The following is a 69,637-nucleotide window of genomic DNA, read 5'->3' as shown; positions in this document are numbered from 1 at the left end:
ACCACATACATGATCAATATTTGAGTCCGGCAAAAGCTTATCTTTGAATTTTGACCAAGCATTGCACCAAAGCACGTATAGGATGCATTTTTTATGTGCACAGCCTAGTTTAATGAATATAACATTCAAATAATTAATTTCACTTCAATATATGAATTAGGCACTCCATATGACAATAAGCATTAAGCAACAAGGACTGATCAAGATCTGTTGATGGGAGCGTAAGGGCCGGCCCTGGCTGAGGCCCGGGGTGCGACGGCCTAGTGCCCATACTGGTAGAGGAAAAAAAATATATAAAAGGGGACGTATATAGCAAGTCATGGGTATATTTAAGGATAAATGTAGCAAATCTCATCGAGAGGCCCGAACATTGACAGTTGAAAGGCTAGGCTGAAGTCTTTTAGAGAAATTAGCTATCTATACCCTCTATAAAATAAGTCTTGCTATATACACCCTCCCTATAATTGGGTTTTTTTCCCCTAAAGGCATAGAACCTATAAGAGTGTTCCTAATAATGTGTCAAATGCAACTGATATTAAAAATCTTGATGATGATTGTAAACAAGAAATTCCTCATTGACATTTATTATCTAAAAAATTGGAAGAATCTTGATAACAAAATCTTGGTGATGAATATACAAGAAAAAAGAATCTTAAATTTCATCATGACAAATATTGTAAGCATTTCTCATTGCGAATTATTCAAAAAAAAAAAGAAGCAATGGTGAGATTAGTGATAAAAAATGGTAAGTTTGTTTAAATATGTTGACGAAGTACATTGTTTTTGTTGTAAATTGTTCAAATTTTTTACTTCTAGTAACTTGAGTTTGCTGGCATGTGAAGTCTTAAATTATTGAAAGCATATCAGCCAAAGACTCAAACTACATGAAAATAGTGTCGAACATATGACTAATATGAATACTTGAAATAAATTGAGAATATATGACTAATATTAATACTTGAAATGAATTGAGAATATTAGCCATATAACTAAGATGAACACATGACTAATATGAATACTTGAAATGAATTGAGAATATTAGTCATTTAAGTCTTCACATGCTAGCAAATATGAATACTTGAAATGAATCGAGAATATTAGTCATTTTAAGTCTTCACATACTAGCAAACTCAAGTTACTAGAAGTAAAAGATTTGAACAATTTACAACAAAAACAATATACTTCACTTATGTGTTTGACAATCTTAAGAGGCACAAACACTTATAAATATTAAATAGATTATTATGAAATTTTGAGTTTTTTTTTTTTGTTACAAAGCTAATGGGAAAAACAAAGAACCAAAACAAGCAGAAGAGAATAAGCTAACTACTCTCGAAGATTTCACAGCTGCCCATATTTCGAAGGTAAAAAAAAAACTTCTAAAAACTCCTTATATTATAACTCATGCACACATTTTACTAAATTTGAATAAAGTTGTCCACGAGTTCTAGTTTAATTGGTAAAATATCGATATTGTTAGGTCAGACACTATGACTGGGGTTTGAACTCCGACACCTTCACTTGTGTGTATGAGATGATAATGGTTTTGCCATCTTGTTTATCTAAAAAAAAAAATGAATAAAGTTTAAATGAATTTAATATTACTTTTTTTTTCATAAAAATTAAATATTACTTTTACATTAATTACACATGCGATCCTTTAAGTTTGAAGTTTGTAATAAATTGATCCTTTAAGTTATTCTGGTTGAACATAAATACTTTAAGTTTGAGATATGTAATAGATGAGTCCTTTAAGTTATTTTGGTAACACATAAGTCCTTTAAGATTTGTAAATCTTTTCAACTTAGTCCTTCTGTTAACAAAACATTACAAAAACGATGATGTGGCAGAAAGACTAAATCGAAAATGTTTACAAACTTAAAAGATTTATGTGTGATCAAAATAACTTAAATGACCAATCTCTTACAATCCTCAAACTTAAAGGATTTATGTGTGACGAAAATAACTTAAAAGACCAATTTATTACAAATCTCAAACTTGTCGACCTTTGGTGTAATTTAACCTAACTTCTTTTTTTAATAAGTATTGCCTACAAACTGACCTTAATATTTTCTCTAGGAATTAATATTCTCTTTAGGATTTTCGTCAGTGAATTTTGTCGTTGTATACTATTAATTTGAATACTGCGAGTTTGTTTGTAGATTTATCCATTATATTTTTACAAATATTAAATATATCATTGTACTCCCACATCCCAAATTATATGACGTTTTGAACATTTCACATGTATTAACAAATTTTATATGAAAAAAGATATTATAAGTTGTTTTACAAAATTTTCTTTAATAAATGATATGTGAAATATAAGTTAAAAAATTGAAAGAAGATATCATAATAAATAATCAATGCTATAATACAAAAGTAACGATTATGTTTCATTGATATTGTAAAATTATTTATAATTTAGGACTGAGAAAGTATACATTATCAATTTAAATGAATAAATATAATTTTATTTTATTTAAAAAGAAAAATACTTTTTGAAATTTTGCGTTTTTTGTAGTTACATTTTTTAAAATAAAATTGAAAAAGAGAAAACAACGAGGTGTGAGAGTAAGGTAGAAGGAAAGGCTGTCAACCAGGTCACCCAATCTATCCTTTTTCTCTTTCTCGTGGTTGAAATGATTCCCTCTTTCTCTCTCCTCTCTCTAGTATCTTCCATTTCAAAATTTTGGTCTTAACCCAAATTTCCAAATTCAATTTTCAAATTAACCATTTTATTACGGTCACTCATCACAAGTCACGCCCACAACCACACCTAAACCCACGCCACTCTCTCCCCTAATATAAATACCCCTCTCCCATTTTCAATCCTCTTCTCTCTCATTTCTCACCACACTTCTCGCCGAGAAAGAAAGACAGACTTCAAACAAGAAGCTTCTCTTTCTTTCTCCTCTTCGATCCATTTTCTCTCTACTCTCACGGTATGAAACTTCCTTTTCTCTTTATCAACTTCATTCTTTTTCCCGATCATTATTTAGGTTTAGGTTTATTCTTCTTGCTTCGTTGATTTGTATAGATTTACTGTTTAATACACCTATTGTTCATGAGTTTTTAGTAATCTTAACTGTTTTATGCTCAGATTTGTGTTAATCATGTATTTATTTTGTGTTATTGATAATTTCGATTGCTATTACTTGATCTATATAACTGATTTAGTAGATCGTGGATACTAGATACCTAGTTACTGATCTGTGATCTGGTTGATGCTTACGGTGCATCGCTGTATCTGATTCTGATCTGTTACATACTGGATCTGGAATCTATTTCAACTGATCTTGTATCGTCTTTAGATTCCATTTTTTGGTTTTACTTCGAAAATGTTTCGGTTTTGTTGATTTGTTGACTGGATTTAGGGTCTGATCTGTGTTTTCATGTGTGAATTGTTTCGTTTTTTATTAGGAAATTTTAGTAAGCCGAGTCATAGCAAATTGAAGATTTAATTACACATTTGCAATGAGAAACTTTAGTTTACATCTTGCACATGTTTTCATCAGGTTTATTCTATGACATTTTGAATATGTTAAATTTTCTGATTCGTTGCACTATGTACATGCTCTTCTGTTTTTTTTTTTTTTTTTTGAAAAGTCGGAGTTATCTAATCTAAGTTCTTAATGAAGAAAATTAGACATTACTGTGTTATTTCATTTCTCTGTTTTATCGCTATTGATAATTGTGATTCTTATATACAATGTGAGCTTTTTATGGGGAACCGTTTTATGTAGAACAGGATAGTATTTTCAGTGAAACTAATCTTTTAAATTTGTAACTGGTTGAACTTTGTTTGTGGTCCATTTGAATTGTTATTAACGATAATCTTATTGTGCAAACTGTAGTTTAGCAAAAGATGGCAGATGCTGAGGATATTCAACCCCTTGTTTGTGACAATGGAACTGGAATGGTGAAGGTTAGTAATTTGATTTTTTTTTTGTTGTCATTTTCGTATGTTTGATTTTTGTTTTTGTTACTGAACGATGTGTTAATCTACAATTTGTATGCAGGCTGGATTTGCTGGTGATGATGCTCCTAGGGCTGTGTTTCCAAGTATTGTTGGCCGACCTCGTCATACCGGTGTCATGGTTGGTATGGGCCAAAAGGATGCCTATGTTGGTGACGAAGCCCAATCAAAAAGAGGTATTCTTACTCTCAAGTACCCCATTGAGCACGGTATTGTCAGTAACTGGGATGACATGGAGAAGATCTGGCATCACACATTTTACAATGAATTGCGTGTTGCTCCCGAGGAGCACCCAGTACTTCTAACTGAGGCTCCACTTAATCCAAAGGCCAACAGAGAAAAGATGACCCAAATCATGTTCGAGACCTTCAATGTGCCTGCCATGTATGTGGCCATCCAGGCTGTCCTCTCCCTCTATGCAAGTGGTCGTACAACTGGTTCGTATTTTGACTATCTTTTTGAGAACATACTTTTTGTCATTCCATTATTCTGTCCCTCAACCTATTCATTTTTGAACTAGGTATTGTGTTGGATTCTGGTGACGGTGTGAGTCACACTGTGCCAATCTATGAGGGTTATGCACTCCCACATGCCATCCTTCGTTTGGATCTTGCTGGTCGTGATCTAACTGATTCTTTGATGAAGATCCTCACTGAGAGAGGGTACATGTTCACCACCTCAGCCGAGCGGGAAATTGTCCGTGACATAAAGGAGAAGCTTGCATATGTTGCCTTGGATTATGAACAAGAACTTGAGACTGCAAAGAGCAGTTCTTCAATTGAGAAAAACTATGAACTTCCTGATGGACAAGTTATCACAATTGGAGCTGAGAGGTTCCGTTGCCCAGAAGTCCTTTTCCAACCATCAATGATCGGAATGGAAGCTGCTGGAATTCACGAGACCACCTACAACTCTATCATGAAGTGTGATGTGGATATCAGAAAGGATCTGTACGGCAACATTGTTCTTAGTGGTGGTTCAACTATGTTCCCTGGTATTGCTGACCGTATGAGCAAGGAGATCACTGCCCTGGCTCCTAGCAGCATGAAGATTAAGGTTGTGGCTCCACCAGAGAGAAAGTACAGTGTCTGGATTGGAGGATCAATCCTTGCTTCTCTCAGTACTTTCCAGCAGGTGATTATTTTATCAGATTAGCACATTTTGCCATGTATAATGTATGTAATGTCAATTTTATCGAATTCTAAAATTTGTTTTTTTTTTTTTGCAGATGTGGATATCCAAGGGTGAATATGATGAGTCTGGTCCATCCATTGTCCACAGGAAGTGCTTCTAAGTCCAAAATGATGCGATAATGGTAAGTTATTTTTGCTGTGGTTGCTTTTTTGGTGTCTCTGTCATGTTATGGAACTATGTTGACATGGATAAGAGGTGAGATCCGAGGGTATAATCTGAGATTGATTTATCAAATGTTCTGTGGCAGCCCACTGGATGTCTGTAGGTTGGTTGCTTGTAGTAAGGAGTGATTGTGATGCTTATTTTGATTTTTATTTCCTTTTGCCCTTTTTTCAGATTTTACATTTGAAGGTTTTTTTTCCCCTTTTGGAACGTCATGTTTATGTCTATAGCTTGTATCGAGATATTTTACGGTATCTTCAATTTGCGCTGCTACTTAATTCTCAATTGAGTTTATACATGAATTACTTGCTCTTTAAATTTATAGTGCTTATATGCATAAGCTCTCACGGCCAATTTTTAAAAGAATAAAAATTAGAGAGAATACATTAGTTCCTTAGCTTAGGGTTCATATTAGTAGGGCACTCTTTTAACACGCCTTATTTACATGGATCCACATAATTATTCCTGGAAAGGGTTGCCTGGTTGTCCGATCTCAAATTTTAATTTTGGATGATAGAAAGGAAAAACATGGCATTAAATTTATTTTATAATTTTAATTGATATATTTGACTTGGGTCGTTAATTTTGTTCTAAATTAAGTGGGTGTAAATTCTTTTTGGATAAAAAATGATGGTAATTTCATAACTTTACAAATGACATGATACCATATTATTCCCACACATCCAAACTTAATTAGTAGCGACAGAACTCAACCGCATAATATTATCGTTGCATGTGGAACAAGTCCAAAGGACCACACAAAAATCGTTGAATGAAGCATAATGTGGGGGATATGCCATGTATTGTGCACCTAACAAAATTGTGTGTTGGTGTCCATCTTTGAACCAAGTATTCCTGCTCATTCCATCTCTAGTTCTCAGTTTTCACTAAATGTGACCTGTGACTTGCGACCTCTTCTAAAGAAGAGACAATCCCACAAAAATCGTTGAATGAAGCATAATGTGGGGGATATGAATGGTGTCAAGTTCTTAGAAAAAGCAATTTTTTTGTATTACTTACACGCATTTTTCCTTGGCTATTTCAATTCCACGTTCACAGAGTCAACCTCGTCTAGATGTTCACTAAAATAGACACGTTGCTTTGATGCTGCCAACCTTTTGTGCAGGAACAAACATCCTGAAAACATTCTCTCCAGGCCACCCATACCACTTCTTTATTTCAATTCCTTTTGAATCTTCCCCAGGTACCTTCTTTTCCGGCGAACCAAAATTCTCAGTCACATGATTCCCTTCATCATGTTGTTCCTCGTTAGTATGCTCTTCAGTCAGAGCATTGGCATATGGCATCGTCAATGGAGCAAAACAAATATGACGTATAGCTAGCTTATTGGTGGCACTCTGAAGTGTGTCTCTGCCCAAGTGAAATCCAGTGATAATGATAACAAGATATATAGGCAATCCGCCTTACGTGTACCACAAATTTCCCGGCAGAGATTAGTAAGCTTTGTCAATGACTTGAGCTCACACGTTTAAATGTGGAGAAGTGGGGTGTTTGAGGTTCGAATCTTGGCTCCTGCGTATAATATGAAATATCCCTGTCAACTGAGCTAAGCTCACGGAATCTAGTTTTTTATTCTCATTTAATATGTTTTCCTCTTTTCCATCCCATTTTCAAGTATATTTTGTCGAATGTAATCCATCAGCCTAATAGTTTAAGATGAACGGTTGAAGGCATCTTGCACGTAGATACAAGTGAGTTTCATTACCATGACTTCATGATATACTGAGATTGTGAAAGAAAAACAAAAGCGAAGAGAAGACAAACGAAACAAGAGAACGAAATTATTTACTTTTTTTAGGAAAATGCTAGTCGTAACGAATAGAACGCTTTCATGAAATGAGGTGTGGTGTTTGATTTTTGTTTTTTTATGACCATATATCTTGTGAGTTGTGAAGTTGTGATTATACGCAGCTTAGACGTTTTAAAATTAAAATATAATAAACACCTAAATCCTAGGAGTCAGAATCTTGAACCCATTGAACAACATGACGAAGCCATATGGCCATACCTTTGTCCACCTCAATACAGGGGGAGAACAATTCTGTCTTAGCAAGAATAACTTGACCTTAGTCATCCCTTATGCATATCCCAATCCCCACTTCAGTATGACTAGTAGAAAAGGAAGCATCACTTGTACTTACCCAAAGGAGGTTTAATCCACCTCACTCGAAGGAGTTCCTATACATTCTCTCGAGTCTCGGCCCTTTGTGAACTCGAGCAGCTGACCATCGAGCATCGCCAACTATTTAACGCCAGACCTTATTGTTTTGCAGCTGTCAAAGTAGTGCAGGAACTGTCCGGTAAGGTCTGCAAAATCACAAAGACCTATATCTTTGACATTTATGTTGTGTTGTCTTTGGTGTTGAACAACAGTCCAATAATCAAAGCTCCTCTAAATTTGTTCTGCATTGTCGCACCAAAAGAAGAGATAATAATTGTCTTAGCCATCGCACAACACATTAATTCGTACACATAATGCCTCTCTGGTTAAGTTGCAACTGAGTGGGGATACATTTTTAGCACAAACGAATATTTGTACCATTGGTGGTACTTTTGCTTTCCATATCCTCTTCCGTGCCTGAGCTGTCGTTAATATCACTGGTGGCACATACCTTGTATGCGGTTGGTTGTTGTTGTATGTACTTTTATTATTCAGTTGTGTAAACTAAATTAACTGCCTAAATATAAAATAAGCAAATGTGGTATTAATTCAATTCAAATAACTATATATTGAGTAAATAATCAATTACCCCTCTGAAATTGTAGCTTTTGTCAAAAATCCTCCTGAATTTTGCAAAACTTCAAAAACCTCTTTGAAATTGTCAAACATTAGTCAAATACCTCCATCCGTTAATTTCCTCCATCCAACATGCTGACATGGCTGTTAACTGCCACATGATCAAAAAAGTCATGCTACGTCACAGAGGGATAATTGACTAAATTTTTAATTTTTTTTTTAAAAAAAAATATTACTTTTTTTTCTTTTCAAAATTAACATTTGTGCCATCCACCCACCTTACAAATAGAATAGTACTTTGCAATATCTTTTCATTGATATGAGATGCTAATATATACAATTGAGTTACAGTTCAAATTAGATAGAATTGATGGCACCTAGTAATGCTAATAATTACAAATAATGTACAATGATATTTCTAGAGTCACCCATTCACCTTACAAATATCCCCCTGAAATTTAACATTTGTATGCATATACCCCCCTCAAATTGAAAATTTATGTATCAAATACCTCCTCAAATTTACTCCATCTATTTTTAAGTGTAACTAATTGTATTGATGTTTCATATTGAAGAATCATTATATTAACCTTTTACAATAAAAACTACACTGATCTTTCATATTAGTTAGTTTAATTGCTCATATGGATAATCTCATATTTATAAAGGTTTATTTTATATTGTGAGAGTAAATCAAGTATAATGCTACTGTGACTGTATTTCGCAGCTTATGTCATGCCAATGTGAAATTCTGATTTGTTGCTGATATCATACATGCATACATAATTTATTCTAAGTTTTATTATACCTTCATAATCAGAATTAGTTATGACATTGTACTTTATGAAGCAAACATAATGATAAACATAGATCCATGCCTAGACAAACCATGCTTCAATAAAGGCTCTGCCAATCTAAGCATTTAGATATATGTGTATGAACCCTTATGGGAAGCTGAAGATATTATCGTCGCAAATTATGTTTTTTAAATTTTCATAAGTTGTTCAAGATAAGTATTTATTCAATTCAGTTGTTATCTTTTCCATGTGCATTTGTTCATCACAATTTGCGACTTCTAATGTATATGCATTAAGAAATACCTTAAGTTTTATACTTGCAATCTCCCATTGATAGTGTTCATAAACACAACCTAAATTCAAAATTAAATTAGATTTTGATGTATACAAGCTATATGTTTCTTAATTTAAAAATATGGGTTTTTAACGTTACAGTATTATTAAAGTAAGAAAATTTAATCATGTAGTTCAAACTTTAGGAAATGGCAACTTTGGTCTTTGCAAGCTATTTGTATTTGTAATCTTTTAGGTGAGTATCAAATATATAGTCACTTTAGGAAGCCATTTCATAGAATATTGACCAAGTTTTTTGTCATAAGTCTTAAAAAAAAAAAGTTGGACTTGCACGTATTTTGTCATTATTTTTTTTTGGTACAAAGTATTTTGTCATGTTAATTTTCCTTTGCAGTTAATTAGCATGCCTTAATTTTATACTAGAGAACAAAGCAGAATTGTTCGTAGGGTACATACATGTGCCAACATTTCTTTAATAAATTAGCATTCAATTAACCAATCAATTTGCGAGACAAAGTATTTATGTACTGCTATCTTTGTTGGCTTTTATCTGAAATTAAAAAATAAAATAAAAATCAGAAAATGTTTTATTTTAATTTTAATTTTCTTAATCCAAAAAACTAAAATTCTTCCTTCTTCGTCGTTTTGCATCCCAATTTACTACCAGTATCATTCACACAAACCCAATTTATCATGTTTCCTATACTATATACCTTTCATCAAGCTCATTTTATTTCTTCACTTTATCATCCTTGTCATCAATCAAGCTTCTCCCAAAGTTCTACAACACCATCTTTTTCTTGCTCTTCTTCTTTCATATCTCTTCATTCTTTTTCCATGATTTCAACAACATATTCAATAATCTGGGCATCTCAGTTTCCCATCCACCTTTCCTTCCTTATCTTCCTTTATTTCATCATTGATTTATTTTTCTCTTTATTTTTTGTGCTCTCTGTAACAATTTGCCTGTGTGTTTTAGATAAATTTTGCAAACCAGTAATCGTTGCTCCAATTTCCGTCGCTGTTAAATTTCAAGATCCTGTTCAACCCATGATGGATCTGTGTCCATTTTGATTTTTGTTTACAAGATTCGATTGGATTTGGATGAATTTCGATTTGGAGATGGATGAAGATTTGGATGAATATTCATCTGAATTTTAAACCACTGTCATTTTCCACAATTTTGATTTGGATTTGAATAAATTTGAGAACAAGAAGATGATGCTGCTGCTTGAAGATGAATTCATAATTTGTTTTCCAAAATTTCGATTTGAAAAAAATGAATTGAAGAAGGATTGAATAGAATGACGACGAAGATGAAGAACAAAGAAGAAGAGGATCTACCAAAAAGAAGGGGTGAAGTAGAAGGATTTGTTGTTTTTAATAAATTAAAAATAAATGTTTTTTTAATATCATAAATGTATTTTCTGATTTTTTTAATTAGTTAAAATAAAATAATTGCCACTTGGATGCCACATATACAAGTTTACACAGTCAGCACCTACCACATGAGAGAAAATGTGCCAAATCAACAAGAAAGTGAGATCAGGGACTATTTTAAAAAACATAAAATTTTGCAAGGACGTTTTTCAAAACTTTTTTTTACCAGGGACCATAATCCAAACTCGCTATATTTGCAGGGACTAAAAGCATATTTTAGCCAATTTTAAATTTGAGGGGGATATATGCATGCAAATGTTAAATTTCAAGGGGTATTTGTAAGGTGAATGGGTGGCACAAATGTTAAATTTGAAAAGAAAAAAAAAATCAGATTTTAAAATTTTAAAAAACTAAAAATATACTCAATTACCCCCTGTGACGTGGCATGACTTTTTTGATCATGTGGTAGTGCCACGTGGCTGTTAACAGCAATGTCAGCATGTTGGATGGAGGAAATTAACGGAGGGAGGTTATTTGACTGACGTTTGACAATTTCAGGGTTCTTTTTGAAGTTTTGCAAAATTCAGGGGTTTTTTTGACGAAAGCTACAATTTTAGTGGGGTAATTGACTATTTACTCACTACTCCCTCTGTCCCATAATAACTGAGTTATTTGCAAAAAAAAAAAAAAAAGGTCCCAAAATAACTGAGTCATTTCACTTTTCAATACAATATTAATTACTTTTTTCTCTGTTTTTTTTTTTAACAGAAGAAGCTTAAAACATTTCATTAATCAATATGTGTTCAATACAATCAGGTATTACAAATAATAACTGTAAACTAGCTGACAATGTGGCCGCCTTAGCTAAAGCATGAGCTCCCTCATTTGCTTGTCTCCGCACAAACTCTACCTTAGAGTTTTCATAATAATTCCTAAATAGAGATTGACAATTCTGAATGATATTTCCGAACTCAGTTGCATCATGATTTTTCGATAAGAAATTATCAACAACCTTTTTCGCATCCATCTCAAAATCCATAGGACCAAGATTAAGCTCGTGAACCCATTCTAGAGCAGATAATAAACCAATATCTTCTCCTATATGAACTTCACATATCGGACTAAACCATTCAGTTTTAGCTAAGACAAACGTACCTGTGTCATCTCTTATACATATTCCTATACCAACCTTGTTTAAGTGCTTAGAGAAAGAGGCGTCGATATTACATTTATATCGACCTACAGCTGGTTTCTTCCACTTTGAAGTATCGGCAGTATTTTGTATCCTTGAAGAATGTTGCTGGTAGGATTTAGCTGCTCTCCAATCTTGTAAAAGTACTTTTGCACGTTCCAGAACAGCAACCTGCGCTTCAATCACATCATTCCAGACCTTGTTGTTCCGTTGCTTCCAAATACTCCAAAGAATGCAGCAGAACAACGTTGCCTCATCACCATTTAACACCTGCAACAATTGGAAAATAACACTTGCACTATCCTGGCCTTGATTTATCACATTATTCGCAGTACTAAAGAAATCACACATGCTCCAAATATTGCAGCTACCAGGGCAACGAAAGAAAAGGTGAAAACTGTCTTCCTCCACCATATTGCATAAAGCACAAGTCAGATCACAATTAACCCCTTTGTCTTTAAGGCGTAAACGTGTTGGTAAAGTGTTGCGACAAACACGCCATATGAAGTTCTTCACCTTGGGAGGAATTTTAAGCTTCCAGATCAGATCCCAACGTCCTTGTGCCTTAAAATGATTGACATCAAGTAATTCTTGCATACACATTCTCTTTATAACTCTAATTAATACTACTTTCACAACTTCCAATTCAATATATTTCACTTTGCATTTATGATAGTGGAAAATGCATCAATACTTAACAACAGCACTTAAAACCATTTTTCTCTCTCCTTCATTTATATATTTGTCTTAATATGTGTGAAAAGAAAAAATGGTTCAGATAATTCGGGACGGATGAAGTATATATTTTATGGAGTTTTTTAGTTTAAGGATATTTGCCTAAAAATCAGCAATGTTATTTGATGCGAACAAACATATCAAGCATCATCACGAATAACACGAATCTATATTTAATTATCCACAATTCTTTTTTTCTATAAACTTTTGTGTTGTTTATTCGTATCCATTTGTTTTATATTATGAAGAAAACTTAGGTACAATTCCTTAGGTGCTTTTCGTATGATTCTTAACTAAAAATATATATTTTTTTGGATATAACAAACTTTGAGAAAATTATGGATTTGAAGAAATCATGGTGAATTTGGTTAAGAATCATACGAAAAGCACCTAAGGAATTATAACTAAGTTTTCTCCTTATATTATTGAAAAGAACTAAGCTACTTCCAATGAAAAAACTTTATATCAGCAAGTAAGATCGGCAATTGAATAGAAGTACTTAAAGGAAAAGTAATTGAAATAGTTCATTTGAACCTTTTTTTTTTTTTTTTTTACAAAAGTTAATTTGAACTTGTATACCAAATAATCCAAACAAGAGTCAAATACAGGCATAAAACATTTTGAATTTACTAATTAACTTACTTTTCAAACATAGGCACATTTTTTTTTTTTTTCTGAATGGCAAAGTAATAATAATATATAAAGAAGAAAATAGGGATCAGATCCCAAATAGTACAAATACAGAGATACAAAAAGAAAGAACATAGATGCAAAAAGGATGCTAGGCTCGGAGTACCAGAGGTACTGAACGAAAAGAAGCCGAAAAGCACCAAACAACAACCACACTAAAAAAATCCTAGAAAACAAAAACAACAAAAAGAAAATACCCCAACCAAAGATCAGATAGAAGCGACTGGCACACCACAACACCCCAGAAGAGAGCTAGGACCCACGACTCAAACACCCTACTGGAACCAGCACAGGACAGGCTGCGCTTCCCACTCATATAAGGAGCAGAGGAGCTCTTACCCAGAAACCACTTCCAAGATGAGAGCTTCACCCTATCCACTAAAAGATTGACAGATGGAGTGAAACTTACCATTAAATGACACGTGAAGAGAGATTCTATCGTTTCCCTCTCGTGAACTTTTTTTCTTTTCTTTTTCACCTAAAACAAGCACATCATTAAGAGTAAACCACAATTTTGGATCGTGGAATTGTAAGTGTCTAAAAATTTGAGGTTTCAACTTTATAAAATATCAAATTACTCAAAGAGTGGTGATACGTTGATCATCATAGGTAACACACGCCTTTTCTACCACTACACATAAATATGATATGTAGTCCTGTGGCTTTTACCACTCCACCTAGGTGCCATTTAATTTGGGAAAGTAAACTTCTTTCCCATCATGGGAAAGTAAATCTCAACCATTAGATTTAAGAGGAACATTGATTTTATCATAGTCTTTCTACATTATATTTTTTTCCTTTATCTTCAACCTTACAATCATCAACCATAAGCATCACAAGCAGGACCACTCGATTTCAACTTGATTTGATGATTCTCCAAGATATTCTTAATCAAACATAAAAAACTATGAATCATGCAATTGCATCCAGGCATTTAGAAAAATAGGCAAAGTTCGATCCGAGAGATGCAAGCCATTTCGTGCATAAACACTATTACTAATTAGATTTAAAGATCCTCAAAAATCAAACCAAGACAAGCTATACTACAGAATGCAATTCCAAACTACGCAATTATTTTGGAAGTTAGCAATACTATAAGAAACTGGCATATCAGGATCAACAGATATTTACTTGAATCAAATTAGTATCATCATTTGGAGTAAAATTGTTCATAATAAAGATCTATATTCCAACACAAGGTTAAGAACTCAAACATACTTACTGCTGGTGGGGTTTATTTGTGTTGGTTGATGATTGTAAGGTTGAAGATAAAGGGGAAAAATATAATGTAGAAAGACTATGATAAAATCAATGTTTCTCTTGAATCTAATGGTTGAGATTTACTTTCCCAAATTAAATGGCACCCTCCACCTAATGCACACTCTCTTTTATATGGGGTGAAATTACTAAAATGTCATTTCACATGGGGTGTATAATGAGAATAGGGAAAAAATGGTGCCAACATAACATTATTGTTACTCAAATTGTCTAATTTCAGTCAAAATACTTTTACCGTCAAGTAAGTCTATTAAAAAAGATAATGTGTTATGTTAAGTGAAACTATTGTCCTTTTAAAAAAAAATGATGATGTTATTTGTCCACGTTGATGTCAAGTCATACAAAATCCTAAATGTAAATTTAATAACGGTTATCAATTTAAATTTTTATGTGTATTAGTCATCTGTCGCCAAAACCCTAGACCAATTAGCACTAAAGAGGAGTCTACACGTATTTAACTTGCATTTTGGATTTTGTACAACATGACATCAATTTAAACAAGTTGCGGTGTCACTTAACATATAACATCATCACCTCTTAAAAGAGCTACGTAACGATAGACCATTTTGAGGTGTCCTTAATTACCATACACTTGCATTTTCAAGTTGTGTACTTGCTACAAGTTTTTGTTGAGACATTGTTTTTCATTCTCTTGGAATGGACGAATACTTTGCTTTGGAGTTAATGAAGCTCGTGTCTTGTACCTCCAGCCAGCCAAAGGAGCTCATGGTGCTTGTCGTCCTCGTAATGACCCCCCCGGGTTCCAAAGATGGAAGAACGGGAATTTTTTCATTTCCAAAATTTTCTAATTTAGATAATTAAAAAAATATAGATTTGATTTCCATAAAACGAGCTACAATTAACAAATAAAATGATGAAAGAAAGAAGGAAAGAAAAAAAAAGAGTTGATGTTCCTACCAATTATTTGTCATGCATGTGTTATAAGTTTATCATCAACTATTGATTTGTTCACCAATGATAGGTGCATCCACTAAAGCAAGTTGCTTGTTTTACATGAGTCTGATTTAAAAAATACACATCTAACAAAATAAACTTATGACAGCCGGCACAATCATTTTGCACACCTTAGACTACTTCCCCTTTCAACTACATGTTGCACGGCCCCATCCAACCCCCACAATTGCAAGAAAGTTGTCACCATTTGCATCTTCTAGCACCACCAGCTAAAGGGATGCATCAATGATGCACAATTGCAATTGCATGTGTTATGTAGGCATCAAGTTTAGTTCTCACATGCATAAAATTAAACCTTCCTTCTTCCATCACAAAAATTTCATTCAAGTAAAAAATGTTTATTGCACAATTTCTTCATCGAATAGGTTAGGAATGGGGATTGATAGCAAATAAAGCAAAGGTCTAGTACTCTATTATAAATTTCACTCCCCACATTCCAAGTTGTAAAAATAGCTAAGCTAAAAACACAGTTCTCTTCTCGGTGCTACATTGAGTACATTAACCTTCTTCAATGAAGGCTACGAGCCTATGACAATCGGCTGCTTGCCCTTGTACAAAAAGAAGATAGACACAAGAAAATCTTGATCAACCCCAAGGAAGTCCTTATTCATCTACAAACCATAGATAGAAACTACTAAGAACCTGAGCTTTTATCACATACTTTAATAATTTATTCTTCCAGCCTGGTGGGATAGCAGCTCACTTTAATGATTATTACACTGATTGTAGTTGGTGTAGGTTTTCATTCGGTGTTTGGTTTTTCTCATGCTTCATTAGCTCTATAAACTCCCGAAAAGCTGCATTATCAACAATCATAATAGTGGTTATTATTGGTCAGATCCAAATTCAAGTCGATGCACGAAATTGTAAAAGCAAATTGGATCCAACGATTATATCCTACAAGACACAATCCTTCTCTTGAATATAATTTTTTTAAAGATTGTGAAGGCGAAACAGTTAAATTTATTACCACACCAAACTTCTTTTGATAAACAGTGCAAAAGTCGCTCACCGTTGTCAGAATCATGAGGTCCAGGAGAAGCTTCAGGGTGGTACTGAAGAGACACAATCTTTTGAGCAGGGAAAGCAAGACCGGCACAACTACTGTCATTGAGATTGATATGAGTAACTTCTACTCCTTCAGGCAGTGTGGCAGGGTCAACTGCATAGTTGTGGTTCTGCCAATTTATATGAATCAATTAATATATCCAAAGACCATGACACAAAGAACAATACATGACATGAAAACACTTCTTGATAAAATGTAATGACATGGAACATTTAGACCAACAACAAATATAGGTCTGCACATGAAACTTTCACTTCAACATGTTTGTTGCTACAAGTCTAATTGTCTAATAATGTCCAAGAGTTGATACAATGGGGGCATAACCGAACTGAGAGTACCCATAACCAGTTGCAAATGTTTTTTTTTTTTTTGTTGCCATGAGGCACTATCATAGTGAGTTCTGGTTTAGAATTTTTTTCTTCTCAAGACAAGGGGCCAGGTTCTGACCCTATTTATGAGGCAAAAAATATAGGTCTACAAGACTACAACAGATGTTTTTTTTCCCATCAGACCCAATGAAGTTAAATGGATTTAAGTAATTACTATGATTACGGTGGAATGATGATAATTAAGTACAGAAAAGAATTTTTTTCCATACCTGAGAACTAATTTCAACACGGCCAGTTCGAAGGTTACGAACAGGATGATTTCCTCCATGGTGACCAAATTTCATCTTGTAGGTTGTACCTCCTAAAGCCTGGCCTAGCAGTTGATGTCCCATGCAAATTCCAAAAACAGGCACCTTTCCAATGATATTCTTTACTGTTTCAACGGCATAAGGAACAGCAGAAGGATCTCCAGGACCATTGCTGAAAAGTACACCATCTGGATTTAACTTCAAAGTTTCGGATGCTGGCCATGTAGACGGCACAACAGTGATTTTACAGCCATATGATGCTAGACGCCTAAGTATATTATGCTTTATTCCAAAATCGTATGCAACTACCTAAAAGTTCATTCATCAGTACGAAACATAATTTTATTACCCAAAATTCAACAAAAGTCTGTATAAACTAACATGGAAAGTATCTCTAGGCCCTTCACTGGAGCTAAACTCCCATTCTTCCTTTGTTCTATCAACCCATTCATATGGAGACTTGCACGATACTCCACTTATCAGATCAATACCTGCAAATAAGAAACATAAGCCATGTAATTCCAGCAGAGTTGTCAATCACAGATTGCAGAAAATAGATGTTTGTTCAAATTTTGCGATATAGTCGCTATTTGACAACACTATGTAGTTTGAACTAGATCACGTATGGTTGAACAATAATAGTTTGTAAAAGTTCCGCTGTGCTATAGTGCCGCAGTTTAACAAAACTGAATTTGACGTTTTAAAAACATCTGTGTAATCTCCTCCAATAGTCATCCTTACCAACAATATCCCATGATTTAGACATCTGAAGTAATTCCTCGTCTGTTTTGGAATTGTCAGTGCTCAAAACACCAATAAGGCTGCCATCTTCCCGTAATCTACGTGTGATTGCTCGTGTATCAACATCATCTGTTGCATCACAAAGTACCATCAAAGTCAAGAAAAATCCAGAGTTTACATGTAAAGTTCTTGTCATAACAACTCTTCACATATTACTTACAAATTCCCATGACATTCCTTTCAGTTAAGTAATCGCCCAAATCTTTCACACATCTCCAGTTCGAGGTACTGAATAAATACCCATAGGAAGAGACAAAGAGTAAGTATGGGCAAAAGTAAGTAAAGCTCAATGAACGGAAAATATTTGCAAAGCACGAGAACAGAACCTGATACTCAAACTTCTAATTACTAGACCGGAAAGGAAGCACTCTGTTGATTCTTCATCATCTGACAGACAATGAATCAAAAGATGGTTTTTAAAATGGACTCTAAGCACAAGGATTTAAGTGATTATAATTAGTATATAAATAAATAGATACAAACCAAAATTTATGCCAGTATTCCCAATATGTGGATTTGTCATGAGCACAAACTGGCCAGCATAACTAGGATCAGTTAAAATTTCTTGATACCTGAGGAATACATGCATAACAAATAAAACACCCACTCAATTAGATTGAAATCAAGCCATCAAACAACAAGAGAATATCACAAGATTCATAATTTGTCTCACCCAGTCAAAGATGTATTGAAAACAACTTCACCAACTTGGGTTCCTGAAGCACCAAATGATTTAGCTTTCCAAATTGAACCATCTTCCAGCAAAAGTCTAGCATCTGAATTTTTCCATGGCCTTTCCCCATTACCTATACATTCATACATTCATTTGTTTAAGCTATGAATAATCCAATTAAAACCCAACAACACCAAATCAAAAAAAGACAACATTTTTCACGGGTTAATTACCAACAAATAATAATGAAGAAAAAAAAAACAATAAATATTACCAGAAGAACATCTAACAGAAAAGACAGAAACTTTTGCAGAGGTGTGTGGCGGCGCCTTGGAACCAAAGAGGTCATTGAAAGAAAAAGTGAAGGCCAAAGCTTTTGTTGCCATTAATATGTTTCTTTCTTCTCAATGAAGCTGAGAACAACGTTACACAGAGATATGTCTGAGAAAAAAAAACCAAACCAGTGTTAGCAGCAGCAACCTATGTTTTCTCTTCACCTAGGTTTTTATTTTCAATTTGCTTTCTTTCTTTTTTAATTAAAAAAGAAAATAATACTTTTTATAATTTGGTCCCGTGCATGGAGTGAGTGGGACTATTCAACTGAAAAAGCAAATTCCCAATTAGTGGTGGATATTTTGTTTAGCCCAAAAATAAAACCAAGGACAAAACCCAAGATATCTTCATTTCACCAAAGTGTGACATTTTATTTTATTTTTTATAAAACTTGGAAAGCACAAAATTCTATATACTTTTTCTTTTTGGGTAAACCGCATATCATCCACGCGTAACTACGAAGATTAATCATTCAAAACGTATGAGACCCAAATAAGCGGCTAGTTCTCCTAAAAGTTTTAAAGCTACTGCGTATACCCAAAGTTATTGGGTAAATTTCTATATACTTGTAAAACATCTTATTTTATCTATATTATTTTATTTCTATCGTATCAATAACATATCATCACATCACACTATGCTTCCCTTCTCAAGTGTTCAATTGGATGTATGCAAAAAAAAAAAAAAAACATTTGTTTTTTTAGTCAAATTTAATGGCCAAAATTTTCAGTAAAATGAACAAGTAGAAATTCTAAGTTCAAATCCGACTTTTGTTTTGTATATTGCAAGTTCCTTTCCAAGTGAGTAATGAGTCACACAAACATTTTCCTTTTTTGATGAGACCATGGTGTGACGTACTCTACTCCATGTTAGAAGATATTACAAGACAGGAAAAGCAAAATCCTCGAAGACAAAACTTAGCATTCATTTATGCTTTTCCTACGATGCTTCACTTCAGCATATATCAAACGTAACGAGAGAGCTCGGTGATGTTTTGTGGCAGAGAAGTGGGTCACAGAAAAATGAAAGAAAAAAAAAAAAAAAAACAGATATTCTCACTAATTAGGGAACAGTAAAGACAAAAGAAAGAAGGAACTAGACCTGCACGATGTTCTCACTGTTTCTGCTTCAGCATGAGTTTTCCGGCGAGTTTGGTTTAGTGGGGTAGCGGCTGTTTTTTTTGTTGTTATAGGGGTTTTCATTTTTTAATTGTTAATCAGTTAATCTTGTCTTTAGTGAATGGTGATGGGCCTATTCAAGATGAATTAGATTGGACTCCAAATTAGATTAACATCTCTTTGGACACTTATGGTTTGCTCTCAGACGCACTGATTGAAACGATTTAGATAGTGATTTTACCAATTTAAAAAAGTGTTGAAAAAATAATTAATTACCGTTTTGTCACTAACGACACTCAACTACCCTTCAGTCAACGGTAGTTGCAAAATTGAGAAAACATAATTTAAATGAATTTACGTGTGAATTTAGTAGATTATGATTGTTTTCCTAAATTATGTTTTAGGTAAAATGTAAATGAATCTAAACGTAAATTAGGTCTATCAAAATAACTATTTTTATATAAAATTAATTGTCATTATACTTCAAATAATTATTAATTATATTTCATATTTACATAATCCTCATCAAACTCTTTAAAAAATAAATAAAAATAATCCTCATCAAACTATAATCAATACATAAAAGAATTGTGTGCTTAATATGATTGTTCTAACATTTTGTCAAAAAAGTGATTGTTCTAACATAAAGAAGGCTTAAATATGATAATCGTCCATGTGATTTGGTCCAGTTTTGATTTTCGTTCCTGTAAAATTTTTTTTTGAAATACATCCCTGTAAAAAATTTTTAATTTTTTTTTACAGGGACGATTATCATATTTATTCCTTAAAAAAAACACATTTCTAACATTTATTTTTGAAATGTGTTTAAATTGGGAAACGGTTGCATGAATATTTTTGCCACGCAACTCGCTTAACACGTTTTTGTCAACAAAAAAATACTCACGAAACACGTCCTTTTAGTACAACTCTAAATAATACCACAACCTTTTTGTTTAATAGGATCACAGCTCGGATTAAAGATTGGATTCGGATCCAAAATTTGGCTCGACTCAATGCATTAACTTGTCCATGCTCAAGGCAAAAAGGTTGATACTTTATAGAGGTTGCCTTTATGTAATTGTTTTTTAAACAAGCACTCACCCCCCATTATTTTCTCAATAGTAAATTCCAATTCTTGATAGCCGGATATTACAAGTGGAATGGACTTAAAAATGTATCGAGATCTCCACCATTTTAAATTTTAGGGTTAAATATGTTTTTGGTCCCTATAAATATATCAACTTTTTATTTTAATCTCTCTAAAATTTTCCTTCAATTTTTAGTCCCTATAAAATTTTTAATCTTTACTTTTGGTCTCTCGTTTAAAGTAAACTTATACGTAGAATTCATTTTTTTTGAATGGAGGAGCAAAGACTCTTTGACTCTTGTTATTACACTTGGCACTTCTCCAAATTATTGAAATAACTTTTCAATGGGTCATTGTGAAGTTAACTCAATTGGTATGAACAATGCATAATATATGTAAGGTTTGAGGTTCAAATTTCGGCAACCACACACAAAAAGATATTCGCTCCGATCCTTAATATAAGAGAAAATTCTTTTTTTTAGGTTCATTGAATAAATGATGCATTTAGTTTACATTGTAGTTTAAATACATTAATTATTTAATGAACCTAATTTTTTTCTTCTTCTTATATTTAGGACCGGAGGAAGTACTTCATTTGATCACTATTACATGTAAATAAATCTACATGTGTGGTTTTTTTTTTTTTTAATTTATTAAATAACTGATATATTTGATTATTTTATAGATTATATTATTCTTAAAAAAACATAAATTATTGAAATAAATTAAAAAAGAAAATCTCTATATATATTGGTGATAAAATAGAGTAAATTAAATTTACTGTGAGTGACAAAGACAAAACAAAACAAAACACCAGCTTTTGACAGGACTATTAATTTCACCTTTTAAATTTGGTAGCACTTACTTTCTAAAACAAACTCCAAACGCTATTGTCGAGACGAGACAACACAGACAAGACACACCACAGTACAGCTACTACAACATCTCTCTCTCTCTCTCTCTCTCTCTCTCTCTCGTGACCGTTAACCATGGCGGACTATGAAAACCACCACCATCAACAACAACAACAACAACAACAAGTAGTTTCTCGTGAAACAGCTTTCCAAGCATTGAACACAATCATCCAGCTCCATTTCGAGAAAACCCTCGAGAAGAAACGTGCCATAGACCTTCAAAAGAAGGAACTTCACAAGCTTTTCCAAATCTTCTTCATCTTCCTCAGCTTAGTTTTCATGGCAAATTCAATGTCACCTCGTCTTCAATGTCGCCATTGTTGGATCCCAATCACACTTCTTTCCATGGCTCATCTCATCTTCTATGTGTCAGTAGCACAAACTCTTAGATGTATTAATGGATTCAAGTATCAGAGAAGGTGTCATAAGCTTACACTTGGTTTGGCTACTGAGAAGCTTAGGGATATGAAGATGAGGTTGAGTGGTGGTGGTGATTATGATACTATTGGTGATGAAGAGTTTGAGATTCATTATCAAGAACCTCCAGAGAGTTATTTTGGTAAGTTTAAGAGAAATTGGGCTCTTCATTTTGGGTTCTTGATCTTGATCTATGGTTTCATGATCTCTTCTTCTGTTGTTCTTCTATGTTTTTGAGATTGGGATTTTGGGTTGTTTAAGTTCAAGTTAAATGCTCTGTAATGTAATACCAGTATCTATCAGATTTTTGTTAGAGAGAAAGAGGTCTAATTGATTGTAGCATTAACTTGTTTTTGTTTGTATGTATAAAACCGTATGATTTGAATTCATTTCAACTTATTCAAGTGTCCATTCTGAAATGGAAGTTTCTCTTGTGCAATCTTTTTAACAGTCATTTTCCAACAAAAGGGAGACATGGCAATAAGCCAATGTATTAAGAGAAGAAAACATATTAAGAAACACTTCTATTTCAATAAGCAAACTATCACATCATTTAATCTTCCACTATCTACATGCCATAACTAATTTGGTTTGGTATATTTATGCTAAAACTAATTTCAATAAGCAGATTATAATGATATAATCCCATTCAATGGGAGCAGATAATTAAATTTACATTGAAAAGAAAAAAGTGCTTTTCTGACTGAAACATCTTCACTACTCTTCCGGTTAGAGTGAGCACCTAATGGTTACATAAATAAAAGCAAATATCCTGACTTTTTATTCTGAATAAAATACAACCAATTGAATTTGAGAAGCTATACTACTGCCTCCTAAGCCGGGGAGAGAGCATTGCATAATGTCTTGTATGCATTTACACACAGTTTGAATTTTTCTTCAGCCATTGCCTGCAATCACGGAAAGGTTAAGTGAGACATAAGATCAGAAAGGCATAGCACATGCATATAACCAAAAAGGAGGGAGGGAGAGATGTGGCTTTTATGGTGCACCTAATTTTATATGTAAACAGTGTTTTTAAATGTTAGCTATAGCAGTGATTAGCGCTATAGCATAGCTGATTTCGAACAAACCGCTATTATTCTTTGATATGGCATTTAAGACAAAGTGTTGTAAAAAAGTGGTGTTATAGCACTGCTGTAAATCCTTCCAATTTTTTTTTCGCATTTATTTAAGAGGCAGATAGGTTAAACAAATATTTAAAACTAACCTGCGAAGGGCCTTGATGCTTATCAGGATGCCATTTTAAAGCAGATAAACGAAAACTGCAAGGACAATAAAGAGCCATCACCGGTTTGTAATGTGTGTATGATATTGTATAAGACCTTGCACTAAACAGGAAATCTAAATCACTTACGCAATTTTAACATCTTCTATCTTTAATGGACCTGTTGGAGGCAAACCAAGAATAGTTCTATCAGAACTTGATCCTACACGGCATGAACCATCATCTTTATCATTACCATCATCCTCATCATCACTTGCACTTTTCCACTTGTTTCTGTTTGTCTTATTTGTATGTTCCCTCCATTCAAACCCATATTTGGAATGTTCAGAAGAAGATCCATTCGTATTGCAGAAGGACCAGGTATAACTTCGGTTACCAAATGTTGCATGAAATACCTGTTCAGGTTGGCCATCACCTTCCTCACAAAAACTTTGTCTTCTGATTTTTCCTGTACAGTGGAGATCAATAATTAGGGAAGTGAACAAAATTTAAGGAACATTTAGCGTGTGTTTGGTGGTAGATTACATTAGACGCGGATGTGACTTTGGAGAAGTGGCTACATTGTAGCTTTCACATTACTTGTAAGAAAACTACAAAACTAACACTAATGACGTGATCTTAGGATCATGGACACGGAACCAAATGAGCAATCAATGGAACAAGGAAGTTGCAGTGGCATAAGTAAACATCTTTAATCCAAGATATTAATTACTAGTCTAGAATGTACAGATAGTAAACTGTATGGTCACTAAAATGTGTACAAAAATCGTAATTAAAATTTAACTATAGTGATTGCACTTCAAAGCTTATATATTTCACTGGAAGTGTGCACTTTCATAACTTCCACAATATGAATTAACAAGGAATTTGTCGCAATGCCGGGGTTTTTGTAATGTTTCAAAATCTCATTGGAGTTTTATGCAATTTCATCAATATAATTTGCTACAAGATCCTCAACTTATAACCAGAAATGGAAATTTTAACCAATACAGACAAGTGATCGGAGTCGAGAAAGGAAAAAGTGAAAAAGAAAGTGTGAATTGAAAGGAACTCACGTTTATTTTTCTTTTGTGGTTTTCCACCAAACCGTTGACCAGACTTTGGTTGGCCTTTATTGGAATAGCTACTTGAACGAGCATCAGAGTTTCCATCAAGCTTCCAATTTGTTTTTTTGTCCTAGGGGAAATGTACAACACTAAACATTGATATTGCAATTTTTTGACTGTAATTCTAATATATAAAATATGACACAGTATGAGGTGTTAGGTGCATGTAAAAATAATATCCAAATGCCTAAAAAAGGACAAGTTGCAATTTTTTTAGATAAAAATGAGTTCATTAGCATCTCTACGATTGATCCAGGGAGGACATAAATCTGCAGCCACTCAGCATGTATTTCTTAGTTTTAAATTGCAGCTATTGGCTAAAATTGTAGTATTATTTCATGCTTGTAGCATACACTCATAATTGTCAGCGCACACACACAAGAGAATGCATTATGCACATGTCTTCTTTATTCTGTTCACGATTTCCCATCCTACATTCTTTATCTATGAATATGGACAATGCTGACAAATTCATGATCAAAATCCTATCTAGATAGTGCAAAAGCATCATCTAAAAAGGGGCTAGTTTTTGCATCTGCAGTCCATCTTAATTTAATTCACAAACTGTGCCCACATTATCCATAAAAATTAAGCAAACATTGCATTGCAACCACAGTGAATAAAATAAAAGATAATACTATTAAAAGACAAAGTTTCTTTGTGGAAACTAGAAAGCATACCTCAAATGAAAATCTTGAGGATCCACCACTGTAAAGGAGATGTTTAAGAGCTTTTTTTGCATCAGCACGCTTTTGACGAGTAACAAATCTAATATGGTCCTGAAATTGATATTTCCAGCATCACTGAAGAACAGTATAAATAACTAAGTGGATTTCAAATAAGCAAGGCTTTCCCTACAAGAGTTGCATAAATAGCAATAACGAATGAATTATATCGGTCCTAAGCTGCATGCAAAACAAAGTCCTATCCAAACTCCTCAAGAGTCCTAATGGAGATTGGAGATCATAGTTCAAAATTGCTTGAGCCTGAAATTGGACCGTCGGTAATCTAATACTTTATAATACTAAGGGGGATTTTGTTTCAAATTGTATCATTGTATTTCTATTATATTAAATAGGGCTTGAACCCCATCATCTACAAAGGGAAATTGCGTTTTCAATGCATACCAAGTGTAAGGTGCAGAAAATCTTTACCTTACAAAAATACTTTAACAGGTTCAACTTAACTCAGGCGATATCAATGGTGAATGTGTACAACAGTATAAGAGGCGCACAACTGCAAATCCCACATTGTTCTATCCAATTATAAATTGATGCAATTCAAGATATGCTCTTATTAGCAAAAACTTCATAAGACCTTTGAATCAAAACATTCACACATGCTACCGGTCACAATATTAAAGAAAAACAAGAAAAACAGCGTGCATATATACTTTTCGTAAGTAGACTTCAAAAATAAATAACCATACGCTGCTAGAAGCATAGAACAATTGAATCTATACGTTGGTACAAAACATTCTCTACAAAATATTCATGTTTTTCCTTCTAAAAGCTAAATGCTACAGGGCATACATACCTTAGATGGTTGCTGCTGTCCTTTTCTTGAATCCTGCAAGGACCAAAAACAACATTTCATTAATTTCCACACTTTCTCATATCATAGCTGGTAACAAATTCATCACTGAAGAAATGAGAAAACAAACAAAGCAAATTGAGAACTATGAAAGCGAATTCGGTTCCAAATACACAAAGGTGGCAATTCAATTCTCAACCAAAGTTGCATAAACAATAAACAAATTAACAAAAATAAAAGAACTCACGGGGTTGCTGTTCCATTTGTGACAGGAACAAGGAGTGGAATGAAAAGCAGAGAAATGAGAAACCGGTGGAATTATGTGATTCTTCATCGACAGAATGTTTCGCCATCGTGCTATTTGCATATCTACGAAGATCAAAAAAGCTTTTCCAATTTCCTATGAATCAATGTTCGAAGGAATCTAGTCTAGATGCTTATACGAGGATGTGGTTTAAGGAGAACGGTTTTGGGGTGGACTAAGGTAAACACCACAAGCACGCCGAGGTTGTTTTCTCTCCTGGTTCTGGTTCTGGTTCCCCTCCCCTCGATCGATCATAGGAAAACCATGGGCCTCAATATTAATTATATTGCTACCTACACCACCAATTTTACTACTAACACACATGTCCTTTAACATATGTACTCAAATGAATCTAAATTCTAATGTTTAAGAAAATATATTAAATGAAAAGTCTTAAATAAAAATGGAGATCGACGACGTGATTTATAGGGGTAGGTAATTCTTAAACGATTTTAATTGACATACGACGTCAGAATAATGTTGTTTTTTACACTAACATCTTGTTGCGAATCATTCATTATTCTTGATTAATTACAAATATTTATAGTGATTCAATGAGACATCAAGATAAGCTACTATAATCTTCACCTCAGGATGATAACTTTCCTAAACATAAGGGACTAGTTATACTTATAACTGTTTTTCTAACTCAAAACTAGCTTATACTTGATTCTAATGCATTTGTGTCGTGCTTAATTACATCTAATATAATATGAATCTTTTTATTTTGATATAGTATCACAACTTCTATAATGCAAGTATGAGATTCGAGTAATAATGTGTTCAAAAGATTATTTTTAACTAATTTACAGTAACAATATTTACTGTTAAAATCCATTTGAAATTAATCAAGGAGCAAAAAATGGATAACAAGTTATTTTTAGTATGATATAATGATAGAACCTAAAACCTATTTTGTGTGTCTATCTCTTTTATAATGACAATCTCCATTTATTTTTATAAATAGAGAGGATCTCAACTCGTCTAATACATCTTCATGGGCTTAAGCGCAGTGAGTTTATGACCTATAAATTGTAGGCAAAATTTTTTCTTAGGCGTTCAACGAAACGCATATATCATGCATTGAGAAATAATTTCAATATAGTCTACAACATATTAAATGTTTATGCAACATCATCTGAGTTGTACTTATGAAATATATATATATATATATGGGATAATATCCACGATCATATATATTTTTTACAATTTCTTTTAATCCAAAAAACATATATAATCCACATTCCACACGTAGCTCATTTTAACTGGATGCCTGTTCCAAGTCTTGTGAGGCTTTTTGTGTTTGCTCTCTGCTCTTTCCCCAAAGCACACTGTATAGTCCTACTACTAACATGAACCCACCTAAAATGCTGAAAAAACACCAAAAACATGCAATCACCGAGTTAAATTGGTAATTAAAAAAAAAAAAAAAGGCATGGATATTCATGTACTCTTTTTTATTGGTAATTTTGTACAATTATTAGACCTATCTCAATCGTGTAAGCATCATCTCCATTTGAATTAACTAATGCGAAAAAATAAATAAATTCTAATTTGTGAATTAACAACCATAAATAAAGACAAAACTAGATAAATGTTTAGAAATTTACTAAGAAGTGGATGGAATTACCTTCCCAAACTTATTATATCACCGAAGAGAAATATAGAGGAGAGGATTGTAATAATAAGAGCTAGTGGTGTTGACATAGCAAGAAACACAGGCCCTTTCTTCTCTATGACCCATGTCATTAAGTAATATCCGACCCCTGTCACAATAATTCCCTACCAACAAAAATTAATAATATTTTAATGCATAGTGTATAATACTAAAAGTTGTATAACCAAATTAAATTAGTAGATGAAACTGAGAGGTTTACACAATAGGCTATAGCGAGGAGGCTGACGTTCCAACCCAATTTCCACTGCTCAATGTCCCTTTCTATGGCCAAGGCAATAGCTAAAGATTGAATTGAGCTTAAGAAACATTGGAGAGTCGTAAAGCTCAACTTTGAAGGGTAGTCTTTTAATACAAAAGCCTAATTAATCAATTGGAGAAAATTAGACGTAAGAGTTTTTTTAACTAGTTAAAGGGGAAAAATTAATTAAGGTTACCTGTAGCACCAACCATAGGCCCCAAAATGTGTTGCTGAGCAGTAAGAAAAAGCAACCTTTTATCCATGTACCAGATGGAGAATGACTTTGATCATGTTGTTTATGGTATCCCAGAAGGTGATGATGATGACTTAAAAGTTGTAAATGAGGACCTTTATAAAAGGCAAGGGTAGCTGCACCACCCAAACATGCCACAATGCCTACCAACTTAGCAATCCCAGCAACCGTCTTTATTTTCAAACTTTCGATCCTGAAATACCATATTCTCACATAAATTAATAGCGTACTCCAAAAACAATTTATACGGTACATAATTCTTAGTACCCAAGTACATGCGATCATGTGATAAATTGTTATATTCACGTCTTTTTTTAATCATGTTATTGATACAATCTTCGTTAGAGAGTCATATAAGACGAGTTCTTCATTCTCAATCAGATTTTTTTTGTGTCTATCTAGTAATGTTTGTAAAATAAAGTTTGAAGAAAATCACGTCAAAAAACCACGTTAGAGTATAAACTAATATTTAGAGTTTCTGAAATTATGGAAAAACACATTGAAATGTGTGCAAGCGTGTTTTGTGTGTTACAAATTAGAAACCAAACACACGCTTCATAGATCAAACCTCAAATCATTTTTTTTAAAGGTGATTGAGTCTATTACCACTCAGAATGATCATTGGTTGGTTAATGTTTGCGTCTATATTTCTTATTAATGACTAATGTGAAACATGATTCCAAAATCTCCAACCATACTTTCTTCTTAAGTATATATGAGCACAAGCTTTCATTATGCTCAAAATGTGAGATGCCTTGTTTTCATTTGTAAAAGACGTAGATTCAAGAGTGTAATATTGTTTATAAACTACTTTTGATCTCAATTCCCATATGTGAGAATTTCGGTGTACTCAAATAAATGGAATCTTAATCTGATATATCTTTAATTGCGTCATATCCTTTTTCTTTTTCATCTTTTGGTGTCAATATTCACGATGATCCTTCATATTATATTTAAAGCATATAGTATTTGTCTAGTTCTTTTGTCACAAATGCGACACATTTTCATTCATGATCTATACATAGTAAAACAACATATGATTCATGATTTTTCTAGTTGGTATTAAAACAAGAGGGGTGGTGCGGTCCGAATCTAAATTATTCATATAAATTAATTAAGAAATGTGCAAAAGCTCAAAACTGGAATCAAAATCAATCAAAGTTAGTTTTGACAAAAGATAAGAATGGAAAAGCGTTCAATAAGCTATAATTGAATAAAATGGAAGGGTATAATATGATGTGTACCTAAGTAGGAGCGCTAAGAAGAAGGTGATAACTGGAAGACAGTTTGTGGAAGCAGCTGCCAAAGTTGGAGAGGTGTAAATCAGACCAACACCATTTAAATCCATGGCCATAGTAATCCTGAAATTTAATTCAAACACAACAACCCACTACGTTTAAATCATATATACCTAATTAATTAATGATGTCATGTAAATTAATATGTTGACATGTATACTCAAATATCGAGTTATGGATAAGGCCACTAAGACAATCGTCTTACTTCTCTAAAAATAGAAAACAAAGATTAAATCGATTAATTTATTTATTTTTTGTCAAGAAATTGATTGATTTTATTAATAATTTAAAAACAAAGTATTGAAAGAAATTGACTACATTAGTTTAGCAAATGGTTTTTTTTTTTTTTTTAAGAGCGAATGATTTTTGTTGTGAAAGGTAGTTTTAGCGAATTATTGTATATTCTTCTAGTTTAACCAAGGTTTTTTGGGTTCGAATCCAAACTTTGGGTATGCAGCAACGTTAAAACTTTTAGGGAGAGCTTGCCTCCCATTTAAGTCTCACAAATGCTCGAGGGATTAGTCTCTGTAGTTGCGCGCAGAGGATACCCGATTCACAACAAAAAAATATAAAAATGTCTCATATTAAAACCAGTCTTAGGCCCTAATACATGATTAGTCGACCTGTATAATAAAGTATAAACTTTAGTATTTGGATGTATATACCCGAAGAAAGAAAGAAGGAAAATCTTGCAGAAGGTCCTCAAAGACAATGGGGGTGCAAGTTTCCTGCACCAAAGAAATCAAATGAATGAAGATATATAAACTATTGATCAACCAAGAAATAAGTATTTTTAATTCCACAATCCACATACGTACCATTCAAAGATGAAAACAAAAGGGATAAGGAATATGGTTGCTACTGCTTGTCTATAGAACACAAAGATGAAATTGTTGATGCCATGATCAAATGCAGCTTTTGAGAGTAGAAACATAATTGCGTATATAGTTTGTATCACAAACACAACCACATATGGCTTCATTCCTTTCATTATTAGGTTTTTTCTTCTGTTATCTTTTGCTTTGAGTTTGAGAGGAGAGATATGTTTAACTTGAGACTTCATACAAATACTATACGTAAACACGTCTTTATCCAACAAAAAAAAATTGTAATAAACACGTTTTTCTGTTCAAGGCAATGAAGACAACCACTGAGTGAATGAGAAGCTCATGACTTTACATTTTCATTTGGGGCCTGAAACTTGTAACTCTTGCATACATATTCACTCAAGGCATTCCCAAAACGATATACATGCAAAAAAAATCCAATAGGTCATATGTGTTAGATCCAAAATTTGTAATACATTTGACTTTTTAGCTTTTTTATTGCTTATATTTCTTTACAAACTAATGTGTAACATCTTTTTATGTGATTTGTAATACATAATATTATGATGAAAATATAAATTAATTATCTTGTTAGAAGGGTAAATTTGTACATGCAATACAAACAATTGTCAACAAATTCAATATCATTACCGATATTCTCAATTCTCGTGATTCAATCAATAAAATCCTATATTTAAAGATGAAGGTGGTGGTTCCGTGATTTTATCTCAGTTGGTGGTAACACTGCACTATATATGTAGTTCGTTTCCGTGAATTTTTAGCCACCAGCCACTTGACAAAATAAAATGAATGTGGTACTAAGAATTTGTCTTAAAAGATGAAAAATCAATATTAGACACATTTGTAGAAAAAAAAACAATTTAAAACTTCCTTTGATTTTATATTTAAGCAAAAAATAAAAGATAAATTCTTGATCAACTTAGCTTAGAGTTTGGTTGAATACTGATATCATATAGAGAAATTCATTTATAATCTAAATTCATTTTAAAATAAACAAATATAAAAATATGAAATGACATCTAATATCAACAATTTTGTTGCTGTTATTTTTAAATATAAAAAAAATACATATTCAAAGTCTCAAATGATTCGAGTAATAAAATGATCGTTTTTATTTTGTTTTATTTGTGACAAAAATTAAGAATATACTTCGTTATCCTACAAATTTGCAATTTCACCCTAAAATGTAGTAATATTTTCAAGTTATGGCATCAAAAACAATTCACAAAGTTGATTATTATCTTTTTGAAAGGGATCCATAAAGTTTGATGTTGTTAGATTTAGCTCGCTCATTTTAGCTCCCCCTTTTTCTTTTTACAAAAGCGGTCTATGTATCCTCTAAAAAAAGGCCAATATAAAGAAAATGATATTGGTTCTCAATATAATCTTGTTCCGTAGCAAAATATTCACAATTACAAAGCAAGACAACAAAAGTTCGATCAATGATTTTAGTCATTAAACACATCAATGCAATAATAATAATAAAAAAAAATTTGTTGGTTAGACTAGAGTTAATTTGTTCGATATGGTATCATCTAGGCAAAATAATTTATGAAAAATGACATGACATTAAATGATTTAACGTTGTATGTCATATCCAACAAAACCCTAAGGTATATTAGAATATTTTTTTAAGGACTAAGGTACATTAGAATGCTCCCTTAAAAGATGACATTGTTAAATTGTAATTCAAAACTCTTAACTTGTTTAGTTTGTTTTAGGGTTAGTTAACTTGTTTCCTAAGTAATTAACTTTTCCTTGTTTTTAGCTAATTGGTTAGACAGTTAGCCTTTATTTATTATGCAAACTATTGCCGGAAGATGTTGTATATACACAATGCATTCAGTTTTACTTCTCTAATCTCTTTCTCTCTATCTCATCCTCTAATTAAAACTGTTTCTTATTTTCTTCAACAAAACAAAAATCATAAAATCCCAGATCAATTAGTTCACCAACATACATGACATTGAAAAACACAATTTTTTTTCTCACATAATACGAGTTAATTAATATAGTAAAGTTACTTTTAAAAGTTTAGAGACCAACATAAACTTCAAAAATAAGTTAAGTGATTTAAAAGGTACTTAAGTTTTTATTGCTACTTTAATATAAGGTGAAATTTACTCTTTTCACATTATTTGAGGATAAAAAAGAAAGCATCCTCAAAATTAAAATTGGCTACTTATCCAATAGTTGTTACATAGATAAGCTAGTTACTAATTTAGAAGCATTAGTTTCTTGCAATCATCATTTTCATTTCTAATACAGTTTTCATTTTACAGGTTATGCACTTTTCTTACTTGTATGGACTCTACAATATCAGTTCCCCTAAGTAAGTAAAAACATAAGATAAACCATAATCAAAAGCAATATATTTTTGCCAATTTAATCTAAGACAAATTTGAAATGCAACTGCAATCAGTGTAGATCAGTACAACAACAAAAAAAGCTTTGCTTGATACATATATTTTGGCTCCAAATTAAAGGGGAATATAATAAATAGAAAAAGAAAAACTATATATGGTCATTGCGGTGGTTTGATACATGGAACCTCTGTTTTCACCTGATTTGCACACTCATTATAATCTTGAATAATAGGTAAAGAATTTTGTGTGATTCCTTCTTTGCTTTTTGCCCACAAAACAGTGTACAGACTTAAAACCAGCAAAATCCCACCTATAACACTGAAAACAAACACGTCGGTCAAATATATAAGCATAAGGATCTGCACTGTTGTGTGGTGATTTCTGACTCTTGAGATTCTATAAATTAAGATGTAGCACTAATAAGTGTTGCTTATGTACTATACTATGGTTATGATTATGTGTACTATATTATATGATATTTTTTCAAATTAAACCATAAAGATTTTTTTTACTCAATTCATCCATAATGTTTTTTTAGATAGAATTATTCAATAAAAGTTTTATACTTTGACAAAAGCCTCAATGAATTAACTCATAATTTTTCATTGGCCATAAACACATATTCTGATCTCAATCTTGTTTCTAAAAAAAATTTAAATTTTTTTTATTTGACTAGGCACGTTTCCTGTGAGCTTTCTTAGTACAAAGTTGATGCTTCAACTATGAGGTTCTCGGTTCAAGTATGACATCAGTCAAATACATCATATAATTTATTTTTTTTAGCTCAATAGAACTCTTTGATTAATAGGTGAACTTTGTGTAAACATCTTTTATTTTATCCATAATGTCATAATATTTATCCTTAATTATTTGTGATAAATTCAGAGTTATTTATGATGGTAACTCACCTCCCTAAACACAGTGGCTCGCCCAAGAGCAAAACAGAACCAATTGTGGCAATTATAAAACTCAGTGGATTCCAAGTTGCTGGGAAAACTGGTCCTTTTTTATCAATCACCAATGCTTGCAAGTAATATGCAACTGCAGTCACTAGTGTCCCCTGTTACATTTAAGGTAATATAGATAATCATCAACTCTAAATTCTAATGGTACAACTTTTGGATGTTTATTCCTAATTATTTTCCTCTAATTTAAAGTGAAAAATTATCAAACATGAGTACATGACCAACATTCTTTCCGGTATAAAAATGCACCGTAGAAAAGAGTATGCATAAATAGTAAGACTTGCTTGGACACAACCTCAAATTAAAATGATTTGGGCACACACATAAGTAACAAATAATGTAAATTTTTAAACCAATTAATGATATGTATTTTTATGTGAATGTGTCCGAATAATTTTTATTTACAGTTGTGACCAAGCATAGAACAAGTTACTTTAATTAACACTTACACAGTAAACAACAGCCAGCAGTCTCATGTTCCAACCTAACTTCCACTGCTCAATATCTCTTTCAAAAGCTATGGCAATGACAAATGACTGAATTGCACTTGATAGGCTCTGAATGGTTATGAACTTTAGCTTTGAAGGGTAGCTCTTAAGTAACTGAGCCTATTTTTATTCAAAAGGTTTGGTGTTAGCTTAGTTGTGAGAATTTGACATTGTAACCTTTAGGAAAAGAAATTCAAATTTCATGTTGTAAAATTGTCATTACTCTCACTTCAATTAATAATTATTTTTCTGTTCACTAAATTTTGTTAAAAAAATTATCCATGACGCAGAGAATTCATAATGTAACACAAATGTTTTCATCATTCTAGACCTTATACCACAAATTGAAATTAAATTAATGGTACCTGAAGTACAAGCCACAAGCTCCACATGATGGTGCCTAGGAACAAGAGTAAAGCACCCAAAATCCATTTTTTGTCATATGATTCATGATATTCATGTTCTTGATTGTTGTGATGATATCCAGATAGAAGATGACGCGCGATCCGTAATTGGGGTCCCTTGTAAAATGCCAGAATCGCTACACCGGCCATGCACAATAATACACTTCCTATCTTTGAAATTCCAGATTTTGTCCTTAAATTTACCTTCTCCACTCTGCAATATACCATGAGCAACTCTAATTAATTCACCACATCATAACTCATATCAACATTAGCTATATAAGTCTTACAGTATTCCTTCATGTAATCAACATTCTCTTTACGAATAAAATTTTTATATTACTTTTCTGTAATGAAGCTTAGATGAAAATTAATGTGGTTTTCCAAAATTTACCTGAGCATAACAGCAAAGAAGAATGTTGAAGCCGGAAGACAGTTAACAATTGCAGCAGCCAACATAGCAGACGTGTAAGCAAGAGCAATACCATTCACATTCAAAGTTAAAGTAATTCTGAAAAACAACAAAGTAGGATCATAGACCCGATTAATTCAAGGTCCTCTCAATTCTTGGCATGTTTATGCAACTATCATTAGAAATATCAACGATCTCCTTAATCTCTCTTGGGATGTGCTTCTTACCCACACCCTTCGAGAGGCAAATGAGTGTGCAGATTTTTTAGCTAAGCATGGTGCCAATCACGATTCTTCTTGGTGCAGCTTGGAGAACCCCCTCCCACAGTGGCGGATCTTGAGTTAATTTGTTGGGGGTGTCAAACTTTTATGGAATATATATTAACTAGTTCAAGTATTATCAATAATTAATAGCTGGCTAAGTGGTATAAAATGTTTTAAAGGAGCAAGAGGAAGTGGTTTTGAATCCTCTCTTAAATGTTTTTTTTTTTAAATACGATATTGAATAATAGAAGATTAAACAAGTAAAAGTTGAACTAGTGACCTACAGCAATTCATGGTACCCCCTTTCCACTGCAGCAACTCAATTCAGATTGATGTTATACTCCTAATATAGTATATAAGGAAACTTTAGGGGATAACATGACACCTGCCTGCCCCCAAAAAGACCCGTCCATGCCCTCCCGGAGTGCATATCAACTCCAGTTTATAAAATCCATTAACTGTCTTGTACTTTGAACAGATTGACGACACGTGGCAAAAACAACATCAATGACTCAGATTTTAAATTTGCAAAGTAAGTTAAATTAAAAAAATAGAATTGATTTCTCTTCTCTTCTCCGTCGAACCAAAACACGTTCAAACTTAATTTACCACTACTCAGCCCTACTCCGCCGCTGCGCTGTTGTAACTGCCCGCCGCTGCCGCCGTCACGCTGTTACAAGCTTTCAATCAATAACAACAATGATATCTTTTATTTGCAATAACAAACATCACACTGTGTGCCAACAGAATGTTTACAACAACGAATAACACAGTATTCCTCCAATTGAAATGCAAAAGAGAGAATAACGGCGGCGTACTAACGAAGAAGAGGGAGAGGGGCGGAGAGGAGTGACGGAGAAGGGCGGAAGCGTGCTATTACTCTCACAGAGCTCTTTTTTTGTGTCAAAGTAAAAAACTGATTTTGTTTTTAAAATCTGATCCGTTAAAATCTGACCCTGCCACATGTCACGCATCAGTTACATTAACTGGGAACTGGAGTAATTTTGTACTGGAGCAGATCTGCACTCCCGGGCTTGGAAGATTTTCTTCTCGCTGATGCGTCTAGAGTGCAGTTCTTAAGGCAGTAATCTAATTTCTTTTTCGTTTTCTTTTTTTCTTTGTTTTCTCTATGTACCGACAAAATAAAGATTAGAGAATAATTAAAATAATGTACTACGTACCCCAATAATGAAAGCATAAAAATCTTGAAGATGGTTATAAATGAGAATATTGCTGGCACGGCTTGTTTCCTGGACCATATAATAAAGTATTATGTCAGGGAAAAATCAAGTAAAACTATAGGAAAGAAAAACAGAACATATTTATCAACATTACCGTTCAAATATCAAAAATAAAGGGACCATGATAATGGCTCCAATCAGCTGTCTATAAAAAACAAACACAGATGTTTTCATTCCTCCGTTAAACGCGGCCTTGGACAGCAAAGTCATCCCAGAATATATTAATTGTAGTATAAACACAGCCAAATATGGACCTAGTTCACCCATATTTGACAGTGAAAATGTATATGAATAATTGATTACACTTTATGATTTTCAACAATATATCAAGTGCATATATAGTCTATAATTGGCTGTTTAGTCCATTCTCCAAAATGAAATATTTATGCTTTGATGAATCACAGTTTGATTAGAAATCTCAGTGGTGTATCTATTCTCATAGCACTCTAATTTTTTAATAATTATTTCATATAGCATCTAATCTTTCGGTTTTTTTTGTGCCCAAAAGCAATAATTTAATACAAACAATTGGTAACATTCCTCAATAATTTCGTTGGAAGTAAATTTTAATTATTTGTCCCTTTTTTACTTGATTATTTGTCTCTTATTTTATTTTTAGTTTTTGTATGATCTCATTAACTTTAAATTTTTTTAATTGAATAATATCTTTTTTTGTTTTTTTTTTTAAGTATGTTGGTATTTCAATTCAGCAAGAGTTTCGCATTTGATGAAAAATTAAATGTTGAACATTATATAAGTGAGATGAACTATAAACCTAATGTTAAAGTTTTGGACTAAGCAAATGTGGTGCTCAACTCCCTTATTGCTCTTCGTTCAATGTGATGAGTCAACCCATCAAGAAAATTGCTCTTTAAACTTCAGAAATTTCTCTCATGCACCTGAAATGACCTTCAATACTCTAAGAGCAACTAATTGTTGTTACTCCTTAATATTTAGTTCAATAGCAAATGACAATTGTATGTCGTTGGGGATTAAGATAGTTTTTGAGTAACAATTATAAAAGTTTAAAGAACAATTTTCATTCACTGGGACTCCTCCTATGGCCCAACACAATTTGGGCTTTGATGAGTTGCAGCTCCATAAACTTGAATTATTCTCTTTACCCAACAAGTTTTGCTCGTCTAAAACTGAAAAGTTCATAATGCTCCTGCGTGAGTTAACTCACGCAGAGACGTTTTCGGAAGTTTGGTTGAAAATGAGCAAAACGTGTTGGAAGAAGAGCAGAATTTCATAAACTTTATATTTTAGAAGTGATAAAATAGTTCACAAAAATCTTCAAAAGAAAAATAAATAGAGTGAAGACCAATTTAGCCCTTAAGAAAAATTGTGAGATCCGGTTGTAAAAATAAAATTAATTTTTAGTTTGTGAAAAAAATAAATTGGGATAACTCAATCTCTAACTTCATTATACTTTGTTTTTTTTATGAACGGGGTATCATCAGCGTGCAATTGCAGAGAATAATCCCTTCAAATTAGGTAGGATTGCAATTGGTGGCAAAACTTTCACTCTAGAGAATTAACACGGTTCTATTCCAGTGATTGAATTTGAACATAAGACCTCTGATAAGTTGGAAGAGTTTTCTTATCTTTTCATTAAAATGGTCATGTTTGATTGTTGAAAGAAAGAGAAAAGGAAAGAAATTAATTATTTAGTAGTATGATTTGAGAGAAAATGAAACATAATTAAAGTGTGTATTTCTAAAAAGGGTTTTTCTAAAATGACATAGAAGTCATTAAACAAAAATTGGATATGATAGATAAAAGTCTTGTAGGTAAAAGTCTTTTTATCATATATATAATCCCAAGTACCTAGAAACTTGATTTTGGTGGTGGTGTATTTTCATAGGTAAAAGTACTTTTGCCGTAAGTATAACCTCAAGTCCCTTTATCTAAGGATTTTGTAAGTTCTGATTCAACTCTATATCTACAACTAAAATCCGTAGGTAAATCCAACAACTTTTGTCCGCCTAGTAAAATCTGTGGGTATAGGAATAGGAGCTATAGCTACGGTAGAAGAACTTTTACAAAAATTTACTTTCATTCAATGTGAAGTTTTTTGCAGTGGGGATGGATAGAGGTGTCAAATAGGTTGGCTGACTCGGGAGGTCTGACAACGTAAATGGGCCAATCCGACCCAACTTATTTGTAAGTGGCCTAATACAGGTTGGGGATCAAAAGTTAAAAAAAAAAAAAATTAATAGGGGATCAAAAAGCTATATTTAAAATTGGTGACCAAAACTTCAAAAAATGAAAATAGAGATACCAAAAGTGCATTTAAGCAAAAAAAATAATAATAATAGTTTTCATTCAATTAATTTTTCAATGAATTGATTCAAATGATAAGGGAATTGAAGTGTTTAAATATATGATCATAAGCATGGACGGATGTAGAATGGATGTCAATAAGAATAAAATATTAAAGGAAGTTGCAGAATTGACCTTATGTATGAAGATTAAACACACATATATAAGTGATAAGGGATTTGATGAAATATAAAAGAACTAGCTGTCAAAATTAGAAAAATAAAAGCATAAAACTATATTTATTGAGTTCAGCTATCCTCAATTTAGCTATCCTCCATTTACTCCTTTTTAATGCTTTACGACTAGGTTTTTTCTAGATTACATTTGAAGAATGGTGGGTAATTTACCCACCAACCAATGAAAATGAGCAATTTGTTGGCGTGGTCAAGATAGTTCATGGATACCACTTAAAAATGTGCTTATGTGACTAATGTGTATTGGTTGGGGTAAATTACCCATCATTCTTCCATGGGTACCCTAGTTGTCACCTTATGACTAACATGTGGCAAAAATAAATCTAAAGGTTAAGATTAAAAGGTAAACAATAAGCACATGTTTAATAAAAATAGGGTAAAAGAGAAAATTGTGTATCCTCTCCTTCTCTGATCAAGACTGTTCCAGCTTCTTCCTCTAATTTTCTCTTTTCACATTATTTGAGGATGAAAAAGAAAGGATCCTCAAATTTGAAATTGGCTACTTATCCAATGAGTAAAGTTTTATAAACATGGGACATATAGTTAGTAGTAACATAGATTATAGTTACTAATTTAGAAGCATTAGTTTCTTGCACTCATCATTTTCATTTCTAATACAGTTTTCATTTTACAGGTTATGCACTTTTCTTACTTGTATTGTATGGACTCTACAATATCAGTTCCTTTAAGTAAGTAAAAACATAAAATAAACCATAATCCAAAGCAATATCTTTTTGCCAATTTAATCTAAGACAAATTTGAAATGCAACTGCAATCTGTGTAGATCAGTAAAACAACAAAAAAAGCTTTGCTTGATACATATATTTTGGCTCCAGAGGAGAATAAATAGAAAAGGAAAAACTATATACGGTCATTGCGGTGGTTTGATACATGGGACCTCTGTTTTCACCTGATTTGCACACTCTTTATGATCTTGAATAATAGGTAAAGAATTTTGTGTGATTCCTTCTTTGCTTTTTGCCCACAAAACAGAGTACAGACTTAAAACAAGCAAAATCCCACCAAAAACACTGAAAAACGAAACAAGCCGGTCAAATATATATAAGCATCAGGATCTGCACTGTTGTGTAGTGACTTCTGACTCTTGAGATTCTATGTATTAAGATGCAGTAGTGATTACTGTTGCTTGTGACTCTATCTATCTAGTATCTTATTATTATTATTATTTGTTAAGTAGGTTAGTCGCTAAAAATCCACCTTTAAGGTGAGTAAGTGGGTAATCGGGGTTCAAACGTCATCCTTTACATGTATAATCAATTGAGTTATGCTCACGGGACATCCATCATCATGCGATTCTATGAATTAAATGTATGATATTATGATTATGAATTACACATATATTGACAAAATTCTCAATAGATTAACATAATTTATTTGACTAGTTTAGAGGTTTGGTTTAACAAATTACTCCTTAATGTCATAATTTATCCTTAATTATTTAAGATAATTTCAGAGTAATTTATGATTGTTCCTCACCTTCCTAAACATAGTGGCTCGCCCAAGAGCAAGACAGAACCGATTGTGGCAATTATAAAACTCATTGGGGTCCAAGTTGCTGGGAAAACTGGTCCTTTCTTCTCAATCACCAATGCTTGCAAGTAGTAGGCAACTGCAGTCACTAGTGTCCCCTGTTACATTTAGGATAATAATATAGATAATCATCAACTCTAATGATACAATTTTTTTTTATGTTTTTCTTAATTATTTTCCTCTAATTTAAACTTAAAAAAATATCAAACATGAGTACAAGAAGACATGACCAATATTCTTGCCAGCATAAAAATACACTGTAGAAAATAATGTGCATAAATAGAACATGTTACTTTAATTAAGACTTACACAGTAAACAACGGCTAGCAGTCTCATGTTCCAACCCAACTTCCACTGCTCAATATCTCTTTCAAAAGCTATAGCAATGACAAATGACTGAATTGCACTTGATAGGCTTTGAATGCTCATGAACCTTAGCTTTGAAGGGTAAGTTTTAAGCAACTGAGCCTGTTTTTATTTTGAACATTTTGGTTCAGTATGAGTGTATACAGTCTTGAGCCAAACAAATGAGACAATGTAACTTGTGTGCATAATAACAAAAGGAAATTATCCAAAAGGCATGGAATTAAATTATGCTACCTGAAGTACAATCCACAAACTCCAGGTAATGGTAGTTAGGAACAAGAGTAAAGAACCCAAAATCCATTTTTTGTCATATGATTCACTATCTTCATGTTGTTGATAGTTGTGATGATATCCAGATGGGAGGTGACGTGCAATTCGCAATTGGGGTCCCTTGTAAAAGGCCAGAATCGCTACACCGGCCATGCACAATAAAACACTCCCTATCTTTGAAATTCCAGATTTTGTCCTTATATTTACCTTCTCCACTCTACAATATATAATGAATAGTTGAGAATCTTAATATATCAAATTTAAAAAGGCCTTGCTTCTTTTTGTTTAAAAACTTAATGTGGTTTTCAAAAATTTACCTGAGCAGAACAGCAAAGAAGAATGTCGAAGCCGGAAGACAATTAACAATTGCACCAGACAGCATAGCAGAAGTATAAGAAAGAGCAACACCATGCACATTCAGAGTTAAAGTAAGTCTGAAAAAGCAACCAAGTAGGATTATAGACCTAATTAGTCCTAAGATTCTATATCAAAATAATAAAATTTGGTTGAAAAATAACAGAGATTAAGGAATAATAATGTACTACCCCAATAATGAAAGCATAAAAATCTTGAAGATGGTCATAAATGAGAATGTTACTGGCACGGCTTGTTTCCTGGACCATATAATAAAGTATTACGTTAGAGAAAATCAAGTAAAAACTATAGGAAAGAAAAACAGAACATATTTTTCAACATTACCTTTCAAATATTAAAGCTAAAGGGACCATGATAATGGCTCCAATCAGTTGTCTATAAAAAACAAACACATATGTTTTCATTCCTCCGTTAAACACAGCTTTGGATAACAAAGTCATCCCAGAATATATTAATTGTATTATAAACACAGCCAAATATGGACCTAGTTCACCCATATTTGACAGTGAAAATGTATATGAATGATTGTTTACACCTTATGATTTTCATCAATATATCAAGTGCATATATATAGTCTATAATTGGCTGTTTAGTCCATTCTCCAAAATCACAGTTTGATTAGAAATCTCAGTGGTGTATCTATTCTCATAGCACTCTAATTTTTTAATAATTATTTCATATAGCATCTAATCTTTCGGTTTTTTTTTTGCCCAAAAGTAATAATTTAATACAAACAATTGGTAACATTCCTCAATAATTTCGTTGGAAGTAAATTTTAATTATAATTTGTCCCTTTTCTTACTCGATTATTTGTCACTTTGTTTGTGTTCTTTGCCTTTTATTTTGTTAAAAGAAGATGACTTTTATTTCATTGGAAGTAAATTTTCGTCCCTGCAATTAGGGATCATTTAAAAATTGGTCTCTGTAATCGTTAATCCTCGTAAATTAACCTTGCAAAGTTTAATCATTTAAAATTTCGTCCCTACACCTATTTAATTACTGCTATATCATCAAATTAGCAAGATGGCATGGAAATGGACAAAAATACCCTCATCATTCTTCTCCAAAACCCAGATTGCAAATTTTTCTTTCCCTTCCATGAAACACTCTTGCTGAGCATCAAACACAACAACCTTAAAAATTAACTTGCCTCCTCAACTACGAACCAGAGAAATATGAAAGGTAGGTGTTATATTGGCTTTCATATTTTTTACTTTCATATGCGATGAAATGTCTCCTTGTATAAGATTTTGCTGTATGTTTTTTTCCATAATCAAAATATCATTATAAGATTTTTTCTAGTTACTATAATAGTTAATTAATATGATTCTTTTGATATGCTTTCTATCCTCTAATTGAGTTTCACAGGGTAAAAAGTCTTCACTACAAATCAAATCATTCTCATAGGTTTCATTTTTGTTTCCCTGCTTGTTATGGCTGGATTAACCTGCGCTAGGCATCCCCCTTTTATCAATAAAATTCCAACATACCCATGTTTTTTTTCAACTTCCAACAACATTGCTCTCACTTGGTTTGCATAAAAAAAAAAACACCTGAAACTGAAAGCTGAAACACTTGGTTTGCATAATCCAACAACATTGCTCTCACTTGGAAGATGAAATCGAAAGTTGAAACTGAATTGAAACAAAATTGAAATTGAAATCAGTAGAATCGATGGTCATGGGAATCGATGAAGAAGAAATTGGAATGGAAGAAGAAGGTCTTGATGGATGTTCCTGTGAATCGATGTTTTTTTTTTTCAATTTGGGAATGAATGTTTTGTTGCAGATCCAGTGAGAAGAGGAAGAAGGAATGAGAAGAAGATGAAAAAGATGAAGACAGGGGCAAAACTGTCATTTCACGTGTGGATTGGCCAATTAAAGTCATTAAACGGGTCAAGGGATGAAATTTTAAATGATTAAACTTTGCAAGGATTAACGATTACAGGGACCAATTTTTAAATGACGCTTAATTGCAGGGACGAAACACATATTAAAGTCAAAGAAGTTATATTATATTTTTTTTTAAAGCAAGGCTTTTTTACAATGAAAAGTAAGAATAAAATAGATTTTTGTCTCTTATATATCTTATTTTATTTTTACTTTTTGTTTGATCTCTTTAACTTTAAAAATTTCAATTGAATAGTATCTTATTTTGTTAGTTTCAATTTGTTGGTATTTCAATTCAGCAAGAGTGGATGAAAAATTGGATGTTGAATATTATATAACTGAGATGACTTATAAATATAATGTTAAGATTTTGGACCGAGCAAATGTGGTGTTCAACTCACTTGTTGCTCCTAGCTCAATGCGATGAGCCAACCCACCGAGAAAATTGCTCTTTAAACTTCTAGAATTGCTTTCACGCACTCGAAATGACCTTCAATACTCCAAACAATTGTTGATTCTTGTTCACTCCTTAACATTTAGTTCAATAGCAAACGACATTTATATGTCATTTGAGGTATGAAGTTTCGACATCCTGTTTTAAAATTCAGCTTTTTGGTTCCCCTAATTCAATTTTTTTTTATGACTTTTGGTCCTCCATCCATACTACAAGAAGTTTTGACTTTTAGTGACAGTAAATTTCCGCAAGTAAAAGTCTTTTTATCGTAAATATACCCAACTACCTAGAAACTTAACTTTTGATGACAATGTATTTTTTAAGGTAAAAGTACTTTTGTCGTAGGTATACCTATCTACAGATTTTGTAAGTTCTGATTCAGCTCTATACCTACAGCTAAAATTCATAGGTAAAACCAAAACTTTTGTTTGGCTAGTAAAATTTGTCACTGTAGACTATAGGTACCAGGAGCTATACCTACGATAGAAGGACTATTACCTACGAAAATTTATTGTCATTAAAAGTCAAGTTTTTTGGTAGTGGGGGTGGGTAGAGGTATCAAATGGGTTGGTCGACCTGGAAGGTTTGACTATGTAAATGAACCAATCCGGCCCAACCTATTTGTAAGTGCCCAATACATTTGGGGGGGGATCAAAAGTTTTTAAGAAATTGAAATAAGGGGCCAAAAAGTTGAATTTAAAAATAGGTGTAACGAAACTTCAGAAGAATGAAAATAGGGGTATCAAAAGTGCATTTAAGCTAAGAAAATAGTTGTTTTCATTCAATAATAGTTTTTTAATGAACTGGTTCAAGTGACAAGAGATTTGAAACATTTAAACACATGGGTGAATGTAGGAAGGATGGCTATAAGAATACAATATTAGAGGAAGTTAGGGGCTCGTTCTGTTTCAATTAGCAATTGTTAAAGTTTAAATTGACTTGAACCAATAAAACTACATAAACTATTTCGAGTGAAATAATACATAGTTTTATCAACCATATGTATCTGTGTCGAAATACTTTTTATTTGAGGTTGTGCCACCAATAAGTATTTCTCCTTCTACACACAATACAGTTGTTGGGAACAACGTCATTTTCCTAAGAGCATAGCGTCAAAATTGACACATATATTACGGGTTGGAACAAGCACTGAAAACATATGAAAAAATATTTGCGGTCTTTATCATCCATGCTACACTTGCTTAGAGTACCAAAACTTTTATTTTATTTTATAGATAAGCAATAAATTAATCAAGGTCTTAAGTTCGAATTTAACTTTGGGCATGCAATAATGTTAAAATTCTTAAAAGAACTTGCCGTCTATTTGAGTCCCACCATATTTGAGAGATTAGTCTTCGTAGTTGCGCGCGGAGTTACCCGATTTTAAAAAAAAACAAACAAACGCTGTATTTGCTTTAGCTTAATGGACCCAAAACTATATATTTTTTTTTATAGAGTAGCAATAAATTAACGCACTATGCAAACAAACAGAGTACTATTACAATCATTCTTCAAAAGAATGTCAAATAGAGGATTAACGAAATTAAAATAACTTAAAAAAAAGGTCCATTATAACCTTGTCCCTTGATGAACTAATATAAATCCACGCAACAATTAACTTCGCGAAAGTAATAAAAAAAGTGAGGTATTCCAGAAGTTGGAGGAGAAAACTAATTTTTAATGCATGCCACTTTTTCGACTCGTTCATGCTAATTAAAGAACTGTTACATAATCCAGAAGTCCTAGCTCAACTGGCAAAATGCTGAATTTGTTAGGCCGGATGCCATGACCGGGGTTCGAACCCCGGTACCTCCACTTGTGTGTGTGAGTTTTATAATGGCTTTGCCATTTCGTCTATCTACCAAAAAAAAAAAAAAAAAAAGAACTGTTACATACATTCAAGTGGACACATTTTGCTTTGTGGGGGGAATTATCCCCGTACTACGACGTAATGTATCTAGTCCCATGTTTTGTTTCGAGATGATTTTTTAATTTGCAAAAATAATTTTAACACGATTCTTATTCTGTTTTGAAATCGTGTCTTGTCTTTTTTTAAACACAATTTAAATCGAAAATATCACATTGAAACTTAAATTAAAGATAAAAAATCGATTTAAACATTTAAAAATAGAATCAAACTGAAATAAAATCATATAAGAATAGACAAAAATGTATTTTAGCAAATAAATTATAAAGATAGACAAAACAAGTAGTATTCTTTCTGAAACATGTCTGATGCCAATTCAAGTATTCTATTTGAAAGAATGATAATTGTAGTTGAAAGAATAGTGTCTGTGTGTTCACATCAAAACTTTCAAATTTTAAATTATTTTAATTTAAATATTATTTTAGTTTTAAAATGGAGTTTCCTATTTGCTTATTTAAACTCAAGTCCTTATTTTTGGATCCAACTCAACCCAACTTGTCATATTTGAAGTGATTTAGTTCGTAAACTTCAGAATCCAATCCGCTTAATGTTTTTTTTTACAGATTCTGCACTTTTCTCACTTCTGTGGACTCTGCCATATCATTTCCTCTATGTAAACATAAGATAAATCACACTCCCTAGTCCCTAGTAATATCTTTTTGCCAACTTAGTCTAAAACAAATTTCAAATGCAATCAGTGTAGTGTAGATCACTGCCCAAAAAAAAAAGCTTTGCTTATTAATTGATACATACTAATTTTTGCTGTTAACCCAGTTTGGCAGTTTGGCTATAAAGAGGAATAACCAGCAAAGAAAACAAAAAAAAACCATGCTCATTGCGGTGGTTTGGTGCATATGTCCTCTGTTTTCACCTGATCTGGACATTCTTTGTTATATCCTTGAATAGGTAAAGAATTGTGTTGAGTGACTCCTTCTTTTCTTTTTGCCCATAAAATAGTATACAAACTTAAAACCAGCACAATCCCACCCAAAACACTGAAAAACAAGCAGGTCAAATGTCAATAAATTAGCTTATTTGACTAGTTTATAAGTTTGGTTTAACAAAATAGAACTCTTTGATAAATATGTGAGTTTTATTTTATTCATAATGGAGTTATGATTGCAACTCACCTCCCTAAACGTAGTGGCTCACCCAAGAGGAAGACAGAACCAATTGTGGCAATTATAAAACTCAGTGGATTCCAAGTTGCTGAGAAAACTGGTCCTCTCTTCTCAATCACCAATGCTTGCAGGTAATATGAAACTCCAGTCACTAGTACCCCCTGTTTCATTTAGGAATTAGGACAATATACACATCAAAAAACATCACTAACATTCTTGCCAGCATCAAAATGCACAATAATCTTATTGAAAAGAGTGTGCATAAATATAACATGTTTAGCGTGTTACTTTAATTTAATACTTACACAGTAAACAGCAGCTAACAGTCTCATGTTCCAACCCAACTTCCACTGCTCAAAATCTCTTTCAAAAGCTATAGCAATGATAAATGACTGAATTGCACTAGATATGCTCTGAATGCTCATGAACCTTAATCTTGAAGGGTAACTTTTAAGTAACTGAGCCTGTTTTTATTTTAAATAATTTTTTTGGATCAGGATCAGTGTGAGTATTGTATGTGTGTTCATATAATAATAAATGTCACACCTAAATGTTTCATCATTCTAGATCTTAATTATATCCCAACTTGGAATTAAATAAACGGTACCTGAAATACAATCCACAAACTCCACATGACTGTGGCTAGGAACAAGAGGAAAGAACCCAAAATCCATTTTTTCTCATGTGATTCACTATCTTTATGTTGTTGATAGTTGTGATGATATCCAGATAGGAGATGCCGCGCAATCCGTATTTGAGGTCCCTTGTAAAATGCCAGAATCGCAACACCAGCCATACACAATAATACACTCACTATCTTTGAAATTCCAGATATTGTCCTTATATTTACCTTTTCCAATCTACACAGAGAAATGATAATCAATTATTAGATGTAAAAGTTAGTTACACTTACACTATAGCTTAGTTGATGAAAATTAATGTTGATTTTCCAAAATTTACCTGAGCAGAACAGCAAAGAAGAATGTACAAGCAGGAAGGCAATTAACAATAGCAGCAGCCAACGAAGCAGAAGTGTAAACAAGGGCAATACCATGCACATTCAGAGCTAAAGTAATTCTGAAAAGCAACCAAGAAGGATTACAGAAAAAATTAGTCCTAAGATTCTTTGTCAAAATAGCATTTGTTTAGAAATCACATAGAGATTAAAGAATAATGATAATGTACTACCCAAATAGTGAAAGCATAAAAATCTTGAAGATGGTCTTAAATGAGAATTTCACTGGCACGGCTTGTTTGCTGGACCATATATATAATAGAAAAAATAATGTTAGCAAATTATATATGCACACTATTGAATGAAAAAAATTCAAGTAAAAAAAAAACAGATCATATTTTCAACATTGTTACCGTTCAAATATCAAAGCCAAAGGGACCATAATCATGGCTCCAATCAGTTGTCTGTAGAAGACAAACACAGAGGTTTTCATTCCTTCGTTAAACACGGCCTTGGACATCAAGGTCATCCCGGCATATATTAATTGCATTGTTAACACTGCTAAATATGGACCTAGTTCACTCATAGTCATATTTGACGATGAAAATGTATATGAATGATTGATTACATGGTTTTCATCAATATGTCAAGTGGCATGTATATATAATCTCAAATTGTTTTTTTTTTTTTTTTTTTTTTGAAAGAATAGTCTCAAATTGGTTGTTTAGGTCCCATTCCCCAAACTGAACATACTGCACCAGAAATATGGGGGTGTAAAATATCTATTCTTTAGATGAAATGAAATCACAGTTTGATTAGTAATCTCAGCGGTGTATCTATTTTCATATCAATTTTTTTACTAATTCTTTCTCAATCTCAGTGGTGTATCTATTTTTTTAATCTATCTGTTTTTCTGACCTAAAGTAATAATTTAATACAAACAACTTGTAACATTCCTCAAGATTTTTTGTTTGTCATGTTGCAATGCAACGGTAGCATATATAGTGCATTGCTTGCTCCCACGCTAAGTGCGGAGAAGTGGAAAATCTTGTAGTTGTATCCAAACTCGTGTATATCAATGACTTTGCAGCTATTAACTGAGTTCTATTTATCGGACACATTCCTCAACAATTTCGTTGGAAGGATTGAGACTGGGTACGTTATGCATCCTTCACAAGTTGATAGAGTGACCGTAAAAACTAAAAAGCAAAAACAAAAAAATTGACACGTTGAAGAATTCGATAAGCATGTTTGTTAAAGAAAATAAGAAGAAAAAAAGAACCCGGCATTGATCAATGTTGACGGCTGAAAAAGATGGCAGGGTAAGAGAAGATCTAATAGGATTGTTGGAGTTTTTTTTTTTTTTTTAAATGATCCATATTTAGATTAAATTTTTTTCCTTCCTTTAGATTATAACTCAAGACCTCTAACTTTTTTGACTTTTAACTTAAATCAGTTGAGCCGGATTATCGTGTGGGTATAAAAAAAATCTTTTTCAAAGATCAGAATGTTTTCAACTAAAAATCTCACAGTATGACGGAAAAAAAAAATTACAAATGTCACGAATTCTACTTTAAAAAGAATTCATCAAAATTTGTATATTCTTGTATATCGATAGCCATTTTATAAATTGTGAGAATTTGTAATTGAATACTAACGGATTTCATTACTCTGAACAAAATCTTGATTTTCTTAATTAAATACCATGAAATTTATTAAGATTTTATAAAAGTTTGGATCAAATATCACAACATTGTTTTATAAAAAAAATCATGGCATCATAAAAGAAGCTTCCTTTTTTCTATTATCTTATTTTTGACAAAATATATCTATATCTATTATTTTACTATTTAATGTCATATTATATTTTTATATTAATTTAATTTTAAAATAACTTAAAATTTTAGAGAAACTTTACCAATAAAGTATCATTATCCGACCAAACTTTAAGGTGTTAAACAAACAAATATACGTAAAATTATTCTGAATTTTGTATAATCTTTTTTTTTGGGTATAAATATAATCAATCTTTTAAAAGTTAAAAAAAAAAAAAAATCAATACTATTTTTAACAAGTACTTTAGGGTATTAATTGGCATGATTTTTTTTAAGAATTTGCTAATATTATAATGCTGCCTCGTTCAATCTTCAAGGAACAAGGCTGCTACGGAATAAGAATGTGTCTGAGAAGAAGGCATGGTGAGTATATAAGAGCTAAAATAGAAGGGTTTCAAGGATTATCATAATCTCATAATGCGGAAGCAATAAGGTGGCTTGGTAGTACTCCCTCTGTCTAGAATTGTACGACGTTTTAGGAATTTCACATATATTAAAAAATGCAATTAATATTGTATGGAAAAAAGATATTATGAGTTGTTTTACAAAATTGTCCTTAATAAATAATATGGGAAAGATAAATGAAAGAATTAAAAGAATAGAGAGTAATAAATAGCTAAGGTTATAATATAAAAAGTAACATTAATGTTGCATTGGTATTGTAAAGCGACATATAATTTGGGACAAATTTTTTTCCCTAAAGCGACATACAATTTGGGACGGAGGAAGTATGAGATTATCTAAGGTATCTATCGAACTTGACCGTAAACAAATGGTTGATGGCACAACTAAGAAACTCAACACTAATTTCATGCTTAGCGCTACTCTTAATATTTGCAAAGCTTCATTTATAATTTATCAAAACTTTAAAATAGCGCTCAAGTTTATGAGCACATGTCATTATGTATTGAAACCGTTATTATCAATGAAATGAGTTGATTTTCTTTTCGTGAACAAAAATAACGCTGCCCCTCTTTATAATTCTTTGCTAAAATTGTACTAGTATCAAATGTTTTTTAATTAAAGAGATAAGAAAATGATACAGATTCTTTTTTTGACGAAAGAAAATGATATAGATAGTCAAGTACTAATATCTGTCAGAAACCTGTGATGCGAATTCAAGTAGTTGGAACTTTTGACTGAATGAGAACGGTAGTTTGAATTTGAAACTTGAAACATCAAATAATTCATTTTTAAAATAATATAATTTTAAATAATTATTTTTGTTTGGACATGGAATTTTCCTTATCTCCTTATTTCAAAATAAATGTTACTTTACATTTTCAATACAATTTTAATTTTTTCTTCCAACTTTACCCTCAATAAATACTCTACTTTTCTCTCACACAATTTCCAATATAACTTTAAATTTGTCATTTTTTTTATAAAGTAAAGGGAAGTTTAGTAAAAATGTTATATCTAATAATTATTTTATTTCATTTCTTATTATACGTGCCAACACCTAAAACGACACTTGTTTTAAAACCGAGGGATTATCATTCTTTGTCGGTAAAAATAGAAAGATTACCACAATACTACCTCTTGTTTTTTCTTTTTTTTGAAAGAATCCTACTTATATACTCCTTCCGTTTCAAAATGAGGGTTACTTTAGTCAAACAAATTTGTTTCAAAATGAATGTCGTTTTACATTTTTCATACAACTTTAATTTTTTTCTTTTAACTTTACCCTCTCCAACTTTTCTCTCACACAATTTTTAATGCAACTTTAAGTTTGTCTTTTTCATACTCCCTCCGTCCCAAATTGTATGACGTTTTGAGCATTTCACACATATTAAGAAATGTAATTAATATTGTGTGGGAAAAAGATATTATGAGTTGTTTTACAAAATTGTCCTCAATAAATGATATGTGAAAGATAAATGAAGGAATTGAAAGAAGAGAGAGTAATAAATGGTTAAGGATATAATAGGAAAAGTAATATAATTTTTCATTGGTATTGTAAAGCGACATATAATTTGGGACAAATATTTTTTCTAAAGTGACATACAATTTGGGACGGAGGGAGTATAAAATAAGGGCAGTTTAGTAAAAGTATTATGTCTAATGATTATTTCATTTCATTCCTTAATTTATGTGCAATTATATAAAACGACACTCATTTTAAAACGGATATAACTTTTAATTATTTTGAGGTGGAAGTTAAGTTAATTAATTAACTCATCATTTTTTCTTGAATTTATCTGCTGAGCGATGGTACACTTTTGATAATAAAGTAGAAAGAAAATTATTGATGTTTTGACAGGAAGATAATTATCGATTAAAAAGGCAAATTTATGTACGTGGAAGTTATTAAATTCTCTCTTTGTCCTTTGAACTGCATGTACACCCTCCGACCCTCCCGTTATTATTATGAATAAAATTTTATATTTTAAATTTATTTAATTAATTAATGATGTATATTATCTTTATTATAGATCACATACATCATTTAAGGAATGAATCTAAAATGCAAAATTTTGCTTATAATAGTGACATGAAGAGTAAGTAATTAAAATTCTGTGTTGCTCTAAAAAGAAATTGAAATCCACCGCCATGTTTTGGAGGTTGCCAACAAACAAATCAATATCCATAACGTCAATAATGAGTGTGAACGTGTGGGCTTGAATGCTTCACACCAAGCATGTCACAAGTCACGACAAACTAGCAATGACGGACCTTTTTTTTTTTTTTTTTGTCCGGTAGAAATTCATTTTTAAAGTGAATAAGTGGGGTGTTCGAGTTCGAACCCCGACCTCTGCATATAATAATGCATTGTCTCTGCCAACTAAACTATGATCACGGAGACATGACAGACCCTTTTCTATTGGCCGGTTCTGGTGACAATGTCCCCTCGAGAAACAATGGGGTTTGACAACTCGATTGAGAATGAGAACACACATACCGTGAAACTTTGATCAAAATCAGTACGATTATGAACTTCCTCTAAGTTGTAGATCAGGAAATGTTGTCTTACTGTATGTGTGTTCTCATTCTCCCTACATCTCTAACATAACACATGGCTTACCTCTGTATATTGTATGCTCTTTATGTGTTATGTTGTTGTTTGTGACTTATGCTCATTGTGAGTTATGTTGTTTTTGACTTATGATGTTTGTGAGTATGGTCGTTTACTATGTTCTTTATGCAACTACTACTATTTTGTTTGCACAACAAAAACAATAAAACAACAAACACAAGTACACCATAAGAGGCTAAAATACTAAAATTCATGGCAGTTCATCATGGTTGAATTAAACTAGTAATAGTTTCATCTTGTTCAATTGCATTCATCATGACAAAGTCTTGATTAGTCAGTAACTTTAGAAATTAATATCCCTGAGGTGAACAACTTCCTAAATACTGTTTGTAATGCCTGAATTAAATTATTGTGTAGCTCATGTTCCAAATAAGCAAAAGCTACCAAAAACGTTAACTTCATAGATGTTACGCTAACAATTTAAAGCAATGGTAACCTGTACTTATTTGGTTCAACAATTTTATTGAATCAAAATATGTCACATAACATCCAAGTTCTCCCATTTTCTTGTCAAATACACATACTTCATCTGCTCATATTTATAAACAAAAAACTACTTTTTAAGTTTATTGAATACCTAATATATTTGATCTATTAAGTTCAATAGCTGCATTTTTGTGTAAGAACCTCTCAAAGAAGATCGATAATCTAACACACTTACATGAATATTAGTGGCATGTGAAACTTTGTCATGTCATTAACAAACTCTCTTTCCTCTTCTGCTAAACAACACATATAAGGATGACCTTCTAAGGTATTTGCTAATTCATGATTGTGAGTGAGTATCACACTGAACATGAACTATCCATTCTCTTTGGTACTGATCCGATTTTGAATAAACATTTACCTTATTAGAATAAGTGATTGTTGAACTTTGTTTTGATTTATATCTACCACCTCTTTCACAACCCAAAATTAACTTGGGGTCGTTCCTTCATCTTTTTCTCGTATCTGTATCAGACCTAATAGTAACAATGATAGTTCAATGATGTTTTCCAAGTTTTTATGCCCACAGTAACACCGCTTCACGGGTACAGATAATCTTAAAAAATAATTCAGACAATAGCTCAAACCATGTTTATTTATAAATTAACTACTTATAATTTCAATTAATCTTACAAATATTTCTTCAGTAGTGAACACATCAGTAAAATCTACAGATAAACTCGGCGCATCAGGCATTTCAGCATCAATTTCGTCCATAAATTTGTAAGATCAAAATTTCCATAAACTCGGTTCATCATCTCTAGGAGTAACCAAAATTTCCATAAATTTGTAAGATCAAAATTTATATTAATTTGTTTATTCTGAAATCTTAGCCACTCAAAACCTCCTCACTAAAGATGCAATTCTGGTCAAGTAAAATTTCCGGTTAAAGTTGCAATCCGAAAATTTTCCATACTTGTTCACTATGTTTTTTACTTATCTTATTTTTGTATGAAAAAAATAGAAATAAATTGAAATTTAGAGTGTGAGGTACAAGTACAACTAGTGTCACAAGTAAATTTCTCTAGAAAAAATAGTTGTTCATCTGACCAACAGAATTGCTCTCCCACACCTCAAAATGACTTTCAATTAAATATTGTTGAAGGTATTTTGGTTATTTTGTTGGATAGCATTTTATGAAGTGTAAAGAGCAATTAAATAAAAAAAAAAAAACTAGACCCATGAAGTGGAATGAGCCCAAATGATTAAACCCCAAATTGGAACGAAATGCAAAGGGTTTTAGTTTTCTTTCTCCAACCTCCTCTAAACCCTTCCATTTTCATTTCTGTTCCACTTTTACGCAGATGGAGTGAGTAATCCACCGCATCGCATCCATTTCTGATTCGATCAACGAACTAACAATGAGACATCTTCTCCAAAAGAATCTATTATTTTTCACTTCATCTTCTTCATCATTTCAACCTCGTTCTCTTCTTCTTCTTCGCTTTCATCTCTGCGAATTCTCATCTTCTCCGGCTCCGTCGTATTCTCACTGGAAGCGTCTCGATGACGAGTCACGAAACGTTAGGGTTTCTGTGTGGTGGGATTTCGAGAACTGCAGCGTGCCGGTCGGCCTTAACGTTTCCAGAGTAGCCCCGTCAATCACTGACGCCGTTAGAGCGAACGGGATTAAAGGTCCTGTTCATATTACTGCTTTCGGTGATGTGATGCAGCTTTCTAAATCTAATCAAGAATCACTTGCTTTCACTGGCATTCATCTCACTCACATTCCCAATGGTTTGTTTCAATTCCCTTTTCTGTTTCTCATAATTTGCTTCATTTCTTGTTAATTTAAACCTAGATCGTTGATTTCTTTGCATTGTGTTTAATTTCTTACATTTTGTCACTAATGTTTGAATATTGTGTATATGTTCGCTTGAAAGCATCAGAGCTTTGTATACTTTGGTAAAAAAATAATAAAAATTGGGGAAATTTGATATCTGTCGAAAAATCTGACTAATCTGGGCCGTCCAATAGTGAAGCTGGAGTAAATTCATGTATGGACTGACTCAACGCTGAAATTGTTAGCATTGAAGGGATTAAACCTTGAACTTGAGACGTGCACAGTCTGAGGTCTCAAGCGTACTTTGGTAAAAAAAAATTGTCCACTCATTGTTTTGGTTATTGAATTTTTTTTTGTCACACCTTTGATTATTTTATTTTTTGAGGTCTAGCGCAGAAATTGGTGCGCAGGGTTTATGAGTGTTGTAAACCCTTAGATATCGAGTTTAATGAGTACTAATAAAAAGGGGAAATTTGAACGAGAAAGACTTGCCATATGCTGCATTCGGTTACTAGTATGTTATAGAAATAAAGTCGTAACCTGTCTTTTATAACTTGCCCAGTTTTGGCAAAAACTATATAGTAATTTGTATTTTGTAATGCTTATGGGAATTCGAGGGAATGAAGCACTAGCTTTGGAAAATATGTGACTTAACGGAAATAATTTAGTAATTCTTGCGCTGATGTTTATGTGAGTAAAAACTCGGAGGGAGTGAAGTGTAGTTTATCCTTTTTTTGTGACAAACAGTTCCATGTCGTTTAATATTTGAGATGGAGATGTAGCTGATAAATCATGGCGGTCTATTAGTATTTTGTCCATATTGTCAAAGACTTTCAGAGATGTTTCATTCATCTACATTTTTGTGTTTTCAAATTATAATGTCATGCACTTTATTGCAGGTGGAAAGAATAGTGCTGATAGATCTCTTCTTATTGATCTTATGTACTGGGTTTCCCAAAATCCTCCACCTGCACATCTCTTTCTGATATCCGGTGATGGGGACTTTGCTGGCATATTGCACCGATTAAGGATGAATAACTACAATATCTTGCTTGCTATTCCTGGAAAGGCTCCTGATGTTCTCCGCAGCGCAGCAACTATAATGTGGCAGTGGACTTCATTGCTCAAAGGAGAAAATCTAACTGGAAAACATTTCAACCACCCTCCCGATGGTCAGTTTGGTTCTTGGTATGGAAATTCTAAAGTGCCACTTGAAAACCCCTTTTCAGCTACTGGGCAGTCAACATCTTCACAAAATGTACAAATCGTGGAAATCAATGAACCTTCCTCAGACTTAAAGTTGGCTGAAGGAGTTCCAAAGTCAGTTATACGGCAGGTTAAAGATATATTGAGTTCACATCCAAATGGTATCTCCGCTATAGATCTTCGTGCAGAGCTGGCCAAACGTGGTGTTATTTTGGGTAGAAGCATGTTTGGATATAGAAGACTTTCCCGCTTTCTATCATCAATACCAGATGTACATCTTCAGAATTTAGGAGACGGTAATTTTTGTGTGTGTTTGATCCCCTCAGAGTCCCCTGAACCCTCTGAGAAAAGCATTGTACCATCGACGACATATGCTGTTAAGAATGAGGAGAAGGACTATACAACAACTCCAAAGCTACACGGTGAAGATAAAGAGTTGGATGGAGACAAACATAGGACTCCCTCAATGTCTTCATCACATGAAAGGATCGTTGAGGATGATTCAAAATCATTCCAATCTTTCCCTTCACAAGAAAAACCTATCGGAGAAGATGTGTCGCATAAATCATGGGGCTATACAACAATTCCAAAGCTACACAGTGAAGATAAAGACACGGGCAAAGACGGACCTCCCTCAATGTCTTCATTGCATGAAAAGACCATTAAGGATGATTCAAAATCATTCCTATCTACACCTTCACAAGGAAAACCTATTGAGGAAGATGTGCCATGTAAATCATCTGGAAGAAGTGAGAAGGTTGAGGATGTGTCTAATGTACAATTGTCGGAGAGTCAACTTTCACCAAAGGACAATGATGGTTCCAAAACTGAGACTGGTTCCTTTAAAGTGAGATCTAAAAAGTTTTCGGAAGATAAAATTGTTAGGTCTGAGGATGCAAATCCAGACGTTCTTGAAAAATATACCGCTTCAAGGGATCCCTCTGCAGGTATTGATAACACAATGGTGGAAAGCAATGATAGAGCAAATTGTGAATTTGGAAAATCTATAGCGAGGAACAAACATGTGAATCAACCTAGAAAGAAGGTTGATGATCACAGCCCATATTCTTCAGCAGCTGAGGACTCTCTGGTTGACAAAAGACCCGATGGTCGTGCTGAAACTTACAGTGAAAGATCAACTTTGTTTAGCTGGATTAAAAGCTGGTGGCCATTTTCGAAAAGCAACGTGAAGGCTGATAATTTGACTGCTCATCAGAACAAGGTGGACAGTAATTTTGAGGATCCTAGGTTAACTGAATTGGACCAGACTACTGGTAATGTTGAAGAGCGCAAGCCATTAGAATCACATCAAGATGTCAGTCATTCTGGAAAGCCTGAAGATTCCAAGTTATCTGAACTGGACCAGACTGCTAGTGATCTTGAAGAGGCCAAGCCATTGGAACCACATCATCAGGATATCAGTCGTTCTGGAAAACCCAAGGATTCCAAGTTTTCTGAACTAGACCAGACTGCTAGTAATCTTGAAGAGGCCAAGCCTTTAGAACCACACCAGGATGCTGGTCATTCTGGAAAGCCTGAGTTATTTTCTCTGGATTCCTTTTGGAATGACATGGAATCTTTTGTTTTCACCCCCAAAGGATCACTTCTTATTTCCCAGTCTAAAAGCAGGTTTGTGTGATAGTTTTCATTTTTCTGTGTTCATTCCTTGTTGTAATCTGAACAACTCTGAAGGAAAGAAAACATGCAATACATCAATTGTATCATGAAGTTTCTGTTTAAAGTTGTGCGCCCTTCCAATATTTTAATATGATCATTGTTGAGCTCATTTTTAAAAGATTAACTTAGTAATATTTTGCTGTATGTCATTTGTGTCAGGGAGGATTTGGCTCATAAATTACAAAAGCATGGACCCATGGTTCTAAAATCTCTTTCTGAAAATTATATCTTTCAATTGGTGGAATTGTTAGTAGCAGAAAAAAGATGGTTGGAGGAAAGCACCTCACAAGCATTTCCTTTTCGGCTAACTCATTCAGTTCAGAAGAGTGCACTGTCTGGCCACACTAATGGTGCAAATGGTTTGAGATCTCTCTTTCTAAGTAAAACATCGCAGCCCAACTTGCAAAAGTCATTTGAACATGACGGGGAGAAACCCACTCAGAGTATTCAGCGAACGGGAGTTTCCAGACCTGCCACTGAAATAAAATATACTGAGAAGTCTAGAAGTGATATATTACAAGATTGTCAGAGACTGGTAACTGATATATTGAAGGAAAACCCAGAGGGTTATAATTTAGCTTCTTTTCGAAAGCAATTTGCTTATAGATATGGCTATACCCTTGATGTCAAGAAGCTTGGTTATCAGAAGATATCATACTTGATACAGATAATGCATGGGGTTAAATTAGAATCCTATTGTTCCAAAAAAAGTAAAAATTCAGAATCCACTTATATGTATCCTGCTCCTGCTGTTTGTGCTTCTGACTCAGAAACATCTATCTTCAAAACTCATGCAGCCAATGCTAATCATGAATTCAACTCAGATGATGAATTATCTGATACAGCCACAAAAGAGGATAACATGGAATCACCTTGGGAGGAATTAGGTCCTGTTTCTGCTAAAAAACCAAGTCAGAATGATCTGGAATCAAATTCAACTCTGAAAGCCATTGAAATGGATACACCAAAGCATCCTGATTATGAACCCATTGTCTCAGATGATGATTCTTCTGAATCCGACGAGGATAGTTCTTGTTTAACTCAACCAGAAGAGCTAGGAAAGCCAAAATATGATGAACAAGACAGCTCTTTAATTCAAACTCTGGATATCTTTCATAGCAGCAAGGAAGGAGCAAATAGTTGTGATGATCTGCTTAACATGTTAGATTCATCCTTAAATTCAAAACAGGGTTTCGTTTCCAAAAATACTTCAGGGAATCACAGAGAAAAGCAAAGATCTCAAAGGTATTGTTTTGTTGATGACCCAGGCTTACCTGACAACGACAAGTGTATTGGTGGGCTACCAGGTAACTCAAAGAAAGAGGATAGTGCGAACATGCAAAACTGAAGATTTCTTGGTGTAAACGTGATAGGGGTCCTCCTAGAATTTCATTATAGTAAAATTTAGGATTCTCATCACTCAAGACTTACACAAGACAGAATGAAGTGCTGATATATTATATCAAGAAAGGCAGTTTTAGCCGACCATAGTACTGATTTTTCAATTGAGGATGATTCATATGCTTCCAAGTTGCTACCTGGAAATTCATTCTGATCATGGCTGGAGGAACATCTGAGTATGGTAATTTACGTGCCATTTTGGCATGTTACCATAGAATGCCCAATAATTTTTGAAGGCCTGTATCCTCCTTTTAGCTCCGCCTCTAGTTACTGGCTGTTATTATAGCTTATATTTCGCTAGGTAACAATAGGTCAGAAATAATATTATTTAAAAGTTTTTTATTCTTATTATTTTTTGGTATGAAGAACTAATTTTTTTTTTGTAAGATATGAAGAACTGTTATTATTATTTTGAGCAATGATAAATGGACACAAAAATGCAAACACAATACAGACACCATATGGTACTGTAGCTTTATACATCTTTTTTTATTTATTTTTTAATTTCCATTCCTTCTCTCACCTTCAAGCTATCTCTCTACCATCCATCCTTCTCTCTGTTAACTAACAACATCTCGACGGTTCTTTCACTGGCCACCGCTGTTCTGACATCGCACTGACCACCGCTTTTTTCTCGTTCTGTTATGTTTTCTCTAAGTTTTGAATGGATCTGCAACTGTGAGGAGTGAGGACGGATCTGAATTCGGTTTTCCCTCGTCGGAGTTCTAAACGGATATGGGCTTTGTTTTCTCAGTGATGATTCGTTGCTGGTGAGGACGGTGGTGGTGGACGGCGGTGGTCCGAACGGATTTCCGACCGTGTGAGAGGAATGGGGTCGTCGGCGGCGTGAAATCGGTTGTCGTGGTGAACGACGATGATGACGACGAGAATGATGGTTGTCGTAACTGTTAAGGATGGTGGTGGTGCGGCAGCGATGAGAGACAAAAGAGAGAGGAAGTGAGAGAACTGTTGCTGGTCTGAGAAAGAGAACGTAAAGAAGGGTGGGATAGGCTTTTACAAAATTGTTCCTCCTTTAATGTTAAAATGTCATAGTTGCCCATGGAGTTGTATTTGTGTCTAGTAATTTGTGTTTGTTTATCATTTCTCTATTATTTTGTTACCGCCGTTCTTAGATAGTATGATTTGCGAGCAATGCTATGTTTTCTTGTGTCAATAAAATCTTGTTTCCTTTTCAAATTGTACTCCATCCATTGTTTTTTCCTTGTTGTATTTGTAGAAAAAAATTGTTTTTATTTTTTGTTTTGAAATCTCGGTGCAACATTGATTATTATTTTGTTGATAATGTTCTTAGTATTTATTATAACGAAAGAAATATGTAAAATGAAATGATAAAGTAATGGTATTTATATTAATATTATACAAAAAGGATAAATAATTTTATCAAAAGTAATAAAATGTATTTTGGTATGGACAAATAATTTTAAAATGAGAAGTAAAAAGGAACGGAGTGAATAATATTAAGATAAATTATTCCCTCAAAAAATATTCAGATAAATTAAACAGTCATTGTTTTCTCTTTTCTTTTCTTTTCTTTTTGAACTTGTTTTTTATTAAGAAAGAATAGTATTTTCCATCTAAAAGAATAAGCACAACATCACGACCTTACGTTTGAAAAACTATAACTTCCAAAAACAAAAATGATTCAACTTGGTTGTAGGCTCTTCGAGAGATTTTATATTCTAGGTGAGAATTCAAAAACAGATTTTGGATAATAATTTATCTATTTACTTAAATAAAAAATATGTTTGCGATGATAAAGTTCAAATTTTATCTTTGATGGAAATCAAAGGAATATCATAATTAGATGTCTTGGAAGTACTCTATAATTATAAAGTTCAACTTTTTTTCTTCCAATTATTAAATAAAATTTTATTATCAAGCTCATAAATTATCATGTTTGGATAATTTATAAGATGTATATAATATGATTTCAAGTTTTTGTCAAAGAATGACGAAGTCTTTTAGCATGTACATGAGCACTATCAACATTCTTCTTTTAATATTTTTTTTAACAATCACTCTCATATCAAATGACGCAGGTCATTTAATATGTGGATGATTGTTATGAACACTCTTTTTTTAATATTTTTTTTAATACTCATCTTTTATTGCATGAAGCTCTTGTCGATTTCATATAAAGTATAGAGAGTATTTAAAAGAGTGTTCATAGTATTTCTCTTAATACTTCCTCAAGTATCTATTATAAGAGAAAGTTCATTTTTGTATGTTTATTCAAATACTCCCTCAAGTCTCTATTATATAAGAGAAAGTTCATTTTTTACATCATTCGATAAATGATGCATTTCTCTATAAAGATCGTAGTAGTTTGTATTAAAATTTTAAATCTCTCAAGATATAGCGAAATAAGGTTCGAATTATGGTTGGAAGATGTTGTTCACCCTTCTACAAAGCAATAAAAATTCAATACATGCATTAGTTGCCTAATATATTCCATTAGACAAATAGCACTAAATAAGCAAACCAAATGGAAATAAGTCAAGCGTCAAGCTGATGATATTGTGAAATTTAAATTATCACCAATACTTTTGTTTTCACGATAATTTGACCATTTTTTTTTCTTTCATGATCGCATATCTCAATCTAAACTGTAATTCTCTCTAATATCGAGGACCGCAATGCAACTGAGATTTAACCTTGATCTCAACATTTGCGAACTTCTTATGAGTATATCCGGGATAGTTTTTAAAAAATTTAAATTAAGAGATTGTTCTTTAAAAAATTAATATACTACGATTTTTAATGCATTAAAAACACAAATTTTTATAAAAACTTACCATTTAGTTTCCTTAAAGAATAGTCTGAAACACTCGTTAGCATTTTCATGAGATATAAATCATGAACACCAAACAGTTTATTATGAAAGATTTATCTTGCATGAAGTTTTGAGTATCCAATATAAAATGAAAGCGAAAATTTTGGATGATGATGCACGATAAGAATATGGAAAAAATCACAAAAAAAGATCAATAACTTTTTTTCTTCTTAATGTTAAGAATAACCATAACTGTTGTTGTAACAAATGAGGAAGTTTCATGCCATTGTTCCTAAGGTTTACAGTTTCTTAAATTTAAGCAAGAACAATACCTCAAGACCTGATAACTAATTCTTGACACCGCTGATCAATCATTTTGAGGAGGGAATAACTTATCATCAACTGTTCTTTCTTATAAAAATACACAACAGCTAAAATGAATAACAATTACGACTAGCTAAAATGTAATGAAATAATAAATGAAGAACCTCTATTGCCAGTAAAATTTGTTTCAGTTGTCCAACCCTAAATCTACAAACCCTAAAATTAAAACTACCATCCAAAAAATTCGTGCAAAATTATTAGTAAAAGTTTACTATCCAATGAATATGCTTCTTTGATTATGCAACCAACCAAATGCAGCTGAAAAAACTAGTTTACCTATTACAATTCAATCCACACACTTCTAACACAGGGCCATCTCTCCTAGAGACAATAAGGTGGCCAGTATGATTGACCAAACCAATATTATGGTAAGGAATCTATCTTGTTTACCAGGTAACAAAGTTCTAGAGTTAGATCTATACCATCACCAATTTCAGCTGTGAGTAAGAAAATCAATCATGCAAATGAAATCGTAAATATAAAAGAGAATTGAAAGATTACTACTATATACCATAAATCCAAATCAACCATCCTCCCAAAGAAACAAGACACATATTGCAGAATTAAATGTTATTAAAATGAGGGAGAGAACCCAGTATTATTTATTATTAAAGAATATTTTCCCTCCCCTACCTTCACGGCTTCATAAACTATAGCCTCAGATACAAAGCTAGCTACTTGTCAAAAGGATCGATCCAGTTCTCGATGGGTACTGTCACCTTATAAATTTCCTTAAGAGACCGATATTTCTTCATCTTCTTTCGTCTAAAAATCTCCTTGACCTCCTTATTATTGGCCCTTTGATCAACCCCTTCGCATGAGATTCTCTTCCCCTTTCCACTCTTAACATCATTGTTGTTATTAATGTTGTTGCATTCGTTGTTGAGTTGCATAAGCCTCTGAGCCGCGACCAAAACTTCACCAGACACATCATCATCCTTCTGGGTTACATTTTTTGCTTTATCATCCGCCATAGCGTTCCAGAGAGATTTCATCAACTTGTGTTAACGTGTGCTTTCTGAAGTTTATCTTTAATGTTGAGCGCGTATTTTCTGAGCGCGTGTGATGAAGGAGTTTGATTTATGTGAGAAAGAGAGGGAAAGAAAGAGAAAGAAAATGGATAAAAAGTAGGTCTCCACCCCAAAAACCGTAAAGTTAGTTAATTTATTTAGAAGTTTTTTTGACGGTGATATATATATATATATATATATTTAGAATCAGGTTATAATTGATAACGATTCAAAAAGAGAAATAATTTATAAATTTTATGTAAAAAAAAATTATTTTTAAAGTTTTGATGTGTTGAATATAAATACCTTAGGGTTAACTTTGCATAAATCAAGATATTATTTTGATTAATAAGTAAATTTCAATTTCTCAAAAAAAAAAAATGTAAATTTCAAATGTATTAATACCATTTTTTGTCAAAAAAAAATATATATCATTACCATTTATCCATTTATTCACCTAATTGATAAAAGGTAGTCAATGCAACCTTAAAATGGATAAATAACAACAACAAAAATTCTTCTAAAAACCAACATTTATAAAGGAAAAGAATCCGATCCATTTTACTTGTTGGATTTTTAGAAAAATGTTTCCCATTTAAGAAATAAGTTCCACCAAAGGAAAAATAGTTTAGTAGAATATGAGTTAGATTTCTAAGAAGAAAAATATTTGAATTGGTTTTATTATTTTTCGACCAAACTCCGGATAACCAGAGCCCTTTCTCCTAAGAACTGGAGTCTGGAGGGATACACTAATTATAAAATAAAACTGACGAACCATCTTAATTTTTTTACGCATACCTATTTTTATGTAAAATTGGCTTATAAATTAAAAATATCCTATAATTTATTTAATTCCATTTATATACAACAAACAAAATAACACATTAATTAGGTGTTCTTCAAAACCAATGCATCGTTGTCGTTGGGCGTTTCATTTTTTTTTTTGCTTAATAGTAGTTTTAGCCTCCCAACTTTTTCAAAGTTGCGATTTTGGCCTCCTAAGAAAAAACTACAAAATCGTCTCCTATGTTTTGCATTTGTGACAGTTATGGCCCCTGATACCAATTTTGACTTGGTCTACGCTGACGTGGCACCCTAAGTGATGTCACGTGTTATTTTTTTACCAAAAATTGGTCTTGGGGGACCAAAACCGTTACAATTGCAAAACTTAGGGGGACTTTATAGTTTTTTCTTAGGAGGCCAAAATCGCAACTCCGTAAAAGTTAAGGGGCGAAACTGCTATTAAAATTAATTTTTTTTTTCAACTTATTTATTATGTGGTTAATGTTGTCCATTGATTCTCTTTAAATCATGCTTGTCTATCTAGCCGGCTAAAGAACCAAATTGGATCTTCTATAACCGATTATATGGTGCATCTAGTTGTAGACAGATAGATTATAAAGTGAAGATAAGAGTTTGTTTGTTTTCTGAAGAAACACGAGTTATAGAAATAAAGAATCTTTGGTCGAAAAATCCCTTATTTACATTTGTACATTTTTTTCGTTTTAAAATAAAGTTTGTACATATCTATACAAATTACATATAAGAAAAAATATTGGTGGACACTCCTGCCACCCACCCGATACATCTTCTCTCTATTGTCTTTAGCTTTCTTTTCCTCTCTCTCTCCTTGCTTTGTTTATTAGAGGATGAAAATATGGGATCCTTCTATTATTAGCACCTTATCAGCAGAGACAGAGCCATGAATTTTCTAGAGTCTGGGTTAAATTTTTATCGTGAATTTATATATGAAATAATATATATAAATAGTCATAAATAGAAATAAAAGATATTTGTTATTTTTTTTAACAAAAGTACAATTTGAAATAAGAGAGAATAAATATAACCTGATAATAGCGTGCTAAATAAAATTAGGAGGTAAATGTCTTTTCTACGATCTCTTTCGAGTGAATAATATTAACATCGTCAAGTAACTTGGATATCTCCCGCTCGGTGTAACATATCATCAAGTCATTCAACCAGTTGTTGATCTTGTTGCACAACATTCACATTACTTGTTCTATCAACCAAAAATCTCCTCATCTCTGAAAGTTTATACAGAAAATAACATATCACATATAAGAGTTTGAAAATTTAAGAAGCATTATTTCAAGCATTATCACATATAACAAGCAATTAATAATTGAATTTGAAATGTTGAACAACATATGCGCTAATTTGCCTAAGTTATAAACATCACATTATTAGTTACAATACATTCACCATCGACAACCATAAGTGTCCCTTCATAAACTCTCCACTCAATCACACAATATGCACAATTCTAAATTAGGGTTTGGGAAATCAAAATTAGGGATAATCAACAATTCTAAATTGTGGTTTGGAATTTGAATAATCAACTCATTGATTCATCCTAACAAATAACAAGCAGCAATAAAATAGAACAAATAAAAAAAATAACATAGAACAAACCTGGAGGAGAGTGGAGACTGGAGAGGAGAAAGAGGAGAAGGAATGAAAATGATTGAGACTGAGAGTTGAGAGAGGCACTACTAGTTGAGAGAGGGAGAGGAAAGTGAAACAGAGTCAGAGAGCTAGAGAGTCGCGAGTTACTATTTGAAGGAGAAGGGTTCTAATTATGTACGCACGTCTGAAATAAATAAAACAATTCTGCCCTTTTATTTTTCTTTTAAAGTGGGAAATGGGCTGATGGGTTGGGCTTGTTGCAAGTAAAGCAGAAGCTGAGCCCGGGCACTAGCCCAGGCTAGCTGGGGGGGTGTAACCGCCCTTGCTTATCAGGAATATATATTTTTTGTAGGGTGTCTTGTAAGTTAATATGTACGTAGTTAGTGACTAGTCTGTAATACTCTTGTGGGTTGTGGCTATGGTGACCCTCTTTCTCCCTTTGAATACTTTCTTTTTTGTTTTCCTCTTCTTTTTGTGTCATAATTCCTCTAAGCTCACCTTAACTCCCGCTCGCCCATTTATCAACCTCCATCTCGTTTTTCTTCCATTTTTGTTAAAGAAATGCTTGCAAATTTTGATCTTGTTGAGAGGGTCACAAATGCAAATTTTTCCTATATTATAGATAAGATCAATCTCGATGATGGCTGGCTGGAATGGTAGGCTTTTAAGCATACCATAGAGAGTGACTTTGGCTAAATTGGTTCTTAGTTCTACACAATGATGACACCTATTTTAGGATATTTAAACGGATCGTATGTGTAAACATCACTCATTTATAATTTTTTAATAGGACATACTAATTTCACACAAATTTCTTTAATAGGACACACTACTCAACTTCATAAAAAAGTATGGATCCCACTTATTATTAAAAAAATGTGTGCAAGCATGATTTATTTAATAGAAAATATTGTGGGCCCCCACTTAAGAATGAGATGTTTGCTTGAGACCGTGAGTCTTGTAAGATCCCCAAAAACTTTCACTTTGATAGAGGTACCTAATAGATATTGTGTCTTAAATGTTTGAGACCCTCCTATTATGGACGCTCTTAGAGAATATATGCAACAAGATTGAGTCTAGCATTAGAAAATTTATTTGGGAGTGCTAATACAAGTCATTGGATTACTTGGAATACTATTTACCCAATCTCCTCAAAAAGGACGCATTATTGGTACTAGAAGAGCAAGGTCTGTGAATGTGGCTATGCTACTCACGAGGAAATATCAATGAATCTGACATCCTTTAGGCAATGGATGGTAATGGAGACTCATATTCCCGGAGTTTTATTGTTAATATTGAAATTATTCTTAGTTTGGGATTCATTATGTGTGTGGGAAGAGGTGATATCTCCATTTTGTGTGATAAATGGCATCGTCATATATGGTCGTCTTTGGGAACAAATTTCTTATGTTACTCAAAACTTATCAGGAAGGTGTAGAATTTTGATCAAATATTCAAGCCTCGTCTTTATGATGTTAAAATGAAGATGGAGTGTTTTCACTACTGATGAATCTGATGACACCACTGTGTGGGATCCATCTAATTCGGGTGCCAATAACACTGAATCAACATATTATTGACAAACTCTTTTACCATGACCTGATCCGAAGGAGGTTATGAGTTGGTCTTGGATTTGTAAGTTCACATTATATAACATTGGATTCTTCTTGTTATAGATGTGGTGCTTCATCGGAAACTATTTTACATTTGTTGTGTTATTTTCTAAAGATTAAACAGGTTTGGCACAATCTCGAGTTTGATTTCCATACTGGTCCTTGTGAAGATTATCTTCATTTATTGCTTAAGATTTGTGTAACCGTCCAAAAAAAGTTCTCTCTTTCTCATTGGATGTTGGTTTATTTGAAAATCTAGAAATGATGAAGCTTTCTTCAACATTAGTCACTCTCAAGTATACTCATTGTCAAATATACTCTTTCTATAATTCCACCAAGGTTTTTGGTGGCCCAACTTCTATCCCTTCTCCTAGGTTGGTTTCTTAGCATCCTCTCCGGATAATGTGACGAAAGTTATTGCAGATGGTATATCTAAATATAACCCTGGCATATCAGTCTTTGGAGGTCATTTCAAAAACTTGGTTGGTGGTTCGATTTCTAGTTTTGCAGGGAGTTGTGGTCATTTTACTAATATTAGTGATGAACACCGTGCTATTTTTTATGGGTTGTAGATCACTTTAGATCTTGGTTTTGGGGACTCATATGTGAGTTAAATTTTCAAACTCTATTGACATTTATCAAGGACGGAGTTCAACATGCTCATCCTTACTCTCTTCATAGTGATAAGATTCATACTTTTATGTTGAAAGATTGAGATATTGGGTTGGTTTGTACCTTGGGTGAAGGAAACTCTTCAGTTGATTAAATCGTTAAATTGGGTGCTTCACTTTCTCATTAACTTTGGATAATCCTAAGTTGTTATGTCTTCTTTATCAAGCTATTGTTTAGTTGATATTCGGTCCATTTGTAGTTTTTTCTTCCTTGTTGCTTTTTATTCCCATTGACAAATGAAAATAAAAATAAAAACAAAAATATTTGATTTTTCCAAAAAGTCAACGTAGAACTTAGAAGTGCAATGCATTCTTCATAATTCTTACTCTGCATTTTTGTTCCTTCTCAAATAGGCATTGCAACAAAACCCATATCCGCGGTTACCCGCCCGAACCAAATCCAATTTGATGGGTTTTCTCCGTTTTTACTGGGTTTGAGTATGTGTATGAGTTTTCCCCGATTTCAAAACACGGGTATGAGACGGGTAACGTGTATGTAGGTACCCACCCGAACCCATATTCATACCCGTCCCAAATGTAAAAAATTACTTTATATTGATATGTCATGTTATTTTGTTTGATAATTATCATGTAAATAAAAACTACCATTGATATTTAACGGATCAACTAAATCATTACGTCTAACAAATGTTAAAGTGAGCATATTGTTGGATAATGTATTACAACGTTGTTCTTGGGGATGCAAAAAAAACTTCTATTTTTTATTAAAAAAATTATTCGATGCGGGGATGGGGATGAG

General features: G+C 32.8%; 9 protein-coding genes across 11 annotated transcripts; 3 read left to right on the top strand and 6 right to left on the bottom strand.

The window, feature by feature from the left end:
* Nucleotides 1-2,747: 2,747 nt before the first annotated feature.
* Nucleotides 2,748-5,637, top strand: LOC11431140 (actin-7). 2 transcript variants are annotated; one of them, XM_003602497.4, is made up of 5 exons: nt 2,748-2,945; nt 3,863-3,928; nt 4,023-4,416; nt 4,500-5,113; nt 5,208-5,637. In XM_003602497.4, the coding sequence occupies exons 2-5, from the start codon at nt 3,869-3,871 to the stop codon at nt 5,271-5,273; spliced, it is 1,134 nt and encodes a 377-aa protein (XP_003602545.2). In that variant the 5' UTR covers nt 2,748-2,945; nt 3,863-3,868; the 3' UTR covers nt 5,274-5,637. The 2 variants fall into 2 exon arrangements, with proteins under 2 accessions (XP_003602545.2, XP_024634197.1); XM_024778429.2 differs by having other exon boundaries at nt 2,749-2,945; nt 3,858-3,928.
* A 10,097-nt stretch (nt 5,638-15,734) lies between these two features.
* On the bottom strand, nt 15,735-19,132 carry LOC11424976 (carbamoyl-phosphate synthase small chain, chloroplastic). Its single transcript, XM_024779908.2, has 10 exons — nt 18,889-19,132; nt 18,615-18,747; nt 18,425-18,513; nt 18,268-18,328; nt 18,102-18,169; nt 17,882-18,010; nt 17,522-17,631; nt 17,102-17,449; nt 16,447-16,612; nt 15,735-16,231 (listed from the first exon to the last, which is right to left on the bottom strand). The coding sequence occupies exons 1-10, from the start codon at nt 18,998-19,000 to the stop codon at nt 16,149-16,151; spliced, it is 1,299 nt and encodes a 432-aa protein (XP_024635676.1). The 5' UTR covers nt 19,001-19,132; the 3' UTR covers nt 15,735-16,148.
* A 2,881-nt stretch (nt 19,133-22,013) lies between these two features.
* On the top strand, nt 22,014-22,910 carry LOC11420710 (uncharacterized). Its single transcript, XM_003602493.4, has one exon. The coding sequence runs from the start codon at nt 22,142-22,144 to the stop codon at nt 22,718-22,720; it is 579 nt and encodes a 192-aa protein (XP_003602541.1). The 5' UTR covers nt 22,014-22,141; the 3' UTR covers nt 22,721-22,910.
* A 172-nt stretch (nt 22,911-23,082) lies between these two features.
* LOC11424975 (uncharacterized) lies at nt 23,083-26,915 on the bottom strand. Its single transcript, XM_003602492.4, has 7 exons — nt 26,616-26,915; nt 26,372-26,404; nt 25,516-25,614; nt 24,785-24,905; nt 23,859-24,177; nt 23,712-23,766; nt 23,083-23,391 (listed from the first exon to the last, which is right to left on the bottom strand). The coding sequence occupies exons 1-7, from the start codon at nt 26,733-26,735 to the stop codon at nt 23,317-23,319; spliced, it is 822 nt and encodes a 273-aa protein (XP_003602540.2). The 5' UTR covers nt 26,736-26,915; the 3' UTR covers nt 23,083-23,316.
* An 801-nt stretch (nt 26,916-27,716) lies between these two features.
* LOC11420709 (WAT1-related protein At5g64700) lies at nt 27,717-31,217 on the bottom strand. Of its 2 annotated transcripts, none has more exons than XM_024780232.2 (7): nt 30,958-31,201; nt 30,805-30,867; nt 30,086-30,202; nt 28,785-29,034; nt 28,550-28,708; nt 28,303-28,454; nt 27,717-28,042 (listed from the first exon to the last, which is right to left on the bottom strand). In XM_024780232.2, the coding sequence occupies exons 1-7, from the start codon at nt 31,128-31,130 to the stop codon at nt 27,934-27,936; spliced, it is 1,023 nt and encodes a 340-aa protein (XP_024636000.2). In that variant the 5' UTR covers nt 31,131-31,201; the 3' UTR covers nt 27,717-27,933. The 2 variants fall into 2 exon arrangements, 1 of the variants encoding a protein (XP_024636000.2); XR_005645293.1 differs by having other exon boundaries at nt 27,903-28,042; nt 28,303-28,438; nt 30,958-31,217.
* A 2,099-nt stretch (nt 31,218-33,316) lies between these two features.
* Nucleotides 33,317-37,500, bottom strand: LOC11435027 (WAT1-related protein At5g64700). Its single transcript, XM_003602490.4, has 7 exons — nt 37,221-37,500; nt 37,067-37,135; nt 35,605-35,721; nt 35,172-35,424; nt 34,768-34,926; nt 34,262-34,413; nt 33,317-33,671 (listed from the first exon to the last, which is right to left on the bottom strand). Exons 1-7 carry the CDS (start codon nt 37,391-37,393, stop codon nt 33,512-33,514), a joined length of 1,083 nt encoding a protein of 360 aa, XP_003602538.2. The 5' UTR covers nt 37,394-37,500; the 3' UTR covers nt 33,317-33,511.
* Nucleotides 37,501-40,307: 2,807 nt separating this feature from the next.
* On the bottom strand, nt 40,308-42,869 carry LOC11435026 (WAT1-related protein At5g64700). The gene is made up of 7 exons (XM_003602489.4): nt 42,532-42,869; nt 42,378-42,446; nt 42,150-42,266; nt 41,797-42,049; nt 41,506-41,664; nt 41,143-41,294; nt 40,308-40,676 (listed from the first exon to the last, which is right to left on the bottom strand). The coding sequence occupies exons 1-7, from the start codon at nt 42,702-42,704 to the stop codon at nt 40,517-40,519; spliced, it is 1,083 nt and encodes a 360-aa protein (XP_003602537.1). The 5' UTR covers nt 42,705-42,869; the 3' UTR covers nt 40,308-40,516.
* Nucleotides 42,870-47,144: 4,275 nt separating this feature from the next.
* On the bottom strand, nt 47,145-49,238 carry LOC11435024 (WAT1-related protein At5g64700). The gene is made up of 7 exons (XM_003602487.4): nt 48,967-49,238; nt 48,787-48,855; nt 48,559-48,675; nt 48,206-48,458; nt 47,904-48,062; nt 47,608-47,759; nt 47,145-47,472 (listed from the first exon to the last, which is right to left on the bottom strand). Exons 1-7 carry the CDS (start codon nt 49,143-49,145, stop codon nt 47,310-47,312), a joined length of 1,092 nt encoding a protein of 363 aa, XP_003602535.2. The 5' UTR covers nt 49,146-49,238; the 3' UTR covers nt 47,145-47,309.
* Nucleotides 49,239-55,153: 5,915 nt separating this feature from the next.
* On the top strand, nt 55,154-60,426 carry LOC11420708 (uncharacterized). Its single transcript, XM_003602486.4, has 3 exons — nt 55,154-55,648; nt 56,594-58,529; nt 58,737-60,426. The coding sequence occupies exons 1-3, from the start codon at nt 55,273-55,275 to the stop codon at nt 59,923-59,925; spliced, it is 3,501 nt and encodes a 1,166-aa protein (XP_003602534.1). The 5' UTR covers nt 55,154-55,272; the 3' UTR covers nt 59,926-60,426.
* The last annotated feature ends 9,211 nt before the right edge of the window (nt 60,427-69,637 follow it).

Source organism: Medicago truncatula, chromosome 3 (assembly GCF_003473485.1).
Source record: "Medicago truncatula cultivar Jemalong A17 chromosome 3, MtrunA17r5.0-ANR, whole genome shotgun sequence".
Taxonomy (NCBI): Eukaryota; Viridiplantae; Streptophyta; class Magnoliopsida; order Fabales; family Fabaceae; genus Medicago; species Medicago truncatula.
Note: the sequence above shows the minus strand (reverse complement) of the source record. Positions and strands in the feature narration are given on the sequence as shown.

Excerpts from the sequence above, each read along its gene's own strand:
- LOC11435024 (XM_003602487.4), bottom strand. The coding sequence starts at position 49,145 with ATGACTATGAGTGAACTAGGTCCATATTTAGCAGTGTTAACAATGCAA. Across the intron at positions 48,676-48,786 it reads TTTATGCTTTCACTATTTGG|AATTACTTTAGCTCTGAATG; the intron begins GTAGTACATTAT and ends GTTGCTTTTCAG. Across the intron at positions 48,459-48,558 it reads TTCTTTGCTGTTCTGCTCAG|ATTGGAAAAGGTAAATATAA; the intron begins GTAAATTTTGGA and ends TTCTCTGTGTAG.
- LOC11420710 (XM_003602493.4), top strand. The coding sequence starts at position 22,142 with ATGGCGGACTATGAAAACCACCACCATCAACAACAACAACAACAACAA.
- LOC11420709 (XM_024780232.2), bottom strand. The coding sequence starts at position 31,130 with ATGAAAGGAATGAAGCCATATGTGGTTGTGTTTGTGATACAAACTATA. Across the intron at positions 30,203-30,804 it reads TTCCTTCTTTCTTTCTTCGG|GATTACTATGGCCATGGATT; the intron begins GTATATACATCC and ends ATTAAATTTCAG. Across the intron at positions 28,455-28,549 it reads TCCTCGCTATAGCCTATTGT|GGAATTATTGTGACAGGGGT; the intron begins GTAAACCTCTCA and ends TTTTGTTGGTAG.
- LOC11431140 (XM_003602497.4), top strand. The coding sequence starts at position 3,869 with ATGGCAGATGCTGAGGATATTCAACCCCTTGTTTGTGACAATGGAACT. Across the intron at positions 3,929-4,022 it reads ATGGAACTGGAATGGTGAAG|GCTGGATTTGCTGGTGATGA; the intron begins GTTAGTAATTTG and ends ATTTGTATGCAG. Across the intron at positions 5,114-5,207 it reads CTCTCAGTACTTTCCAGCAG|ATGTGGATATCCAAGGGTGA; the intron begins GTGATTATTTTA and ends TTTTTTTTGCAG.
- LOC11435026 (XM_003602489.4), bottom strand. The coding sequence starts at position 42,704 with ATGGGTGAACTAGGTCCATATTTGGCTGTGTTTATAATACAATTAATA. Across the intron at positions 42,447-42,531 it reads TTAGCTTTAATATTTGAAAG|GAAACAAGCCGTGCCAGTAA; the intron begins GTAATGTTGAAA and ends TATATGGTCCAG. Across the intron at positions 41,665-41,796 it reads GTTTGTGGATTGTACTTCAG|GCTCAGTTGCTTAAAACTTA; the intron begins GTAGCATAATTT and ends AAATAAAAACAG.
- LOC11435027 (XM_003602490.4), bottom strand. The coding sequence starts at position 37,393 with ATGGGTGAACTAGGTCCATATTTGGCTGTGTTTATACTACAATTAATA. Across the intron at positions 37,136-37,220 it reads TTATTTTTGATATTTGAACG|GAAACAAGCCGTGCCAGCAA; the intron begins GTAATGTTGATA and ends TATATGGTCCAG. Across the intron at positions 34,927-35,171 it reads GCTTGTGGCTTGTACTTCAG|GCTCAGTTACTTAAGAGCTA; the intron begins GTACCATTAATT and ends GAATAAAAATAG.
- LOC11424976 (XM_024779908.2), bottom strand. The coding sequence starts at position 19,000 with ATGGCAACAAAAGCTTTGGCCTTCACTTTTTCTTTCAATGACCTCTTT. Across the intron at positions 18,011-18,101 it reads AAGGAATGTCATGGGAATTT|ATGATGTTGATACACGAGCA; the intron begins GTAAGTAATATG and ends GTGATGCAACAG. Across the intron at positions 17,632-17,881 it reads TAAATCATGGGATATTGTTG|GTATTGATCTGATAAGTGGA; the intron begins GTAAGGATGACT and ends TCTTATTTGCAG.
- LOC11420708 (XM_003602486.4), top strand. The coding sequence starts at position 55,273 with ATGAGACATCTTCTCCAAAAGAATCTATTATTTTTCACTTCATCTTCT. Across the intron at positions 55,649-56,593 it reads TCTCACTCACATTCCCAATG|GTGGAAAGAATAGTGCTGAT; the intron begins GTTTGTTTCAAT and ends ACTTTATTGCAG. Across the intron at positions 58,530-58,736 it reads ATTTCCCAGTCTAAAAGCAG|GGAGGATTTGGCTCATAAAT; the intron begins GTTTGTGTGATA and ends CATTTGTGTCAG.
- LOC11424975 (XM_003602492.4), bottom strand. The coding sequence starts at position 26,735 with ATGCAAATAGCACGATGGCGAAACATTCTGTCGATGAAGAATCACATA. Across the intron at positions 25,615-26,371 it reads GACAGCAGCAACCATCTAAG|GACCATATTAGATTTGTTAC; the intron begins GTATGTATGCCC and ends TATCAATTTCAG. Across the intron at positions 24,178-24,784 it reads ACCACAAAAGAAAAATAAAC|GAAAAATCAGAAGACAAAGT; the intron begins GTGAGTTCCTTT and ends TCCACTGTACAG.